Consider the following 62,435-nt stretch of genomic DNA (forward strand, 5'->3'; position numbering starts at 1 on the left):
ATCAAAAAGCCATGCAGATGTGCTCACACACATACACCTGTCACCACCAACTTGAATACCATTCACATCTTGACATGATGACCATGATTACATGCCATCAAGTCACTATTCATTCTTAGCGACCACAAAGATAGATTTTCTCCATGATGATTTATCTCTAAAGTAATGTTTCAGGTCTTCCAGTCACCACAGTAACTGTAACCTTGCTGCTGATTGTCCTTCTCTCTGGCTGGTCTCAAAGAGACCAGCTGATTTACATGGCCAACTGAGCCATATAATTTGGGGTTAGCCACACAAATTGGCAGCTTGGTTGTTTTCTTGCTGATGTTTCATTAACCAACTAGGTAACTTTATCAGTACTAGAAGGGAGTGGGGTTTGCCCTCTTTTATATTGTCCATTCAATTGGCAAGTTTAGAAAGTGGGTTAATACACAGTGAATAAGGAGTTGACCTGTTTGACGCATTCAGCCTTTCCAGATCATTCCAGATCAAAACTATTGTCACCTATGGCCATCAGACAACCACTAAAAGGCAGCAAAAAGTGAGGTTTAGTAACATCTCTTTGTTACCACTTAGTGGTGTTCTAATTTCTGCAGCACAGATGTTGAATCCCTATTCTCCACACATATTTTTGTACTATAGAAGTGTTTTTTAAAGTATCTAATGGATGAACTCAATTAGAGAAAATAATACCATTGAAAACAAAGTTTCATTTCCAGCACTGAAATATGGAAAATAATGTATTTAGATTCTAGTAAATAATCAAGATCATAAAGTCAAAGTTCATAGCGTAAGAACATGACACGGCATCCAATAAACCAAAATAAAGTGTTTGAAGAGAACATATTACTCTACAAAAGGTAAAGTTCATTTAATATCAAACTTGTAAAAGTGCCCTGAAGAAACACAGATTACTTTGTAGTTCTGGAAAAACTCATTTCAGTGGGTAGCTGGACATTTGGCCTATTTCAATATATCTTCATTATAAATCTTAATAAAATGTAAAGTCGTGGAAAATGGTATCTTATGTGCATTCCTGAAATGGTGCAATGACCTTCCTCAGCTTGTAATTCTGGCAGTTTAACAGATAAATCCTCAACTGTTAACAATTTTGGACAACCATATTGCAAAGAATTATTCAAATATTCTCCATATATGTTAAAGCATGGGTTTTGTCATTTCAGAAATTACCTCACGTAGCTATGCTTGACTATTGAGGGGTGGTGTGAAATGTCTCTTTTATTGTCTGCATGCTATGAAAAGGTTGACAAGTCATCACTAGTCCCAATCTCATTCCCAAATTCATATTTCTGCATTGAAAGAGAAATTCATGGATTATTTCCATGTTATTTCACTCAGCTTTTCCCTCGTTATGCTAATAATCATTTTCATGCTACTGCAAAGAACCCAACCGTTATCCCATCTTCTCATTGTTGCCGTCCAGAACTTCCTACAGCCAACCAATGGGGGCATTGCTTTGTTTTGCCTGTTCTCTTCCCAACATTACCATTTCAGAGAAAGGGAACAGGGGCTAAATAAAGGAAAAATAGGCCAACAGCATGAGGGAAATATCAAAACCCTTTCCTCATTTCCCAAGGGAAAGGGTGAGAAAGAAACCAAGGTTCCTCTACCAACCCTGCAGCTTGGGAGCAGCTGCTTCAAAAATGATAGAGGAAAGCAAAAATGGAGACTGTGCATAATGTGTATACCTTAAAATCAAAATTGAATCAATTCACATGTACCTTAGTGAGCCACCATTGGTTTTGTTCACATTGGCTGCCATCAACTGCAAGATTTCCGACAGCCTTTCCCAGCCATAGCTGGAGATGCCGGGGATTTAACTTTGAACTTCTTGCAACTGTCATATGCTCTCTGACTCTGAGCAATAGCTCATCCTCTAATTGTTAATCCAAGAAACAGAAATAAGACGTGCAAAGAAACCAGAACGTGTTCCAAGCAAAATCTTAAACAAGACACAACTAAGGATGTTTCTTGGCAGTTGGTCTTACTTTTGGCACAGAGAGTTGGCACTCAGGTAATTTGCTTGAAGGTAATGCAGAATTTCTGGCACTATTCAAATAAAAAGAAGTTTGCCGGCTGTAGAAGTTGTGCAGGTACAGATGTTTCCATAACATCCAAGAACTGTATATTTTGCTCTTTGTCCTCTTCAAAACTGCTTCATGGAACTTTCATAAACACTGCTAATCCCACTCTGCTTTGCCTTGACAATCTTTTAAACTGTGCAAGGATACAATCAGCATATGATCAATGGGATTTTCCCATGTATTTTATCAGGCAACATAGATAGGGCAGGCTAGAAAAGTAAGCACCCTCCTAACCATACCCAAGCACAAGGAGTTTGTTGGCGATGTCCATTTTGCTGTAGGAGTTCATGGTGACCTAACCCTAACCCTAAGTTGAATTTTCCTACAATGGGATTTTCCCATGTATTTTATCAGGCAACATAGATAGGGCAGGATAGAAAAGTCAGTGCCCTCCTAACCATACCCAAGCACAAGGAGTTTGTTGCCAATGTCCATTTTGCTGTATGAGTTCATGGTGACCTAACCCTAACCCTAAGTTGAATTTTCCTACAATGGGATTTTCCCATGTATTTTATCAGGCAACATAGATAGGGCAGGATAGAAAAGTCAGTGCCTTCTTAACCATACCCGAGCAATCCGAGTTTGTTGCCGATGTCCATTTTGCTGTAGGAGTTTATGGTGACCTAACCCTAACTCTAGGTGGAATTTTCCTAAAATGGGATTTTCCAATGTATTTTACCAGGAAACATAGATAGGACAGTACCAAAAGGCAAAACGATATGACGCTGGAGGATGAGCCCCTCAGGTCGGAAGGTATCCAATATGCTACTGGGGAAGAGCAGAGGGCTAGTACTAGTAGCGCCAGAAAGAATGAAGCAACTGGGCCAAAGCCGAAAGGATGCTCAGCTGTGGATATGTCTGGTGGTGAAAGGATTTTCCCATGTATGAGTTCATGGTGACCTAACCCTAACCCTAAGTGGAATTTTCCTCCAATGGGATTTTCCCATGTATTTTACCAGGAAACATAGATAGGGCAGGCTAGAAACGTTAGTGCCCTCCTAACTATATCCAAGCACTCCAAATTTGTTGGTGATGTTCATTTTGCTGTATGAGTTCATGGTTACCTATCCCTAACCCTAAGTGAAATTTTCCTCCAATGGGATTTTCCCATGTATTTTACCATGAAAGATAGGGCAGGCTAGAAAAGTAAGTGCCCTCCTAACCATACCCAAGCACTCCACGTTTGTTGGCAATGTCCATTTTGCTGTATGAGTTCATGGTGACCTAACCCTAACCCTAAGTGGAATTTTCCTCCAATAGGGATTTTCCCATGTATTTTACCAGGAAAGATAGGGCAGGCTAGAAAAGTAAGTGCCCTACTCACCATACCCAAGCACTCCACGTTTGTTGGCAATGTCCCTTTTCCTGTATGAATTCATAGTGACCTAACCCTAAGTTGAATTTTCCTCCATTGGGATTTTCCCATTTATTTTACCATAAAAGATAGATAGGGCAGGATAGAAAAGTCAGTGCCTTTCTAACCATACCCAAGCAATCTGAATTTGTTGGCAATGTCTATTTTGCTCTCCGAGTTCATGGTGACCTAACCCTAACCCTAAGTCCATTGTGGCGAACCTATGGGATACGTGCCACAGGTGGCATGCAGAGCCCTCTCTGTGGGCTTTCGCCCCAGTCGTAGGCCTTCAGCTGGCTTTTATAAACCTTTTTTGCTTTAGGCCTCTGCCGCCGTGTGCAAAAAAGGTTCAATCAATCAATCAATTTCAACTTCTTCTGGGGGAAAAAAATCTCGCAAATTTGGAATTCATTGATTAAATTTGCTAGTCTGACCCAGTCTGCCGTTACCACTGCAGCTAAACCCGCCCAATGGGCCACTCCCACCTGGCACCTGACAATACACAAGTGGGTTTTGCATTGCAGTTTCTGCACTCGGTCTCTAAAAGGTTCACCATCATTGGTCTATGCCAGGGGTCGGCAACCTAAAAAAGGAAAAGAGCCACTGGGAACCGGTTCCATCACAAATTAAAAAAAGTGGGAGCCGCATGCGTGTGTTTTTTGCGCATGCGCGGACACACGCAGCTGCCATTTTTTTAAAAAGTGAGATGGAACCGGTTCCCGGTTGCCCGACAGCAACGGCCCGTCTGCAAAGCTACCGCTTTCGGCAGCTTTGCAGACGGGCCGCGGCAGCCTCCTCAAAGAGCGGCGCCCCTGCCCATTCCGAGAGGTGCGCGCGTACCTTCGTGCGAACGGGCAGCGGTGCCACTCTTTGAGGAAGCTGCCGCGGCCCGTCTGCGAAGCTGCCGCTTTCGGCAGCTTCGCAGATGGGCCGCGGCAGCTTCCTCAAAGAGCGGCGCCCCTGCCCATTCTGAGAGGTGCGTGCGCACCTCTCCGAACGACCGGAGGTGCGCGCGCACCTCCCCAAACCTTTGGGGAGGTGCACGCGTACCTCCGCGCAAATGGGCAGCGGTGCTGCTCTTTGAGGAAGCTGCCGCAGCCCGTCTGCAAAGCTGCCACTTTCGGCAGCTTCACAGACGGGCTGCAGCAGCTTCCTCAAAGAGCGGCGCCCCTGGCCATTCCGTGAGGTGTGCGCGCACCTCCCCAAACCTTTGGAGAGGTGCGCGCGTACCTCTGCGCGAAGGGGCAGCGGCGCCGCTCCTTGAGCGCCAAGGGGCAGCGGCGAAGCTTCCTCAAAGAGCGGCACCGCTGCCCGTTCCCGCGGAGGTACGCGCGCACCTCCCCAAAGGTTTGGGGAGGTGCGCACGCACCTCCGGTCGTTCGGAGAGGTGCGCGCGCACCTCTCAGAATGGGCAGGGGCGCCGCTCTTTGAGGAAGCTGCCGCAGCCCGTCTGCAAAGCTGCCGCTTTCGGCAGCTTCGCAGACAGGCCGGGGCAGCTTCCTCAAACAGCAGCGCCGCTGCCCCTTCACACGGAGGTACGCGCGCACCTCCCGTCGTTCGGAGAGGTGCGCGCGCACCTCTCAGAATGGGCAGGGGCGCCACTCTTTGAGGAAGCTGCCGCGGCCCGTCTGCAAAGCTGCCGCTTTCGGCAGCTTCGCAGACGGGCCGCGGCAGCTTCCTCAAAGAGCGGCGCCGCTGCCCCTTTGCACGGAGGTACGCGCGTACCTCTCCAAAGGTTTGGGGAGGTGCGCGCGCACCTCCGCCCATTCGGGGAGGTGCGTGCGCACCTCTCCAAACGGGCGGTGCCACTCTCCATTTGGAGAGGTGCGCGCGCACCACTGTCCGTTCGAAGAGGTGCGCATGCACCGGGCGGCAGGGATCCGCAAGAGACGGCTCAAAGAGCCGCATGTGGCTCCGGAGCTGCGGGTTGCCGACCCGTGGTCTATGCTGAGACTTTGGTGGGTAGAGTTACAGCCAAAATGTACTTTTCTGGATGTACTTAAGAGACAAGACACACATCTCAGCAAGTTTGGAAAGGATACATAGAAAACCTAACAAATTACACATACCCACACAATTATAAGACATTCCCAAGGAACCAAAATAGATATGAGATAAGAGGGGAAGTCTTCCAAATCAGTATTTGGTGTGATCTTTTGCATCCACTTCATCAATTCAATTGCTGCCTGCTGTTACCCCAGAGGTTTTTTTTTTAAATACCAGAAGAACTGCAAGTGGATTTTAATATTGCTTTGGAAAAGCTCAGTCCCTATTAAGACACACAATTAATCTTGACAAAAGAACAGAGTGAGAGTTTAACAAGCCAGAGATAAGGATGTGGGACCACTTTAAGCAGGCATAGTTTTCCCACGAACAAGTGCTTGAGGGACAAGTGACTTCACTTCTCTGATGAGTTACTACTGTGATAATTCTTGGACCAACTTACATGCCATTGCAAATGACACAAGATGAATGTTCCTCTTGGGAGAGGCAGACATTCTGCCCTCAGCTACTAAGGAAAGCTTTGTGGATGACTGTGACTGTGTACATTCTTGTAAAACAAAACAAGACATTCAGAAATTGGCCAGAAATTCTTCTTCCAGCTTCTGTTTTAATCCTTCTTTTGTCTAGAACTTAAGAATGTGTCTTCCATGTTTTCAAACCAGAGGTGCAGATGGCTTGGAAGAAATTTTTCTTTCCCACTACCTATAACTTTACTTGCATCCATAGAAGTTCTAAGGAGAATAAGCATCTTTGCATGTCACCCAACACTTAGTTGCAAAGCTGGGCATCAGTAATAGCTTTATTCACATGCAATCCTTTTTTTAAATATATACATCTACTTTCTATGAGTATATTAAGTTCTATCTGTCCAAAGAGTATCTCATAAGAATTATTGTTTTTATTTACCAAATGTCACTGTTCATGAAAATATGGACCCTGGAAGTAGGAGGATACAATATAGTTCCTAAAGGTTCTTCCAAGAATGTAAAACTAATATCTCTCTTGAAATTTTAGCTGTTGTAATTCGGGAGAAACCAAATCGCATTAATGAAATTTACATAATAATATTAATTTCAACTTAAATGTAGTTATCTTTCTATCAAAATTAATGAGACCTAATTAAGAAGTAGGTATCCAGAGCTTAAATGCAAAATTTAACGCTTGACCATAAATACAACACACTGAGATCATTCTTTGTTGCACTTACAACAAAGTGGTAATGGAAATTTCCCCGTGGAATGAGCAGCATTTTAAAAGGAGAGGATTTTTGCACATAATATTCTCTTATGATTGATTATATACAAAACTCACAAAAAATCACTACAAGTAATTTTCCCTACTTATAAGAAATGGGTAACAAAATATTTAATTGAATTAAACTTTGCTTGCTGTTACGTCTGTCATCATAATTCACTATTTTTATAATTGTTCAATGAAATCCAGATTTTGATCCTGTGGGAAGTTGGAACTACTGTGCATGCTTCAGCTTCAACTTTGGATGAAAACATGAAACATAATGTTCCTTCACTGACAAATAAGAAACCCTGTTGAGGGACTGAAGGAGGAGGAGGATTTAGGAGAACCAGAATAGTGTCTTTTTTCTTGTTCTACATCTGGTGTAAGACAAATAACTCTTCACCTTCAGCATAGACATGCAAGTAAATCTCTTACCCAGATGGGAATCCAGGCCAGAATTTGCTGATTTGTTGACTCTTGAAAAAGGTATTTATTCTGCCAATTACTCTACACAAGTGCAAATTAAGAAGGCAAAAGAGAAGAGGTCACTGTTTGGTGTCAATCGTGTTTAATTTTAATCTCTAAGTGGATGGGTCTTATTTCAGAGAAAGTAAAAACTCCCTGTCAAATCCTTGCACTTGGTTAACCATCACTAACTGTAGACCAGATCATAATTATGTGAAGTTACGTATAATGGGTTTTAATGGCCAAGTGTCTTTAGGACCAGGCTGATATTCTACCACATCCCAAGAACCTGGAAGGGATGGACATATTGAAACTTTTACTAGCTCTCATAATTATCCCTCTAACTAAGGGATAACTAAGTCAAGGAGATTTTAAAAGCTTAGTCTCCACATAATTATCAGAAGAATATCAGTTGCCGAAAACTGCCTAAAATGCATAATATAAGAAAACATATGAAAATGGATAATGATTAAGCACTTAAAGTTGATTTACTGAGTTATTTCAATAACTTGAATAAACAATTAAATCATGGGAGCAAGGCCTCAGGAGAATAGGTAGGGTCTACCACCTTGGCTCTTCTTTCAATTTCCTCATTTTTCACACCTGTAGGGCTGATCCTGATTCCAGTTCATTTGTTATTTGATCAAGATGTAGAAATTGATTTTTTAAATAAAATCCACATATCTACTTTACTATGGTTTCTATCATGTTTTACTTTCCCCCCCCCCCTTCCATTCGAGTCCAATTCTCAGAGACTGCGTAGGCAAATCCCTGCAAAAGGGGCGGGGCAAGTTTTTTCCAGAAATGGTTTGCCATTGCCTCTTTCCAAGAGCTAAGAGAAAGTGACTGGCACAAGATCACCCAACTGGTTTTATGCCTAAGGCAGGACTAGAATTTACAGTGTCCCAGTTCCTAGCCACTACACCAAACTGGCACTTTATTAATAAAGCTTGAGAACGGATATTTAATGGTTTGTATGGCTTAGGTGTGAGTGTGAGTGTGTGTGCATGTGTACTGTACATAAATGGATCTCGATACCATCACTGGATACCTAAACTAAAATTCTAAGTTCATTTGTCTACTTTTTTCTCCCCTTTGCATATTTCTGAAGTGAAACTAACTAATCCAGACAACTTTTGGGAGGAGTGCATTTTATCACATGTATTCTTAGCCCATGTCAACTATGTTTCATGGGTTGCATCAATACTGAAGCAATCCTCTTTTTATTTGTAGCAGAGAAGGTCTATCTATGTGCCTGCTAAAAATTGACACAGACTTTAGGTCACATCATTTATCATAGAATAAAAGGCACTGACATATAAATGAACAAGTGTGTACAGTGCTATCATTTCTGGCTGTTGTTTCACTTATATTCCAACAAGGTAAGCAGTAGGTTTTCTATGATTTTTCCTTTTGGAAAATCAAGAAAGATTTTTGAGCCATATATGAGGGCAATTCAGCAATAAACCTCTGTTTGGTTATCTATGACAAACCCTCATGGATACAGAACTTTTATTATACATATTAGAAAACTACAACATTACATTACTTTTTGACATAATCGCCATTCAAATGTAATAAACGTATTGGTAAAGCGGCCACCTCATTTTCCTGACTTACAGAGTATGGCTTAATAAGAAGCTGACGGAACATACAAAGATCCAGGTCTATAGAGCCTGCGTCCTGAGCACACACTTGTACTGCAGTGAGTCTTGGACCCTTTACGCACGGCAGGAGAGAAAGTTAAACACCTTTCATAGGTGCTGTCTCCGATATATTCTTGGCATTACCTGGCATGACAAAGTTCCAAATAGCGCAGTCCTAGAATGTGCTGGAATTTCTAGCATGTATACACTATTGAAACTCTGGCTTGGGCATGTCGTGAGAATGGCTGATGGTCGGATTCCAAAAGATCTCCTGTATGGAGAACTAGTGCAGGGAAAGTGCCCCAGAGGGAGACCAGAGTTGCGATATAAGGATATCTGCAAGAGGGATCTAAAGGCCTTGGGAATGGACATAAACAGCTGGGAAAACTTGACCTCTAATCGCTCAGCTTGGAGGCTAAAGATGCAGCATGGCCTTCTCCAATTCGAAGAGACACTTGTGCGGCAGGCTGAGGCAAAGAGGCAGTCCTGGAACCAGCAAAATCTGGGGGCTGGACAGGAGACAGATTGTATCTGCCCTCAGTGTGGAAGGGACTGCCACTCTCGAACTGGCCTTTTTAGCCACACCAGATGCTGCTTTAGGACCTCTTTCCAGAGCACGATACCATAGTCTCTCGAGACTGAAGGATGCCATTCAAACTGAGGCACTTGTCATAATGTCTTACAAAGTTTGAAATTCCTTAGTAATAGTCGCTCAGCGCCAAATCTGGGCTATGGGGGGGGAATCAAAAACACCCCAATAGAACTGCTTCAAAAGTTCTTGGCTGTGTCTAGCAGTATGCGGGAGAGCATTATAGTGAACCAACATCACACTGGAAGTCAGCATGCCCCAGTGCTTCTTATGGATGGCTCATCTGAGTTTTCTTAATGTTTCACAGTAGACTTCTGAATTGATGTTTGAACCACACTCCATGAACTTCGCTAGCAGTACTACTTTGTCATCTTCACATTTGGCAAGATTTTCTATGGCACCACTTCGGTGTGGTAATGCTGTAGTTTTCTAATGTGTATAATAAAAATTCTGTATCTGCGAGTGTCTGTCATTGATAACCAAGTGGAGGTTTATTTCTGAATTGCCCTCGTAGATTTACATCTTTCCCTTTAAAGGGATTCTCTATGAACATCTCTAAAAGTATGCCATTTTATCTGAAATGTTACTGAATGGTCAGAAGGAGGGGATCCTGGCTTAAAATGACTCTGTGTTACCTCTAGTCAATGCAGTTTTTGCATTCTAATTCTTCCCCTATGAGATAATATCTCCCATCTGACTTTTGTAAGCTCAGGAAATATTTTCAAGGAGGAAGGTCGAAGCTGGAGACTCTGCTGATAGTCTCAAATGAAGCAGAAATGATGGGCAGATGAAGGTGTCTAAAGCTTGTTTTTTGTAAGTGTAAATTCAGAGACTGTATTAAATTTGGATGTCTTGTTGCACCAGTGTGAACCATGAGCAATCTCTTTCCAAAGCCTGAATCTAGAAGAAACACTAAGATTGCATTCAGCAATATAGCAAACGGGAATGATCTCCCCTAAAACAACAAATACAAAATACAAAAAAGGGAAAATGATTATAAGTGGGAAATGATTATAAGATCAAAATGCAACCCGCTGGTCCCAACATTTTCACCGATTCAATTTCACTCTCAAACACTTACCGGGGGGAAAGAACTTCCTGGCAGATGCATTATCCCGCATGCCCCAATATAACAGCACAAGAGTTACTGACTTTAAACCACTTGTACCGGAACAACAACTGGCAGCACCAGTCACCACCAGGGCACAAGAAAAAATGAAGCCGAAGGTAGATAGCCAAACTGGAATAGAATTCAGGAAATCTTTGGAAAGTGATGAATGGTTCCAGAAAAATAAACATATGTGCACAATTAAAGATGGACTGCCGTGGGTGGGGGAGAAGCTATATATACCTGCCACACAGAGAATCAATTTCATGCAACTGTGCCATGATACAAAATCAGCAGGACACTTTGGCTTTGTAAAAACCTTACACTTAACTAAAAGGCAATTTTGGTGGCCATCTATGAAAAAGGACATAGAAAGCTATGTGGGTAGCTGTCAAATTTGCGCGATGGCCAAAAGACTGCAAGGGAAACCGCCAGGTCTGTTACAACCAGTGGCAAACCCCTCAGCCCCATGGAAAGAAATAGCCATGGGTTTTATCGTAGAACTGCCAGAAAGTAATGGAAACACCGTAGTCTGGACTGTCACAGATCTGTTCTCTAAGCAAGTACATTTCATACCTTGCCAAAAAATCCCGACTGCAAAAGCATTAGCAAAACTTTTTGTACAGCATATTTACAGATTGCACGGGGTACCACAATGCATCATATCTGACAGAGGGGTGCAATTTACCTCGGCATTTTGGAAAGAATTTTTATCCCTCTTAGGAACCACCCAAGGACTGTCATCTAGTCACCATCCTCAGACAGACGGAGCTTCTGAAAGACTTAATAATACAGTATACTTGAACAATATCTGAGATGCTATATTAATTTTCAACAGTCCGACTGGACGGACCTACTGCCTTTTGCAGAAGTAGCATATAATAATGCAGTCCACTCAAGCACAGGTTACACTCCTTTTCAAGTAGCTACAGGCCAGAGTTTCAACCCAATACCAGAACTAACTCCAAAAGAACCGGTTATCCCTGATCTGAAGGAATGGATTGCTCAATTACAAAATACATGGCCAATCGTTAGGAAAGCGTTGGAAGATGCCAGAAAAGCATACAAGACACAGGCAGACAAAAAAAGAACCGATCCCACACCATTTAGGGTAGGAGAGATGGTATATTTATCCACAAAATACCTGAAATCACTCCAACCCTGTAAAAAACTAGGACCAAAATATATTGGACCTTTTCCAATTAAAAGAATCATAAACCCAGTAACAGTTGAATTAGAACTACCCAAAAATCTTAGACGAATACACCCAACCTTCCACTGCAGTCTATTAAAGAGAGAACAACAATCACCACTACGAGAAAAAATCCCACCACCACCACCCCCCATCATGGTGGAAGGAGAACAACATTTTGAAGTGAAAGAAATCTTAGATTCCAGAAAACACATGGAACGATACAATATTTAGTGGCATGGAAACACCTCCCCTCCTCAGAAAATGAGTGGGTTAACAAACTCCATGTTAAAGCACCTAAGTTGCTTAAGAGGTTTCATACAGAATATCCAAACAAACCAGGCTAACATTTATATGTTTTCTTTCCCCACAGATGGACTCATCTTTTTTCTGAAAGGAGAGCCGAATGTCAGAATCCATTTATATCACATTTCATAATTGTATAGGTAGAACAACGTGCTATTTCTGGGGACTCTGCCATCTCTCGGAGGGGGGGGAGAGGATGGTTACTAAAGCGATTTTCAAACAACAGGGGATGTTTTAACGGGGGAAGGGAGGGGGACAGACAGATCTGGTTTGTGTCTTCATTTACAACTGAAAAAGGGAAGCAATAACCATAAAACCAAGGAGAGTTCCCTTTCCCATGGAAGGACCTGACACCTAGCAACTGACGATAGCCTGACCAAATGGATGAGGGGAGGGGCTGGAATGGGAATGGTTTATATAGGATTGAAATGTAACTTTTCTCAGATTCCGTCTTGTATTCCCACAATCGATTCCATCCTAGTAAACATTTTCCTTTTGGACTAAACTTGCATCCAAGAGTTCTTATTTCCTAAGATGTAGATTGAGGTGGGTCCTGACAGAGCCATTCTGCAGCTACTATACAGTATGCCAAGGATAAAGATTGGTGAACACAAGGACTAAACTACTGCTTTGAATCAAATACCGCAGCCCTTCAATTCATTAGTCTGGTAAAATTCTGCAGCCCTGCTTGATGGACAGCCAATCACTTGATCTGTTTCAGCTTACTTTCAATGTGTGCTTTAATCCAAAGCAAAGCCTCAACAATGTGCGTGATTTATATTCTTAAACGGTGAGGTTTTTCTCTGCTGCTCAAAGAAGTGGTTTTTTTTCCTTTCCTTTTCTTCTCTCGATTCTTCTGACCATGACAGACCTGCTTGTAGAGAGCTAGGCAAGAAAAATATAACTTTTCCTCCCCATGGCCTTCATCTTGTCTGGTTGCCACATCTGTCTTCTTCATATAATACAGAATTCATACATCAAAAGCTTCCCTGCAGTAGGAATTAGCTTGAAATTCAAATAATCACATTTTATAGTGTTCCGCACATATGTTTCCACTGAAAGTTTATATTCAGTTGGTTAGTTAAAAGACTAGTTGTTTAAAAGATGAACATATACATTGGTTTACAGTTCAAAAATGGCTCAAGAGGACTCTGAATAGCACAGAAATGGTTCAAGATTTTTTTTTTAATAACCAACAATCAGCAGCTGGAAAGAAAATAAAATAAACATTAATTCAATACCCAAGAAACTATCTATAAATCAAAACTGGCTAAATAAGAATTAGGAAACAAAATCATAGTAAAGTTGAATTAAACAGGATCTACAAGGCTGGCCCACTTCTCCAGCAAATAAGAAAAGGAAGGAGAGAAGGAAGGAAGGAAGGAAGGAAGGAAGGAAGGAAGGAAGGAAGGAAGGAAGGAAGGAAGGAAGGAAGGAAGGAAGGAAGGAAGGAAGGCAGGCAGGCCACTACCTAGTATCTAAACCAACTTTGCCCAATCTTGGCAACTTGAATTTCCCAGCCAGCCTTGGGTAGTTGAAGTCCACACTTATTCAAGTTGTCAAGGTTGAGAAACACTGACCTAAACAATATAGTCTAGAGAAGGGGTAGGCAACCTCGGCTCTTTTATGACTCATGGACTTCAACTCCCAGAATTCCTGAGTCAGCATAGCTGACTCAGGAATTCTGGGAGTTGAAGTCCATGAGTCATAAAAGAGCCGAGGTTGCCTACCCCTGCTCTAGAGAGATCTTGGAACAGAATAGATTTTTTTTCTATCAGAGGGCTGTTATTAGGCTCAATTACAGGTAATTCCACCGAGCCTCACTCTACTGGAAACAATCTGGAGACAATTTTCAGGCCTGATCTCTCATTCCTCAGGTTTGCAGAATGACTTGGCTATATGGCAGTTTCTGTCTAATGACGAAAAGTATTGCATGAAATGTAAATAAGTTGTGACATGTGCCTTTTCACGTGATTTGGAGTTTTCCTCATGATATTTTTTTTAAGATGAGAATTGTTTATAATTGTCTTCTATGGTTCATTCTGAGGAGCAGTGTTGAGGTTCCATGTTGTACCTGGCGGAAGCTGAGAAATTTCCCCTTTCTTGGCACAGGAGAATTTTTGACCCTGCTTTTCACAAAAGGGCTCACCTTTCTGGAGATATGGAGTGACCTCTGCTGGACAAAGGTGGTGATGGTTATCTGTCTGTGGCATTTCTGGGAGCAAAATATTAAATAATAAACCTTAAACTATGCGTGTAATGTAGTAACTACATTCATAGAGTTATTAAATATTTACTGAGCATGATTATCAGTTCTTAGAGAAGTAACAAAGGTCTCTGTATTTCATTGGAATAAATCTGACAGTCTTCCAAACAACTATAATCAATGTTCAACTTCAGCTGAAATGAAGAATAATAAGATAACTGCTTAAGCAAAGAGTGATGCAACATTTCACTGTAGCATTTTATCTTTTTTTCTGCTTGTAGCAACTAGATTAGAACAAAGTCAACTTTTCAAAGAATATGTCATCTTAATTTATTGTTTACTTAATCATACAATTTAAAAAACATAAAATTATTAAGATGGCATTTTTAAATTTTGTCTCTCGATAGTAGACAAGCAAACCTATAAGCAGATGACTGCCCCCATTAATTTCTGAGTATCCCATACTAAGAAGGATGGAGTGGTAGTAATAGTACTATAGCCATATTAGATTTATATACCACTCTATTGTGCTTTACAGTATTCTCTGGGAAAGTTACAATATCAGCATTATTTGCATACTGCCCCCAACAATCTGGGTCCTCATTTTACTGACATCAGAAGGATGGAAGTTTGAACCAACCCTGAGCTGGTCAGTATCAACCTTCTGGCTGTGGGCAGAGTTAGCCTGCAGTACTGCATTCTAACCACAGCACTGCCACCAATATAGATATATAGTCACAGTTGCAGTTTTTAAGGTAAATTCTCACAACTGACTTTTTTTAAAGCATTCCATTGCAAAATGTGTGATTCCATGCCTTCCATACTGTCATCATGAAAGGACACAATCAGTCTATTGGCTCTTCTATAGCCTATATCTGGAGAAATGAAGTAAATATATTCTGGATCATTTTACGAATTGTATTCGCTCTCTTCTGTTTATTGCTATTCTAGACTGGGATTTATCAAGGGATTCCAATGATCTCCAGTTTGAATTCCCTATGTGTACTTCTATATTGTGTGAAATATTTGTAATTGCTATGATTGTAAAATTCATAATAAGGAGGGAGTCAGCAAATGGCTGATTAGGAAAATCCATGTATAGGAGGAAAATCGATGTACAGAAAGATTTTCGGCTGCATATATTTTCTAGCTATTTAGTTGCAAAATTAAAATTTGTCCCACAATGAAGAATGGATCTCTTTAATGAACTATGACTGAATGGCTATATTAGCAACTTGCTGGGCAAGTTGAAAGTAAAAAGAAGAGGAGGCTGACCAGTAGCAAAGAGGAGTATCCACTTACAGTGTCAACGAATACACTATTGGGAGACATGAAAGAATAAGTTAGGGAAAGATCTATCTATGTGGTCTACAGCAGTCGAAATAAGAACCATTGTGATTATAGTGGTTATGGCTAGAAACCAGCTTTTGGCACAAAACAGCTGGCTGATCTTGAGCCAGTCTTTCTCTTTCAGCCCTAGGAAGGAGGCAATGGCACTTTTGAAAAACCTTGCCAAGAAAACAGCAGGAACTTGTCTAGAAAGTTTCCAAAAGTTAACATTGACTTGAAGGTACACACACCTACAGGAGTCAAAAAATGACTTAATGGCACATAATCAGTCAATCAATCAATCAATCAATCAATCAGTCAATCAACAGAGAGCTAAAACCCATCCTGTACTGATTTCAGAGCCATTCATAGAATATTTAACAAATATGGCAAGGAGAGAGTAACAGAAACGTCAAGTGTTTTCTAACTGTTTTGCACTATGATTTTTATTTATTGTAATACCTTGAATTAATTTTCTTTTAACTATGTTCATTGATCTTGATTGGTTATCATCTTGGGTTTGTGACTTGTTTCCAATATCCACGGGAAATCTTAATTACATTTTAGATCCAGATTCATGTTTTTAGAATTATGGTGCCTTATCACATACTTTGTACTTACTTTGTGCCTCAAAATTAGATGAGGTTCGTTAATGCAACTTGATATGGAAGCCATGAGCAGAATGCACATGTGTGCATATTTTAGGAAAGGATGAGATAAAAGTAACACCATTAAAAAGCTCTTTCAGTTGAGTTGATCTCCTTGTGACTTTATAAAACAGTATTTCTCAATTTCAGGAACATTAAGATGTGTGCACTTCGTTTCCTAGGATTACCCAATCAGCAAGGAAACAGATGCTTTCTTGTCATTTTCTTGGCAGTTGTACCAAAGTGGTTTGCTGTTAGCATCTTCTGAGGTGGTTTTTTTTTCTTCCTTCTTCTCAATCTAGCCTACAGCCCTCTTATGCCCTGGCACTTGCCCACCCAAGTACTAAACACACCTGATCCAGCTTAGCTTCTGAGTCTTGACAAGGTTGGCTGGTGCTGCCACCTGCTGAAACAATTAGATTTTTAACATTTAATACAGCAGCCTTCACCAGTTTGCTGTCCTCCAAGTGAACGGAAATTTTAGGATTCTAATCCTAACACACCCAGAGGGCATCCTGTTGGAAAAGGCTGAGAAACATTTTCAATGGAGGAAACTGAAATATAATTTAACGTTTCAGTTTCATGTGCTGAAACTCTAAGTGGTATTCTCCAACCTGCTGTTTTCAGGAAGTATTAGATGTACCATAGTTGGAAATCTTCAGCAAAGACATAAACTAATAAATATTATTCTTAAATATCCAATAGTTTCTCTGAGAAGTGGCCTAGGGTTCTCAAATGCACATTTCTTTATATTCTTATCAAACGGAGCTTCCGGAGTTCTTTGAGGGATGCTATGAAAGTTAAACAGGTAGAAAACTAGCTGTGAGAATGGTTGCTGCTTCCCATGGGAGCATGAATTGCTGAAGCCATCATTAGATAATAAAGCAGAAAGAGTAGGACTGCTGTTCTGTTGCACATAACTATCATGAAGCAGAAAGAAATAGAAGCAATGGCTTGATGGCCATGACAGTGAAGGGATCTGCACTTCTAAATCATCATAAGATTTAAGACACCCAGAAGTCTGTGGGAATGCATATAGGATCCTAGAATCTAGAGCAGGGACCAGAAACATGTGTCTTTCTCAGATACTGCTGAGCTACAACTTCCAGCATTCATAATGCTAGAGTTGCTAAGAGTTGTTGTCCGTCAGCATCTGAAGTGTTACAAGTTATTTGTCCCTGGTCCAGAAATTTCAAAAAGCTAGGGAGACAAATGCAGATTATTCTTTGTGGCTGAAGAAAACATGGTTCTGGGGAAAAGGAAAAGGATGTGGGTTCCATAAATCTCTTTCTTACAGGAGAGGCCATCAGTGATGGGATACAGATTTGGTATGTAGAAGATCAAGACCTCACCTGGTATCTCATGACGTTACTGACACTAAGAGCCACTTTAATGGAGCAGGTGGAGAAGTAGCCCACGTTTGTATAAGCCATTGTCTTCCACTCTGTTTTTCCTGACATTTGGGGGGAAGGGTGAATACATGAGGTTGAAAAATACAAGTTTGAAGCAAAAGTGTATTGTTTCCCATCCTCTAGTGCAGTAAAATGTCATTTCCAGCATGATAAACCACTATTGGTAGGAAATTTGTAAATGAATTTGGCTACAAGTCGTGTGTGTGTGTGTGTGTGTGTGTGTGTGTGTGTGTGTGTGTGAGAGAGAGAGAGAGAGAGAGAGAGAGAGAGAGAGAGAGAGAGAAATGTCATGATGAAAGAGTTACACAAAGGATTGAAGCATTAAGACTTAAACTTCAGTGGAATGTTCTTCCCATACCCATGCAGAATTCCCAAACTATTCTGCAAGTGGAATACATCTGTGGGGTGCACCAGATTACATTGTATGGAAAACAGAGATAGAGCATAGCTGCTTAGGAACTGTCAGATATGTCCAACTGTATATTATAAAAAAGGATGCTAGAAAGCTCAACAAGTTCTTCTAAGATTTTGCTCATTTTATTAGGGATGAAAGTATGGGCAATAAACCCATGTAAACAGAGTTCATGCTTCACATGGAAATTCTAACAGCAACAGCTTCAGTTATAAGACACTATTTTGAAATCCCAAAAAGCTTCTCTCAGTATTGGCTAGATAGATCAAAAGTGTTAACTGGGGCTATGAACTGCATTCACATTATTGTAAGATAGGTAAAGTTAAAGGTTCCCCCGCACATGCGTGCTAGTTGTTTCCGACGCTAGGGGCCGGTGCTCATCTCCGTTTCAAAGCCGAAGAGCCAGCGCTTGTCCGAGGACGTCTCCGTGGTCATGTGGCCGGCATGACTAGACGCCAAAGGCGCACGGAACGCTGTTACCTTCCCACCGTAGTGGTCCCTATTTTTCTACTTGCATTTTTACGTGCTTTCGAACTGCTAGGTTGGCAGAAGCTGGGACAAGTAACAGGCGCTCACTCTGTTACGCGGCACTCGGGATTCGACCCGCCAAACTGCTGACCTTTTGATCGACAAGCTCAGCGTCCTAACCCACTGAGCCACCATAGATCACTCTTGGATCAAGGATATCCAATGGTCTTTAGGCAAGGCCAAATTGTTTCTGAGGGATTAAGGGGGAGAAGAATGGAAGACCAGGTCAGTATGCCTTGCAAACAATCTTGCTGTTTTTAAATCAACAGTTGTCATCTGTCAGAATGACTAAGCAGGTGTGTTTCAAAATAAAAGCGTTCAGGACGCTGCCTGCTTAAAAATGATACTTTTTGACTTGGAAACTTGCTCTATTGCATTACACAGGTGTTGTTTTGAGTTTACTAGTTCCACTGTAAGTCACCTTTGGATATACTAAATATGTTGTTACTGTCATTCCTTAAATATCACAATGATTTACAAATGGGAAGAGGGGCTCAAAGAGCTTAAATCTTCAGCTGCCATTTATAAGCAGTGAATGCTCCTTTAGTAGAGCTTTTCAACTTGGGTAAAGTACTATTTAAGGGACGTGGTGGCTCAGTGTCCTAACCCACTGAACCTGTCGATCAGAAGGTCGGCAGTTTGGTGGATCGAATCCCGAGTGCCCGTAACAGAGTGAGCGCCTGTTACTCGTCCCAGCTTCTGCCAACCTAGCAGTTCAAAAGCACGTAAAAATGCAAGTAGAGAAATAGGGACCACTCCGGTGGGAAGGTAACAGTGTTCCGTGCGCCTTTGGCGTCCAGTCATGCCGGCCACATGACCATGGAGATGTCCTTGGACAAGCGCTGGCTCTTCGGCTTTGAAACGGAGATGAGCACCGGCCCCTAGAGTTGGAAACGACTAGCACGCATGTGCTGGGAACCTTTACCTTTACCTTAAAGTACTATTTAAGTTCCATAAAACAATCTGAACAAACCAGATCTTCTAACCTGCAAGATCATATGATAAGCTATATACTATACATGCCTGCAGCAGATGATAAATTTCGTTCTGTTACCTTACCTTGGAGCTCTGCTGCTTTTCTCACCAACCCCCCCCCTTTAAAATGTGAGTATCCAAAAGTGAAATATGCAGTTATGTACATTTTTGTGGATGGCAGCTATCATAACTCAATGGGTCTGTAAACTGCAGGAGGTACATGGATACCAAGAGTCTTATGAGGACAGTGGAGAGGTCTGAGAAACGGCAGGTCACCACCTCCTGCCAACTTTCCAGGAAGATGGCATTCTTGACTTTGGCACACTGTGGCTCTCCTCCTCCCGCTCCCCTCGGCCTTTTTCTCGGTCTAGTTCTCTCATCCCTGGTTTTGCTTTCCTCCTTCTCCTCCCACCCGGTCACCCACCCACCCATTTCCCTTCATCTTTTCTTTCCTCTCTTTCCCTTTCTCCTTCTCCTCCGGTTTTAAAGATAGTGTCTGATGCAGCGCTGCGGGGGGATTGTACCCGGATTGGCTGGGCCAGCATTTCAAAGGCCAATCGGTTGGAGGAAAAGATGGAAGGAGTATTATGCTAATACAGAGAGAGAGGGTCCCGCCCCTCTTCCCTGCCGTACTAGGGACCGTAGCTGCCTGGAGAGAAGTGAATGGCAAGGAAAGGTACAAAAGAGCGTTGAACTGGAGCGAGCAGCTCAAGCGCCGGCGGAGAGCGCGCTTCCCTCGGCCCCGGGCAGAGCAATCGTCGCCTGGGTCTCTCCCTCTCTCTCTTTTCGGCGAAGAATTCCTCCTCATTTCGTAAAGGGCTTTGAGAAGAGCCAATTGCAGCCCACCTTTCTCTCTTTTTTCGCCCCTCCAGACTGGAAAGCCGAAGGCGAACTAGCCTCAGGCAGAACTCCTTCGGCAGATCTTTGGGAGAAAATTGGGGATCATGAATCGGGCGAAGGGATTCTCCAGAGAAGTTTTCTTTGGCACGTCGATTTCTTTGCTCTGCGCTGGGACGCTGGTTTGTCTTACCGAGGCGAAAGGGACCTATTACCGCCATCCTCTGCCTGTCTCTTATGGCAACAGATACAACCTCTATACCTCAGGATCTAGCCCTCAGCTGACTCCAGAGAAGCCCCTGGCGAAACATAAGTAAGGCATTTTAATTGTTTTTCTTCGTTCTTCACTCGGCAATCGGGTGTTATGTTTACCTTCCCATCAATTTTCCAAGGCAGCTTTGGTGTTTCTTATCCATTTCTCCTTGTTTGTTTCTGGTGGGTTGTCAATTTCCATTCGCGGGTCAATTTCGTTTGACCCACCTCTACCCAGATCCCCGTATTACTACTGAGGTATATGAATTAGGGAGCGAATTCCACATTGAAAGGACGACGGGTAGAAAGAGGAGTAGATGTTTTAAACTCCCTTAACGTGGGTTTCTTCTGGGACTTACTTCTCTCCCCAGCCCACTGCCCGCTCCCATACCGCTCCTCCTTGCCTTTTTTTTTCCCCGGGATCACAGATCTGCAGAATTAATAGGGATTTTAGCAATCCGGAATGCTCCGCGAAAGGGCTGGAAGGACGGCTCGCTTTATTGAAGAAGCGTGCATTTCATTTTATTTTCGTTTGCTCCGAGCGTATTGAGTAAACCCGGAGCCCGCTCTTTCTGGACGAATTTAAGGCAAGAAAACCGAGAAGATGCAACACTGCGAGAGAGTTGGGGGGAGTGGGGAGAGAAACTCGCCTGCCCTACAAAGTTCTAGGCCAGGGGTCTTCAAACTTGGCCCTTTTATGACTTGTGGACTTCAACTCCCAGAATTCCTCAGCCAGCAAAGCTGGCTGAGGAATTCTGGGAGTTGAAGTCCACAAGTCATAAAAGGGCCAAGTTTGAAGACCCCTGTTCTAGGCTTTGCATACCAGAGATCCAATCCATAAAAAGGGATTTATTTCCCCTCCCGAGACACTCGGAACAGGTCGGGATGATGAGCACGCCGTAGAGGGAGGGAGGGAGGGAAGGAGGGGAGGGTACGGGTTATTCGTTCCCAGGCCAGCCCGCTCCCCCACCCGGGTACCCTGTCTCCAGTTCAGGAGCAAGGAATTTTCCCTCTGAATTCCTCGGGCTGAGCGCGCCTCCTCGCTCGCTGGAGAAAGGGCGGAGAGGCGAGGGCGTGCCCGAAGGGGGAGGAACCGCAGCTCTTTCAGCTAGAGACGGACATCACCTGCTTTGGCTCCCGGACAAGGGTGGGGAGGGGGGGAGGAGGAGAGAAAATGGGGATTCCAGGCAGGTAGATGGTGGATGGCCACATAGAGAGCCCACGCGGAGAAACTGCTTGGGGAGAATCGTAAAAAAAAAAAAAGGGCTGGCTACAGAAGGGACGCGGTGGCTCAGTGGGTTAGGACGCTGAGCTTGTCCATCAGAAGGTCGGCAGTTTGGCGGGTCAAATCCTGAGTGCCGCGTAACAGAGTGAGCGCCTGTTACTCGTCCCAGCTTCTGCCAACCTAGCAGTTCGAAAGCACGTCAAAATGCAAGTAGAAAAATAGGGACCACTACGGTGGGAAGGTAACAGCTTTCCATGCGCCTTTGGCATCTAGTCATGCCAGCCACATGACCACGGAGACGTCCTCGGACAAGCGCTGGCTCTTTGGCTTTGAAACGGAGATGAGCACCGGCCCCTAGAGTTGGAAACGACTAGCACACATGTGCGGGGGGGGAACCTTTACCTTTACCTTACAGAAGGAACGATGCATTGTAAAGAGTGAAACAAATCCTCAAAATAAAGCATCTAGAACACAGGTGTCAAACTCGCCGCGTCACGTGAGCATTGCTGGAGCTGGAGTGGGCGCAGCCTCCACCTGATGCAACCGGCCCGCGGGCCGGCAGTTGGACACCCCCCCCCATATTCTATCTAGAAAACGGGTAGGCAACCTTGGCTCTTTTATGACTCGTGGCAGTGCTTTTTTTGTAAAAGAAAAAGGTGCCGGAAGTCACACATGTCATACAACCCGCCTTGCCTACCCTACAAGGTTCCAATCCAAAAAAGGTGCCGGAACTCCGTTCTGAGCGTTCTATGAGAAAAAAAGCCCTGACTCGTGGACTTCAACTCCCAGAATTCCTGAGCCAGCTGGCTCAGGAATTCTGGGAGTTGAAGTCCACCAGTCATAAAAGAGCCAAGCTTGCCTACCCCTGATCTAGAAGACCAGGACAGGGTGCAGCTGAAGTTAAAGACTTTGTACAAATTGCAAAGTAAAAAGAAAAAAAAGAAACTGTGATAAGTGGACTCCTGCATGCCTATTTCATTGTTCAGTCCCTTCTGTCTTGCAATAGAGCTAGAGAAAGGGTGTGAAGCACTTCCCCCTCCTATTCTTGCGCACCAAAATTACCCTCTGGAAATAGCGATAGTGCTTAGACTTATATACCGCTTCACAGTGCTTTACAGCCCTCTCTAAGCAGTTTACAAAGTCAGCATATTGCCCCCAACAATCTGGGTCCTCATTTTACCGACCTGGGAAGGATAGAAGCCTGAGTCAACACTGAGCCCTTGAGAATCAAACTGCTGGCAATCAGCAGAATTAGCCTGCAATACTGCATTCTAACCACTGCACACCAGTGGATAGGATGAATGAAAGAGAGTAATTGGGCCTATGTTAGCTAGTCTCCCTGCTTCCATTCCCATGCTTTAAGCATTTGGCAGGAACTGGCTGAGTGATTCTTTGGAGCTAGTCTGCAACCTAGCATCAGACTAATCGGTTCATGTGTTCCCCCCCTCCCCCACATTTCTCTGTGTAACTTGCCTTCCCTATTTCTGAGGATGCTGCATAGAAATTTCAACCAAGATTGGAGGCATGAATGAAAAGCACAGGCCCCGTTCCTGCAACTACTTGGGATCCTGCTACAGCAAGGGTCTTCAAACTTGGCCCTTTTATGACTTGTGGACTTCAGCTCCCAGAATTCCTCAGCCAGTGTGCCTGGCTGAGGAATTCTGGGAGTTGAAATCCACAAGTCATAAAAGGGCCAAGTTTGAAGACCCCTGTGCTACAGTATTAGTGCTGTTATATTGTAAATCTGAGAAGGTTTATTTATTTATTTTATATGCTGTCCAGAGTTGATTTGGCTTGTGAGATGGGCAACATACACATTTAATAAATAACGTTGCTCAGAATTACAGTCTAACGTTAACAGATAGCACATATTAATGAATGATTTGTGTGTGTGTGTGTGTGTGTGTGCGCGCGCGCCTTTGACTCTTTGTTGAATACTGCTCATTGCCTGGACCTGGTTCTCTTGGCAAGATTTCAGATATAGTTTGCCATCTTTCTAGTGCTGAGATATAGTTACTGGTCCAGATTCACCCACTTTCTAGCCTGACACCTTAACCCCTGCATCATACTTGCTCAATAAATGCTTATTTCTGTTCAGTTGATACTATTGATATTTATTTCAAGCTTAGGTTACATTTCTACATCAACTTATTTACTAGGAGTCAATCCCTTGAACTCAATGATACATATTACTATGTAGGGTTTTACATAGGCTTTCACTTTTCATTTGTTCCAAAAATCTATTCTTGTTCTCAAACGTGAAGCATATCATTATTTACAGTCTTCTTTTTTTCAAAAAGGCAAACAAAAGGCTTGTCCAGATTTCAATGAAAGCCGAAAAATGGGGAGGGGTAGATGGAAGAGGAGGGTCTTTTTTTCTTTAGCAAAGTTTGAAGGGCTGCTGACAGATGCATTCAAGTGTGAATTGCAAATAGTTGTTTATTTAGGTGCATTTACTCCCTTTGCATTTTATACCAACCCCTGAATGAGATTGATCCACTTTTTTACAGCCTCACCTCTATCCTTCTGAAGTGCTACATAGAGATCTTTGAAAGAGGCAGGCTATTGTGTGGGTGCATGGAGGCTGAAAGACAAGGGGACATTGTCCAAAAATTGGATGAAGACAACTTTTATGTGTGAATCTTCATTGATGAACTTATTTTTCAGTGATCCCATTTCTCTGGTTAGTGCACTCCAGCAGAGTCCTTTGCTTGTGTAGGATTAGAGTGAGAAGAAAGATTCCAAACATCCCTAAATCTTGAGTCAGCAGGTTTTATTTTTTAATTTTAATGTAGCAGCATTATTTGTTCTGCATTGTTATAGTTACATTATTATTACAATCTATTCATTCAACAAATTACATAATTTCTAGACCGGTATTTTCCAATGATTTGTGTTTCAAGAACCTAAGCATCCTCCTCCTCCTCCTCCTCCTCTTCCTCCTCCTCCTCCTCCTCCCTCTTCCCCCCCCCTTTATCTGTTTGGCATACAAAGCCAGTTGAGTTTAAATAACAATCTACTACTAGTATGAAGAATAAATGAAGTGGGACATATTCTTGTGCTCCTGCAGAATAATCACAAATTGGCTGAAGTGAAATTGGGGTCAACAATTTCATCCAGAAATGGCACTCCTGAGAGAGAGGCCACACAATAAAACTGAAAATTAAAAAAATGATGTGGAGCAAGTAGATAGAGCAGATTCTCCTCTTTCCATAATACCACGAACTTGGGGTCACCCAGTGACAGGAGATTCAGGACAGACAAAAGAAACAGTGTCACATGATCCATAATTAATTCATGGAATGTACTGCCAAGGAACATTATTGGACTGTATTCCAACCTGTCTATTAGGCTAGAAAGTTCAAATCAGGTTGATTTGCTTCAAAATGTGAGCTTTCTTAATGAAGAAAGGCTTCACCATGCATTAAATTGTGTGAACCATCCCCCTCCATCTCCATAATCCAGCCACAAAGCATCTTCTGTTGGCTCAAAGGCCAGTTTTACACCACATGCCAAGAGTCATATATAAAAAGTGGGCACAACCAAGGCCTATTTTGGGAGAGGGTTTCAGAAGATTTAAGGGGTCAAACAAAGCCCCAAATGCAAAAGAAACAAAATACAGGTAGTTTAGTGACTGTTCAAAGTCTCAATGGCACTGACTTATGAACATTTTTCACACTTATGATTGTTGTAGCATCTCCATGGTCACATGATTTACATTTGGATGCATGACAACTGACTCACATTTGTGATGGTTGCAGTGTCCTAGAGTCATGTAATCCCCTTTTGCGACCTTCTGACAAGGTCAGAACCAAATTCATTTAACAACCATATTACTAATTTAACAAGTGCAGTGATACACTTAACAAATGTGGCAAGAAAAGTCATAAAATGGGGCAAAACTCACTAACAAACTTGTCACTTAACACCATAAATGTTGGGCTCGATTGTGGTCATAAGTTGAAGACTACCTGTATTATCAGCTCTATCCATGTTGGATGGCCCATAAAACGGATGTTAGAGAAACTTGGAACATGTGAGCCAAACCTTTGGCACCCCTGCCATAAGCCAAGTATCTTCTGAATGTAGTGCATAATAACTCTTGCTACCAGTAAGACTGTAGGATATTATACTTCATTATGGAGGAAGGAGTTGCAGGGAACTGTTTCTTAGCACAGCTCAGAGTGCGTGAGGCTGAATGGAAAGCAAAATTTGTAATGAAAGACAAAATAACATATCCTAAGCAGATGCTGGTAAAAGCATCTGGAATATGTGTTTCGTATACTCTTGAGAAATACACTGGATGAAAATTGAAGGCTATGTCCTCCTGCTGAGTTATGGGGCCTTTCCAAAAATGGACTAAAGTAGAGAGGAAAGACAGGCAACATGTTTGAACTGGTGGGTTAATTTGGAATTTTAAGAATATTGCAGGGATTTTGACACTGGCTTTTATTAGATTTATAATCTATCTTCCCTCCAAGAGCTGGAAGTACATTACCTTGGAATCTCCATTCATTTTATGTTCTTCAAGATAGGCTGGACTGAGAGAGAACAACTGGTTCTTCATGGGCAAGAGTGACACAGATTGAATGAAATCAAGCCAGATGAAGTCAGGTGGGGTAAGGAACTTGGCTGGTGCCATGGGAGAGGTCTGCAGGCATGTTGCAACATGCTATGCTCCTGATACAAGTAAGGTTAAAACCTCTGATATTTTAATCAAGAATCATTTGCTGTGGTCCAAAGATTCTCAGCGTTCAGAGAGGGATCAGAGGCAGAGGGACCCTCCTCACAAGCCTTTTCTTCAGGATCTGAAGTAGCAATAATTATTGTGCATTACACGAAACTCTGTACTGTCATGCATGTTTTCCAGCCTATGTATTTCAACCCAACCTGGTTTGTAGCTACAAAAAATCCACAAAGCTCCTTACAAACATTTGCCTAAACATTTGCATAAATCAGGTTTCTTTTTGTTGTTGTTGTTTTTAGTTGTGAAGTCATGTTCGACCCATCGCGACCCCATGGACAACGTTCCTCCAGGCCTTCCTGTCCTATGCCATCTTCTGGAGTCCATTTAGGCTCACACCTACTGCTTCAGTGACTCCATCCAGCCACCTCATTCTCTGTCGTCCCCTTCTTATCTTGCCCTCAACCTTTTCCAGCATTAGGCTCTTCTCCAGTGAGTCCTTCCTTCTCATTAGGTGGCCAAAGTATTTGAGTTTCAACTTCAGGATCTGGCTTTCTAAAGAGCAGCCAGGGCTGATCTCCCCTAGGACGGACCAGTTTGAATGCCTTGCAGTCCAAGGGACTCGCAGGAGTCTTCTCCAGTAGCATAGTTCAAAGGCCTCAATTCTTTGGCGCTCAGCCTTTCTTATGGTCCAACCTGCCAAATGCTGTTGATGAGTTATACAGGGGCTATTTCTTCAGTCCCTGAAAATGACATTGTACGTGCTTCTTGTAGTGCAAAAGCTTCTTCTTATAATAGAGTTTTAAAGTATTATTTCTTAAAAGCCATTCTTTAAAAGAGCTCTTCATTCAATCTAAAGATGGTCATCCTTTGGCTGTCCGATCTTTGTCAGTGGAATTCTCTGGCCTTGGCATAGAAGGTCTTAGAAACATATCAGAAAAACTCAGAAAGGTTTAGTATAACTTTACCCTTCAGATAGTTTCCAGAACAATGTTTGGGAATTCCATCAACACGTGGAATACACTAGTTTTGAGGGTTTCTTGTCTAAAGGCAATGAATGAAAGGAACATAACTGTTCCATATTCCACACAGCTTTTATGGTGGCATCTGGTTAGCTACTATGAAAAATTAGGATGAGAAACATATGTTTTTTATAGATGCAACTGAGAATAACATTTGCAATTTTCTAACTCATCTGCTATGACTAAAGCTGACCTTTTATGAGATTATTTGGCCCTTAGAACTAATATTAACATAAATAGACATGTTACTGGGAAAAATATAAAATTTGAGGATAGTAAACACACACAAAATGCATGAAAGTAAGCAGAGACACAGTCATCAATCTTGCATAGAGGTAATCCTCAATTTATGATTATAATTGAGCCTAGAAATTAGAGTCGTAAGTTGTGATGGTTGTAAAGCAGATGATCAAATGACCAGACCCCATTTTATAACTTCTTTTGCAGTGGCAATTCCACAAATGCTGCAGTCGTAAAGTGAACATCACAGTGGCAGAGTGAATGCTGCAGTCATTAAGCAAACTCTTTGTTTACTATAAGGCAGAAATGAATGCCGGTTTCTGGCAAAAACACCATAAATCATGATCACATGACTGCAGGACATTGCAAATGAGTATAAGAGCAGGCTGGTTGCAGAGTGCCTATATAACTATGGGGAGGGCCGATGTCAGAACTTCAGAACCGAATCATAAGTACCTTTTGGGGGTCTATTGTAACTTTGAGGAATTGATGAGCAGCTGGTCATAAGTTGAGGACTACCTGTACTAAACACTGCTATGTATCTTCTTTCTTCTTGATAGGCAGAAGGTGAGTTCTGCAGCATGCTTTACTACATCCATTCAAAGTAATGTGGCTGCTTAAGTATTTGGAAAGAAACTCACATAAAAAGGGGAAAGAATCTATTTAAGTACAGGCATGTAAAACAAAGGTCCATTCGCGCTCTCTCCTCTCTCTCCTTCCTCTCATCCATAGCTGCTGTTTCGGCTGAAAGTGCTTGGATTGACACAAAAAGTAAGTCTGCAGTGTGAGAATCTGCTATTCTTTCTCCTGGGAGAATGTGTAAACACAGAAAGAGATTTCAGTGCTTGGGCTGATTGTTTGGATGGATGAATAGAATAACTGACTGATAATCTGGAGGGAATTTTAGGCTCCCAACATCCAGAGGGTGGAAATTAAGCATCCCAGAGACCTACCGCATGGCAGAACTAAAGGGAAGCTGGCTGCATTTGCAGAACATGCTTCACCAGGTCTGTTAAAGGCTGAGTGGCTCCATTTGCATAATGAGTGAAGCTTGGTTAGTTTTAAGTTTACTCTGTTGTTTTGTGGCTTACTGCACTGTGTAAACTCAATCCGTTTTGTTTGTTTATAGGTCAACGCATTCTGCAAAACCAGAAATTTGATTAATTCAGTAGCTCGATTAAGCGGGTTGTGTTAACATGGGCAATCCGTCATGCTGATTCAGGGAAATATTCAATATGTATTATTCATGGATAAACTGAAGTAGGCAATGATACATCTCTGACTGCAGATGGGAACTCATCTTACAATTTGGAATGTTTCCCATTCATTCAAAGTTAATGCAGCAAAGGAAACTCTTCAGAATAAAACCTCTTGTCTTGTCTGAATAGTTTAGTAAGCCACTCCATGGAAGCCAAAATCAGCCAGCTGAAAACATTTCTTTGCCTGAATAAAATATAAAACAACCCTTCTTCCCCAGACCCATCTGGATTAGCAATTTCACCTTGCCATGTTCAAGGGCAGCAGGACTGTTTGTCTGTCTGTCTGTCTGCCTGCCTGCCTGCCTGCCTGCCTGCTTGCCTGCCTGCCTGCCTGACTGACTGACTGACTGACTTGGGTGCTGTCTGATTCCAGACCAACTCTGGGCAGTTCCACTATAAAAACAATATAAACACAATATAAGGAATAAAATAAACTAAAACAAAAATAACCAATTATTAATCTTATACCACATTTATTTATTTGTTTGTTAAATTTGAGAGTTTCTATACAATTTTGGGTGGCTTACAATGAAAAAACCTTTTATTTACAATATGCTAAAGTATACCAATGACCAGAAGAACAAAATATCAATCATAAACCTCTCAGAACCAAAATGAAATAGGTTCCCATGATCACCCAGTCCCCAAAACCTAGAAGAACAACTAGGTCCTTAATGAATTCCTAAAACCCATCATGATGGGATTCATACAAATCTCGGGGGGAAATCATTCCAGAGGGCAAGATCTGCAGGAATACACTTCCTGGTCCTGTGAGATGACATTGTATAATTGACCTGACCCAGAAGTGTCCATCTTGTTGTTGTTAGCTGCGAAGTCGTGTCCGACCCATCGTGACCCCATGGACAACATTCCTCCAGGCCTTCCTGTCCTCTACCATCTTCTGGAGTCCATGTGTACATCTTACTGGACCACAAAACTAGTAGTTGCAGGGCTGTCCAAGAGAGGGGACTCGCCAGGATGCTTAGAGGGAGTGGCTAGGGGACTGTCACTGCTACTTCATCACCTGCCTAGAGATGCCCCCACTGCACTATTTCTCCAGTATTCTGTCTCTTTCTCTTTCTAATGGCAAACTCCGGTGGTGAGGACTGATTATGTTGAAAAGAACCTCTGAGAAATGAAGGGAAGTATGAAGAATCTCAGAAGAACCAGAACAACCTACACAAAATGTTTTAGAAATTCTGAGGGAGTAAGATCATGGCCCCAAACCCCAATGAGTCTCTGTTGGGAGAAAAAAGGAGGTGGGGGGGATAGAAAACAAGATGGAATAGAATAGAGTATCATGGAAAAATGCATAGAAAACCCTGAAGCTATGAAGAGAAATTCTTCTATTGGAGGTGAGGATACATAGCAGCTTTTGTTGCATCTCTCTCTCTCTTGTCACATTCCTGTCTTTAGGTGGCATCACCAGTGTACATATTCCCTTTATTGCATACATGGTATACATCTTTCTATGTCACTGTGGTTCACAGTTACTAACTCAGTTGTACTTAGATGAGATACTATCAGGCCATTCCGGGCAGTAGGTTCCAATTAGAAAATTGGAAAAGCATCTCAGAAAGAATATATTGTATTATTTCTATAGTATTTCCAAGAAAACCCCACGGAGGTGTCCATAAGTCACCAGGGGTTAAGCCTAATTCAAGGAAATTATTACTTCTTTCAGAAGTGGAGCTAAATTTAATTTTTACAGTATACATAATAACAGAGCGGGAAGGGACCGTGGAGGTCTTTTAGTACATCCCCCAGGCTCAAGCAGGAGACCCTATACCATTCCAGACAAATGGTGGTCCAATCTCTTCTTAAAAAACTCCAGTGATTGCTAGAGGCAAGCCATTCTTCTTAAGTCTTCAACTTTTTAGCTAAAGTTAGATTTGAACCTGTTATGATCCAAAGAGCTTAACAAGTAGCCTTCAAACCCCACAATTGATTTTTCATTCTGATGTGTTTCATTCAGGGCAGGCAGCTTTTGATGATGATAATGTAAGGTTTAATATTTTCAACACTTTGTAATGTCAGAGAAATGTTCAAAAAGTTTGGGGTGTTTAAGTGCATTTTGATTATTATTTTTTTTTGGACTAAGTGATTTTCATTATTATCAAATTGCAAACATATGGCATTCCACTTGCAAATTAATGCAGCCATTATTTCAGAATTCCAACTATGCTGTAGTGGATTTTGGAGGAGACAAACTCTCAAAGTTCATAGTTCAAAGCCTCAAGTTTCAAATGTGATATGTAGCAGCTTTGGTAAAGATAATGCTAACATTGACATTTAATTGATCTCAAACATGACATCTGCAGCGTCTTCCTTTATTTCTTGTTGCATAAAAGAAACAAAATCAGCCTTTCACAACACCCTTAAGAAAGTCTCCCAGACATCCAGGCATACCTCCTTACCAGTGATTCTGGCAAGACCTGATCACACTAACTGGGCCAAAAGTCACTGTTTTGGGAATGCCGAGTCCTCATCCACTTTCTCCGGGAAGTGACTGGTATTCTTTGCTTTACCAGATAGATGTTGTTCATTGTGTTGTATGCCTAGCCATTTGCCCTTTATCTAGAAAGGCAGTATTAAGTCTTGCTTGGCTATTGTAATCAGACTTTGGGAGGGATCTTCTGGGATGCCAGACCTTAGCACTGAGTTGTCTGATGGAGAAGCTTTCCTCCTCCTCCTCCTCCTCCTCCTCCTCTTCCTCCAAATGCACATTTCATCCTTTTTCATCATTGTGGTTTTGTAGTGGACATATATGGTCCCGATTACCCTTAATCTGCTTTTACTAAATTACCTTCCCTTATCTACCACATATTCTGTATATTTTATATCTTCAGTCAAAGATTCCTGGATTCTAGTGCTATGCAGCTGTAAGCATCCCTACAGTTTTCCTTAAGGACGGGCATTTTTAAAGCAATCAATTCAAAGATTTAATGGTAACTTAATCTCACTCTCCTGCAACTGAGGAGGCTATTACAGACCAAGTATTCACCCTAAACCCAGACAGCAAGTTGACCATCATCAATGGCAAGTAGAGTAATGCATTTCTTCTTCTGTGATTTGGTGCCCCTTCTTGACCATTACCAGAAGCCTTCAAATAAAGGAGAAAAGGGCTGTATTATCTTTGTATGCAGTCATCTCAAGGCTGCTATTGGTTTCTCATGAACAATTCCAGCTATAAATACTTCCAGATGTAGGGTGGGCCTTTGCTCAGTCCTCCAAGGACCTGGAATAGTTGCTTTTCAGTTTATTTATAAATGATCAGAAGATATAGTTGAGGAATGAGACATCCAAATTTTGAGATAGAATAAATCATTCAGGGTGGGAAAAAGCAAATGAGATGCATGAGGGGAAAAAGGCAAGTGCAATTCAGTATAAACATGAACCAATGGGAGCAAAAAGAAAATAATAAAAAAATCATCATAAAAAATATCACAGATAGGGGTGGAGAGTCAGTTAAAATTTCATGACGGTAAGGCAACTCTGAAAAGGTGAATGCCATGTTGGCTTTCAGTAGGAACTAGACTGAAAGTCAACACTGTAAATGTTTTATACAAATCAATAATGAATCTAGATCTGGAATAACAACAGTTGCAAGAAAGGAGTATCTAAAACAACCAGGAGGAACAGAGCAACTCCTATAGTGTTTGCCGCTTTATTTTTTTTCATCTTTTCCCATCTCTATGAGAAATTCATAATAAACAGTGAAAGAACTTGATACCTAGCTGAATGTCAAAAATAATTATTTTAAGATATGGTATCAGCTAACAAAGTAAATAGCTTTAGAACGGAATTAAATAAATTCATAGATATTAAGACTCTATGCTGTGATAGTTAGAGGATCAGAGGGAATATAATTTGAAATGGCATCTGATGGAAAACTGTAGGAATATTGTAAGTTTTTCAACTCCACTCATCCATGCAGTTTGTTAAAAAAAACAGTGCTTTTAACATGCACTGCCAAAAGAAGAAGAATAAGGAAAGCTCAAAGGGAACAGAAACAAAAAAACAGCATGATAATATTAAAACATACAGTAGGTAGGAAGATAGGTAGGTAAATAAATAATATCCATGAAAATAATTCAGTATTTTAAACAACTGATCAACCTTAGATCATACAGAGGAGAATTGGTCTTCCTTTCCCCCAAAAAGAAAGTTTTTTTGAGGAACACAGCTTTATAACTTCAAAGTACTGTATAAACGTATTATAAATTCCAAGATTTTTATGTCAAGTATGGAAGGTCTTTTCATCATAGTAAAGCAGTCTAATTAGCGATGGTCCATGCAGAATAAATCCAGAGCACTCAATGCAATAATAGGCTTTTGAATATAGATCAACATTATATTGATATATTTAAATCTTATTTCTTTTCCCAACACCATAAGTCTATAAATATTAAACCAGAAAAGAATAATCTTGGAATAGCCCCAGAACAAATGTGTCAATATCTACGCTATTATTCTAAGGTTGATTTCTAGCTCTTACTAAACATCCTCTGAATTATCAAAATCACTTACGGTAATATGGAATTTGTTGTTGAATTGCAGAAGTGTGTCTTAATAGCAACATGTGGAAATTTTAAGCTCCTAACCCATAGCTCTTTTAAAAAACCAGAAGTTTCCAATTTTTTATTCTATATTTCTTACAACTTACCAATCAATATTTATCTTATAAAACTCCTCAATTGTCTGTAAAAAATAAATTGTAGGTTTGGAATCATCCAAAAGCTCTTAGTAGTGATAATAAATTTGAGAGGTTTCATATGCTTTTTATGTATCTGGTCCAAATTATGCAATATTATCTGAATATATTACCATTCCGCAGATTTCAACAATCTGAAATGTTTTAAAATACTGATTAACCATTAAGCTGATATGAACTATTTATTCTATTTTCGTTCCATGAGCTCAACACAGAAAGAAAACAAAATCAGGTACTATACCAGAAATTCTGAAACTGAAATTATCTCAGTGTCGGTTTTCATAGAGACAGATACAGTATCAGGGTTAAGTTTCTTACTCGTCAGCCTCCAAATATGTCTTGCAGACTTTAATGCCAGAAAAACAACTGATATGGGCAAAACCCAAAACTAGCATTTACTCAAATTTCAGGGAAATTAAATAGTAACCTAGTTTATGCGTCTGCACTTGATGGACAGGAAAATACCACAGCCTTGGCTGAGACAAGGGCATGTATAGCAGATGATATCCTGGCATATGCTAGATAGGAACTGAGGAATATATGGAAGGTCTAACTCTAAAGAATATTCATATTTATTTATAAAAGGGAAAAGACTTAGTATACCAGTAAAGAGGACAGTGGGGATGGTATTTCATAGCTAACACACAATAGGGATAATGTAAATTTCAGTGTAAATTTCAGAATTTGAGAAAACTCCTGGAGTCAATGGAGGAAGGGGACCCCTAGTGTGCTATGCTCCATGGGGATGTGAAGAGTCACATACGACTTCGCAACTGAACAACAACAACAAAGTTTCAGTAGCCTTTGATTTTCATGCAGTGGATAAAATGGGCAGATTCAGAGGAAAAAGATAATGTGGATATATTTGCTTCCTTTGGGAGAGCCAGTTTGGTGTAGTGGTTAGATAAGAAGCTGAGTTTTTCCCCCACTATAGATGTGAAGCCAGGTGGCTCACCTTAGACCAGTCATGTCAAACTTGTGACGTCACATGACATCGTACGATGTATCGCGACTTTTCCCCCATTGCTGGCAATGGGGTGGGCACGGTTTTAGTATGATGCATCCGCCTGCGGGCCGGCAGTTTGACATGCCTGCCTTAGACCAGTCACTCTCCTTCAGCCCTAGGGAAAAAATAATGGCAAACCTCTTCTGAAAAACCTTGTCAACACACACACACACACACACAACCCAGCAACTTCCCCAGACAGTTGCCAGGAGTCAAAAAGACTGGAGGGTACACACGTGCCTTTGTTTTGGAGTGGAAGGAAAGTACTCCTTCCAATCCAAAAAGTTTTACATTCTGTTCATTATAGTCACTTTAAATACATCAAAGTTAAAAATGGATATGTACATTACAGATTTTTTTCCATCAATCTCAACTCTTGACTTCACAAGACCTCATAAATATATCCATGCCATTTCTTGGTAACAGTATAGAAATTGTTTGCCATTGCCTTTTCAGGAATGTTATTCCATTTTTCACATTCTATAGTTTCAGTATTCCCTGGAGTTTTCCCTCCAACTATTAACCAGACCAGTTCTTGCCTAGCTTCTAAACTCAGACAAGGTCAGACAAAGACTGCCATCTACTAAGATATATTAAGGTTAATAGCTGTGTTCTAAGGGCTATCAGCCTCTGATTCACAGTGGAGTAACTATTCTGAACTTAGACATTAAGGTATACAGAAGAGGCAGTGCTTGCAAATAAACCCTACCTCACTCCTTGCCCACATTGTTCACATTACACATTTGAATAAGGCTATAGTAAATGACTTTTTGTGCATGTGTGATGGCGATCAGAAAGATTGTAAAAGCAGGCTTGGTTCAAAGAGTCTTTGAGCTGTAATTGTTACCCCTGGAAATGAATGTGTATAGACATTAATCCGTCTTCATTATTTATTATTTTCGCCTGTATTGATCTTATGTTGCAAAGTGCCAAAGGTCCTATGTCAGAAGAACTGTACATAAATTAATTTTAAAAATTACCCATCAATTTATGTCTTTCTAGAAAAGATATATCGAGGTGCTTTTTCTGGTCTGGGTCCAACACTGTTGGGGAAGGGGGAGGGATAGACAATTTGGTCACCAAGTGGGTTACAGAGTGGAGATGCAGTTTGCTAAGATGCAGCTTTACATACTGACATCTCTTAGGCTGTTATTGCTGAAAAAGCTCCAGCTGAAATTATTCTCATAATAGTTTTGTTACTGATTCAGTTTTATGTATAAATCCCATACCTCAAAGTGTTAAACTATTTATTTGGTTTCAACTTGTGAATAACGCTGAGTACTTTTTCCTACATAGGTTTTGTTAGGGGAAAAAATGGCATTCATCTAAAGAAGCCTTCAATGTATCCAAATATTGGTACTTAAGGAATGTAGAATTTGAACTTTAAATATTTACTGGGTCACCCAGACAGCACTTGAGTTACTAGTTTGTGCTTTCATAGTTGTCTCTCCAAATAATTTTGTCTTTGTCTGAAACTTTCTGGTTGATGGCCTCAGCTATTTGATCATTCCCTGCTAATGAAAAACCAAAAGGAGAACCCTTTAGCTGTTTGCCCGACTGGAAAACTGCAAAGTCTGGCCTGGAGCTTTGAGAGGGGTTGGGAGATAAATCTGGTTGTCAGATGTTTAACCAAATCTGACTTTGCTTTCATGCAGGATCTATTGTGCATATGTGGTGCAGAGGAATGTTACGTGCATTCTTCAGGATGGAGTGGAGAGCTATGTGAAAGCTGAGTATCACAAGTGCAGCTGGGGAGCCAAGTGTCCTGGCAAAGTCATGTAAGTATAGCCAGAGATAAAGGTGTAGAGATCTCTCAACATCTTTTGAGCTGAGAAAAGTCACTCCTGAATATTGATTTTATCATAGATAGTACCAAAACTCCTGATTCCCCTTCTTTCATCTTCTTCTTAGTCTTCAGAGCCAGTGTGTTTAAACTGGCTAAGTTGAAAAGTGAGGACCAGGGAGTCTTAAATCCACCCTTAGTCCATGGATGACTACTACTACGTTCATGTTGGAAGCACTTACCAAGGCGCTTCGGGTTGAAAGGATTAGCCGGTGACATCACCATTGCCCAAGGGACACCTGAGGGGACTCATTTCATGTTCCTGTTATTTTCCCACCAAACTGGCACCTATTTATCTACTTGCATTTGCATGCTTTCGAACTGCTAGGTTGGCAGACTTTGGGACAAATGTTAACAGAAGCTCATTTTGTTATGCGGCTCATGCTCTTGGGTTTCAAACTGCCAAGCTGTCAACCTTTCCATGGTCTTCTGACTTAGCATCCTAACCAAGTGAGCCACTTGGATGATTTAAGACTAGATCTGTCTTTCTCTCAGCCCAATCATTTCCACAGGGAGTTGCAATTCCTGAGAGCTGCTCTGGGTTTACAGAGTAAAGGTGAAATATTATTATTACTATGGCTGATGCAAAGTCGGCCAAATGTTTACACTCAATTTGGCATTTTTATCTATTGTGTTTTTCGCAAGAACCTGGGATAGGCAGATATTATTTTTTGATGATGTTAAAGATATTGTCATATGTAAGGTGTTCCAAATAAATCTGCCAGGCAGTAATTGACTGGTAGTGATTTTGTTAATGCCAGTGTTCAGTATCGTTCACAGAGGAATCTATGCAATGAAAAATAGTAGAGGTAAGAAAGACTCTTCTTTCTTGATATGAACCTCTCTCAATCTATCACCATTGACTACAACTGTATCTTTCCTTCTGCCATTGGTCATGCACAAAGCTGAGATTTCTACTGAATTCTATTATTTCTAGGCTCTTGATTATTGTGGCAGGTATTCAAATGTCTTCTTGTAATCAATCTAAACTCCACTCGAATTGATCTTCCTTGTCTTGCAAGATGATTTCCAAAATCGTCTTGTCAATTGTAGGTAGTCCTTAACTTACAACCACAATAGGCTGGAAATTCCTTTGTAAGTTGGTGAGGTCATAAAACGAGTAATGATGTGATGAAAGCCAATTTTACAACCAATTTACCCTGGTCATTAAGTGAATCACCATAGGAAATCCAGCTTCCCCAATTGACTTTGCTTGTCAGAAGCTGACTGGGAAGGTTGCAAATCATGATTATGTAGCTGCAAGATGCTGCAACCATCACAAATACAAGCTGATTGCCAAATGACTGCATCACAGAGTTTGTATGACGGTTGTAACTTTGAGGACAAATAATAAATCACTTCTTTCCAAGGCCATTATAATTTCAAATTGTTGTTAAACAATTATAAGTCAATGACTACCTATAGGAAATGATCTTTTGTTCCTCTTCTGTTTGGGCAGTTTCCTCAGGTGGAAAGAGCTTGTTTTTAACTAGATGCTGTTGGACTGCATCAGCTATCATACCACTTAGCAATTTGAAAATTGTTGGTAAGCAAGTAATTAGCTTGTAGTTGCCTGATGCTGTCCCTTTTGTTGGATCATTCATTATCAGGTATATTTTGTCAGATGTTAAACAATATTCAGTTTCAGCTGCTTGCAGTTGTTAAACTGCTTGGCACTCAGTGGGTGACTGGTTAGAAAGTTCTGGGAACTGTAGTCCACATATTATAAAGTTGCCAAGTTTAAAAATTACACATTAGACATTTCGAAAAGAAAAACTATCCAATCCAGATAACCAATAAGCATGACCAGAAATAAGAACACTTTTAAATATAGTCAGATAAACCAGTTTTAGATTCTTCCTTCTTCCTCCTAGCCCTTCTTAAATCTCATAAATATAATTTGAAACTCCTGTTTTCTTCTAGTATCTTTTCCTGGTATCTCAAAATTCTTATCATCTTTCAAGTCTAATTGTAATTTTCATTAAGTAACTTCAGTATATATCTTATATTTCAGTTTAAAAGGGTAGTCCATAATGTCTTTTTCAATGTTTAAATGATTCCAATTGCATTTGTAAATCTAATATTTACATCTGTTTCTTATAAATTGTAATTTTTAAATCCAACTTAGAATTCACCTCAGTTATCTCCAGAAGGATTTGTTCCAATAGAGTTCAAGTAATTCACAGGCCCATAGATCAAACAATTCCTTTAAAGCAGCCAATTTGTGCACTAGTAATCGATTTTTAAAGTCTTGTTTGTAAACAAGATACAGTATGTTTTTCCCACACAAGAAGCCCTTTCTAATTAACTTCAAAGCCTTTCTTTAAATCAATTTCATAAAGCCTTTACCATTTGTAAAGTTTTCCAGAAAGAACTTTGGAATCACCTCTTTGCTGCAGAAATCACCAAATAAATAATGATCTTATAAACCTAGAAAGATGTGATATTCTTTCTTTTTAAGTGGATTGAAGAGAATCCTACCTAGTGACTGGGAGTCCTGTGATTCTGAAAGTTTTTCAGTCTTAAACAAACAATAAGAAAAATAAAACTCCAAAGTGATTAAAAAGATGTGGCTTGGTCAAACCGAGTGGCTGTAAAAACAATCATTTCTGTAGTCTTCTCATAAAGATCAGCTGTCCAAAGTACATGTGGGCAACCTCCAGTTCTCTCTTCCTTCCAGAGAGAATTTTGGTACATCCAGATGCTCAATTTGACCTTAATGCCCCTGAAAAAAAAATGCAGGGATTGGTTCTTCTCACTTCACCAGATATTGTCTCTATGAATAATGGGAGTTTTCTGATGCAAAACCACTCAGTAGAGAGAAATAATAATAATAATAATAATAATAATAATAATAATAATAATAATAATAATAATAAGAAGAAGAAGAAGAAGAAGAAGAAGAAGAAGAAGAAGAAGAAGAAGAAGAAGAAGAAGAAGAAGAAGAAGAAGAAGAAGAAGTTGGAAGTGACCTTGGAGGTCATCTAGTCCAACCCCCTGCTCAGGCAGGAAACTTTATACCATTTGAGGCAAATGGCTGTCCAGTCTCTTCTTAAAAACCTCCAGTGTTGGAGCATTCACCACCTCTGGAGGCAGGTTGTTCCACTGGTTAATTGTTCTAACTGTCAGGAAATTTCTTCTTAGTTCTAGGTTGCTTCTCTCCTTGACTAGTTTCCATCCGTTGCTTCTTGTCCTGCTTTCAGGTGCTTTGGAGAATAGCTTGACTCCCTCTTCTTTGTGGCAGCCCCTGAGATATTGGAGCACTGCTATCATGTCACCCCTCACTCTTCTCTTCGTTAAACTACACATACCCAATTCCAGCAACCGTTCCCTATATGTTTTAGCCTCCAGTCCCCCAATCATCTTTGTTGCTCTTCTCTGTAACCTTTCTAGAGTCTCGACATATTTTTTACATCGTGGTGACCAAAACTGGGTGCAGTATTCCAGGTGTGGCCTTACAGATAAGACTTTCTCCATATATATAAATGTAATGCTTATTATAGGACAATTTAGGCATCAGTTTCCCATGCCTCCTTTGCTTTCCTACATCATATTTTAAGTGACAGAAGTGCTGTTGTATTTAAAAAATGAATGGATGTAATGCCTGCTTGCTTCCAACAAAGAGTCACACTAGCCAAGAGTCCAAAAACTGCTCAGCATGATCATGTATTTCTTGGAAGTTGACCCAAATATAGCATAAATCTTTCTTGTATTATGGACTGGATCCAAAGAATTGTGAGTGAAAGTAAAATAGCCCCATTCCATAGATGCTTGCACAGGACCTTTGATATGATGCTATTGGAAGTGGATTCAATAACAGCTAATCAGTAGATCTGCCGCCAGGCTAACATTTTTGGAGGTAGCTTTTACTTTCATTATGGGCCAGAAAAGCAAATGTTTTTAGATACTTTCTGTATTTTTTCAATGGTACTTTGTGATTTGGGCACTGAAATGGTACAAAGATACATGATGCTCATGTTGCTTTACTATATATTGTCCATATATGCAATTTTTAGAAAGAAGGAAGAAATGTAGGCAGAAAGAGCTTATAGTTTAGAAAGAGGGGATAACAGGAAAAACATGTGGGACTTACAACAGTTCATTTAGTAACCATTCAAGGTTTCAACAGCACTGAATAAAGTAACTTATGACCTTTTCTCACAGTTACAACCTTTGCAGCATTCCCATGGTCATATGATCAAAAATTCAGATGCTTGGCAACTGGTTCATACTTATGATGATTGCTTTGTCCCAAGGTCATGTGATCACCTTTTGTGATCTTCTGACAAGCAAAATCAATGGGAGAAGGCAGATTTATTTATTTATTTATTTATTTTATTTAATTTCTATACCGCCCTTCTCCCTAAGGGACTCAGGGCGGTTCACAGGGCATATATAAATAAGTATACAAAAATTAAAAGAAAATTAAACCATGCCCAAATTAAAATATAACAATAGTGAAATAAAAACCAATTAAAAACCCAAATACCCCTTCAGGCCAGACCAGCTAACTCAAACAAATGGGTCTTCAACCCGCGACGGAAGGATCGGAGGTCCGATGCCATCCGGAGCTCAACCGGCAGTTGGTTCCATAGTGCCGGGGCACCCACAGAGAAGGCCCTCCCCCTGGGGGCCACCAGTCGACATTCTCTGACTGGAGGCACCCTGAGGTGGCCCTCTCTGTGGGCACGCACAGGGCGGAGGGGAGTTGACGCCGGCAGCAGGTGGTCCTCGAGGTATCCCGGACCCATGCCATGTAAGGACTTAAAGATCATAACCAAGACCTTGAACCTCACCCGGAAGACAACTGGCAACCAATGCAGCTCGCGGAGCAAAGGTGTAACATGGGAGTACCGGGAAACTCCCAAGACAACTCTCGCGGCCGCATTCTGTACCAGTTGGAGCCTCCGAGTGGTCTTCAAGGGAAGCCCCATGTAGAGAGCATTACAGTAGTCTAGGCGAGAGGTCACGAGCGCATGAGTGACCGTACACAGGGCATCCCGGTCCAGATAGGGCCGCAACTGGCGCACCAGGTGAACCTGGGCGAAAGCCCCCCTAGTCACGGCTACTACATGATCTTCCAGGGTAAGTCGTGAATCTAGGAGGACTCCCAAGTTGCGAGCCCTATCCTTCACTTAACAATCAGGTTACTAACTTAACAACTTCAGTGATTCACTTAACAACTGTGGCAATAAATGTTGTAAAATGGGGCAAACCTCACTTACCAAATATCTCACTTAACAACAGAAACTTGGGGCTCAATTGTGGCCATATGTCAGGGATTACCTGTATTAGACTACACGGGAGCTGATGGGAGCTGTAGTTAACATACTAGAAAGTATCAAGGAATTCTGCAATATAATAATGGGAAAGGTGACGATTGTGCCAAGATTATGCAGAAAAGTGCACTGGGAATAATGAATGAACAAGATTTGGATATAATCCAGGCAATCTATGCCAGAGAAAATATGTGTTAATTAAAAAAAATCAGTAGAATTTCTGCATTTTTCCAATTTGTATACAGAAGGTGATTCCCTAAATTTCAAATCTAGTTCTGTTACCTACAATCAAAAGTGTCTTGTCTATAAAGTCACTATCTGGATTCTATATGAGGCCTGTTTAGATCACACAGGCTCACCCAGAATCTTGAGAATATGCTTCTGAAATCTGGTAGCAGAATAGCTGATTTGCAGAGGTGTGATTTTTTTTCCTTCTAAATAAAGATGAGAGGGTAAATGAGAGGCTTTTGAAAGTGTATTGCTAAGTTGAGAAGTGCAAAACCTGGGGTAAAAAATAGGCTTATGTATGAATTTGATAGGGTGGAAAAAATAGAAAATCAACTTTTGTGGGGTATTTTAGTTTGACTTTCATCATTCACACAATGATGAACCATGATCAGTTTTCCCTTATGGAGAAACTGATTTTCAAGTAAGCTGCTTGCTTACTTGAAAATTGCCAGACAATACACTCTTGTAAGATATATTGGTTTCCTGGCCATGGATATCAGCCCTATTTTGATCTTCTGCTAGCTTTCTTGAAAAAAATGGTAAGTACTATTTAAAAATTAGTTCCATATTATTGTTTGTATTTCCAGTCTTTACCATAGAAAGTACTTTGCAAACAATTTGTGATTGTCATCAGTTTAGCCAACCTTAAAATGTTTAGAATATGTAGTGACCACCATGAGACACCGTGCGTGTTTGCTCTAGCTGAGGAAGAGGAAAAAATGCAAGACATATTGTACATTGAGTCAAAACCCTGACCTCTAAGTCTTACCATTCCAAAGAAAAAATAAGCTGAAGCTCTGTAGTGAGGTGTATATTTTGGGGGTGGGAAGTTGTAAGAATAGAATGATTAAGTTCAAGAGCCATAAAGTGGGGAGAGCCAAGAGTTTGTGACCAAGGGAAAAACAGATTACTTACAAATTCTATACTGCTGCGCCATTTCATATAACAGTAGCTTTGTTCTAGGTTCAAATAAGCCACTTTAGATCCAGGAAAAAATGTTTTCAAGAATACCCAGTGTATAGCCACACTGGTTTGGAGTGGTTATCAACCATGACAAAGCCTGATGTGGAAGAGGGTTTTCCATAAAGCAATTTTTATGTAGCTTTGGAAAGTTAGGAAATCGACTTATTTTTATTACCATAGTGAAAAGCTGTTCATTAATTTATCTGACATCTTTATAAATTGCTTCTCTAGCCACTGACTTCTTAAGATGATATAAAAGTTCAGATAAAACTGTTCCTTACTTTAGTATAGAAAAAAAAATCAGTTCTAAATCTTGGGAGCTGTGCTGGTCCTGGGATTAGAATGCAATATTGCAAACTAACCCTGTCCACTGCCAGGAGTTCGATCCTGACCAGCTCAAGGTTGACTCAGCCTTCCATCCTTCCGAGGTTGGTAAAATGAGAACCCAGATTGTTGGTGGCAATATGATGACATTTGTAAACTGCTCATAGGGTGCTGTAAAAGACAATGGAGCAGTATATAAGTCTAAGTGCTATTGCTATTGCTAAATTTTACAGATTTCAGTGAGAGAGCTAAAGCTGTTAATGGATCTTATAATCCAGGTAACCTCTGGCTTGATCACATCTTTCTTATAAATCAGAGGTTACCAACCTTTCTCAGTTGGCAGACTGGAGGGAAAGGGAGGGGGCAGCATTTTACATGTGCACATGGATACGGACACAAATAGGGCCACAAGCATGCATGTGATGCAAATGGGGTGGTGCTAGTACCCACGTGATACTTTCTAGCCCCGCCCCATTCTTCCACGGCATCCCGTTTTCGCACCCCAAGGCACGGCATCATACCATTTTCACACCCTGAGGCACAACAGTGTCCCATTTTTGTACCCCGTGGCACAGTGTCCTGTTTTTGAGCCCCATAGCCATGGCACTAGTGCAAGTGGGGGGGTGCGCACACATGTGCACACACTGGCCAGCTTGTCCCGTGCCCACAGGTTGGGGACCCCTGTTATAAATCATTCTACCTTTAACATATTCAGGCAGAGCATGTCCCAAATTATGATGAGTGCATTTATTTCTGGCACTATTGTTAGAAAAATAACTAAATTCCAATTTCAACCAGAATTTTGTGACCACTTGATGAGATTTGACCCAACTTTGCACATTTTACTATTGTCAGCATTTTACTATTGTTACTATTCCTCTAGACAGATATGTGTTTAATGTGTTTTAAATATTATTACTAGGTGGCTGTCAAGTTGTCAGCTATTATTATTGTACAACACTTTGTATCTAGAGTGGTTTTTCTGTGTTTCTGCACCTTGTTAAGGATACAGTATATAAATAATGATAACAGTAATAATACAAAATGTGACTTGCAATTTGGGTTGAAAGATTATGATCACCATATCAATTATAATTGAATATTTTGGTTCATCAAATAGTTAGAAATTATTACTGTATAAGTACTGGATGTCACACCACTCATTTTGTAAAAATCTATTTGGAAAAGCCACACGTATTATTGCAGTATCTCCATAATTCTTAAGTCCTTGCCTGAATCATTGGTGCCAGCACCAAGTTGTTTATAATAATAATAAACAGCAGTGCTGTTAACTGGTGCAATCAATTTCCATCTCATGTTTATTGCTGAAAATCAGTTTTGTGTTGTGGTGAAGGTACTGGCCTAGAAACCAGGAAACAATGAGTTCTAGGCTTCCCTTAGGAAGCTGGCTAGTCTTTCTCTCAACCCAATCCACCTTACAGGGGTGTTCTTTGGGAGGACATCCTTGAGTTTTGAGGAGGAGGAGGAGGAAGTCTGGAGAAGATGTTGCAGTATCTGGAGACAGCAGAATAGAAGAGAAAGAACTGGGAAAGCATGAAATACAAAGACCTTCAAATAGAAGTAAAATGTCTGTGGCAAAAGAAAGCAAAGGCAATATCAATAATAATAGGCACCTTGTATGCAATCCCAAAACATCTGGAGCTCAATTGGAACACCATCAGCTTTGACAAAATCACCATCACTCAACTGCAAAACGCAGCACTACCTGGAATAGCTTACATCCTGCAAATGTACCTTTAACACCATTAAGTAACACCTGCCTATCCCTAGTCCTTGGAAAGGACTCAGTAAGTAGACAAAGATGTCAAATCCAGTCTAAATATTTGGCTGACTGTAATCAATCATAATTTATATTTGTTTATTATAGATTTTAATAATTAGATTTTTCATTCTGCCTTTATTACTCTGTAAGTAACTTAAGGCAACAAACATAATATACATCAGGGGTGTCAAACTCAATTTCATTGAGGGCCGCATCAGCATTGCAGTTACCCTTGAGAGGCCAGGTGGGTGTGGCCAGGGTGGGTGTGGCCTACTGGTTGGGCATGAGAGTGCCCAGCTGCTGTGCTTGCTCTCCTTAGCCAGGTTGCTCATGATTGGTCCTTTCCATGTGAGGAGACCTGACTTTGTATCCAAAGCTTCCTTAGCAATAGGATGGGAGACCACCCAGGTTAGGCCAGGAGGAGGGGCCAAGGGGATGGTGAAAGGGCAGCAGGGAAGGACTAAGGCAGGACTTCCCTCAGACCCTCCCTCTCCTTCCTTCCTTCCTTCCTTCCTTCCTTCCTTCCTTCCTTCCTTCCTTCCTTCGAACAGTGATGGGAAAATATTTGAGATGAGGGAGGGAGAAAAACAGGAAAGAAACGCAGCTGAGTAAGTGTCATCCTTCATGAGGAATGAAGAAATGCACCATCTCCTGGAAGTGGCCAGCTCATGGCCCTCTCCTCACAGCACCGAGAGGCTGAGCCAGTGGCACAAACCTGAAGAGAAGCACAACGCTGCCCAGCCCCTAGCCTGCCCGAAGTAGGCAGGGCCATGTGCTGGCCACTTCCAGGTGATGGTGCATTTCTTCATTCCTCACAAAGGGTGATACCTCCCCAGCGTGCACCCAGGGGACAGGGCCGATGTGGCAGGGGCCAGTCCCTCACTGTTTCCAGATGGCCTTGTGGAGCTAAGACTGAATGTATTTCAGCATAGATGACTACCACAAAATTGTACATTGGCTCCTGGCCGGCCTGGGCCAGAGCCAAGGCAGCAGGGGCTGTTCCCTCACTGTTTCCAGGATGGCTTCACAGGCCACATAAAACCACTTTGTGGGCCGGATCTGGGCCCCGGGCCTTGTGTTTGACATGTCTGATATACATAATCCCCTTTCCTCCTTCCATTTTCTCCACAACAATCTTCTGAAGTGGGTTGGGCTGAGAGACAGTGACTGGTACAGCATTATTCAGCTGCTTCTCATGCCTTTTTCATTCTTTTTAGTTAAAGCTGTCAAGAAAATAGCAACAACAACCATAATAACTAATAAATGAGTTTGGATTTGGTACTTGGGTGGAATTTAACTTGAAATAAATAAATAAATCTTAAATTTCATCAGGAAATCCCTTCAAATCAAGGATTATCCTCTTTCGAGTAGGGTAGAAGACCAGGCTAAATGAGGCTATGCTCAGCAGTCTCTCAGGGTAAAGGGGATCAAAAACCCAAGCCTTAGTCATGAGGTCACAGGTGCCTTCTCAACTTTTTTGAGCTCCTTCAAGGACACCCCTGATTCTGCCATTGGTCAAAAGCAGAGATTTTGGCTGGCTACTGCTGATACTTTTGATTGAGTAGTGTTACCTTCTCAATTAATAATCCAAGGCTTAATGAGAAAGTAGCAGTCTTACCTTTTCTGTCCTTCAGACTAAGAATAAGGCTAGAAAAAGGGAATGTTTTCTGGGCCAAAGCAACCCTACCACAATATCTAGCTAGCTTGGGAAATGAAGAAATAGATAGAGCTTTCTTTTCAACATGGGGGCCCACTAATAACTGTTTTCGCAGCTGCCATAAATCCTTCCTGTTATTGTTATGTGAAGTGGAGGTGTTTTGCACTTTGAGAAGTTTTTTTTTTTGTTTTTCTCCTGAAAAGGAGAGTCTCACTTCTAACTGGAAACAGCAGTAAGAGCGGCATAGCCTGTTAGAAGAGATCTGATGCCAGCTGTTTTCCTCCTTTGGTCTGTGCAATGATTTGCTCTTTTTACAACTCTGACCTTTGGCCAAAACAAAAAGTCAGGCAGTGGCCCAGATGTCTGCGGGGAGCCAGAGTTATGGTTGTGTGCCAGGCAAGCAGTTGGCAGTGGTTCAATACAGCAGCTTTTTTCTACATTCTCCAACCCATCCAGGCTATTTTGTGGGGTGTGTGTGTGTGTGTGTGTGTGTGTGTGTGTGTGTGTGTGTGTGTACACGCACACGTGTACGTTTGTGTGCACACACCAGAGTTGTTCATCACAGCAACCTAGAGATTCCTTTCGGGAGCAAATCTCCCCAAGGCCTTACATTCTTAGATCTTCCACATATCATTCAACAAAATAAAAGGCAAACAGAAGCTTATGGCAAGTTCAAATAGCACATAGACTTAGGGCAGAATCCCAAACGGAGGCTGCCAGAAGCTGAGGATTTTTCCAGTATCCTCTATGCCAGAAAATAGCCGGGGAATTGCCAAAAACATTTGTTCATCAGAGGTACATGCGTACAGGAACCTCATTATTTAGTGTAACCCAGCCCATTGATTAGAGAGGATGCTTGCCCGATGAGTCTTATGACAGAACTGACAATGAGATATAATAACAGGAGTCAACTCATGACACTATTAGCTATTTCGTAAAACAACAGGAGACTTTCAGAACAGAATGACAGGCTGTGCCTCAGATCAGGGCTACATCTAAACTAATCCATAGCATTTGCTTGAGGATTATCTTTAGCCTGGAAGATATGTAGAACATTAGCTTAATAGCGTAAAGTATGTATACGTGACAATAAGGGGTACACTATGGCATAATCAGGCTGTGCATTGAGAATTATGGCTACAGGCATCTGCTCACACAATCACTTAATTCCAAAGTCTTGTGGCTTTCTCTGTGGTGTTCAACTGGCATGTCTATACCTCACCAGAACTTTCTATAATTGGCCTCGGTACATATTATTACAACCAGTCTGAAGGATTTCAAGACTGAGCGTCATTATATGGATGACAATGGATGCATGTAAAGATTTGAGCATCTCCAAGGATCCGTTTATACATTCATATAACTCACTGTTATAGCAATTTTAAGTGTTTCTATCAAAGTCTCCCTGGCTACGTCAGAATTTCTGAGCAAAATATCTGGATTATTGTGCTCAGTGATCTGTCACGCAATGGCTGGTAGCAGACTGCATGAGCTGTCTCTAGAGGAAAATACAATGCTGGCTGAAGTCATGTCAGGTGATTTGGAAGTGTTTATCTGTGCAATCTGATTAACCATTGCAGTCATTAGATAACATGGAACATGGATAACTTCCGCATAAAGTTCATTTCATAATTCATTTGTTCTGTTCGAAGTTTAGGAAAAACTCCAAAAGTACAAGCAGTTCAGAAACTGAATCAATTAACCAGAAAGATGGCGGGCTCTTCTTTACCTGCTGTGTTCAAGTAAAGGTTGGCTAGCCATCACTTAGGGTGCTTTAATTTGGATTTCTGCACTGGACAAAGATATAAATAGCCCCTAACCGCTATATGATCATTTGATCATTTAAATATTTTTTTTTCAAATTCTGGTATAATATGAGCTACAGATGGTTTAACTATCCTGATACCGTTGTAGTGGAGCTGGGGTGAGAATGGGGTCAGCTGGGAGGCTTTGAGAACCTGTATTCCAACAGGAGCAAATCACGGTTGCACACTCTATGTATGGAAGTTGCTGCCCTCTAGTGTTAAAATACATTTTGAAGTTATAGTAAAAAAATATTCATATTGATTTTCTTACCTAGTGTATGCAGATTCTTAATCACCCAGAGCATGGTTGTGCCAAAGGTGCTTTTCCAAAAGGTAAATGGAGTTTCTTGATTTTTTTTTCCTTGAAACATTTTGCTTCTCATCCAAGAAGCAAACTTCCAAGAGAACTGAAGAAGCTTCTTGGATAAGAAGCGAAACATTTTCAAGGGAAAAAAACCCAAGAAAGTCCAGGTGCCTTTTGGAAAAGCACCTTTGGGGTTTTCCTACCTTCTTCTTACAATTATAGTTGGGACTGATTGATTTGTTTGTTTGTATCTTGCCTTCATGATATTCTTCTTGCCTCATCATTTCACTTGTTTCCAGTCAGAAGTTTGTCAAGTGTTCCAAGACATAACTATGTACTTTAAAACTATTCTATACACTGTGCAAATGTTCAGTATGTGAATTCATTTCCAATCCTCCTTGGAAGTCTTAACATATCATAAAATATTAATTCAGTCTAAAATTATATGTGATTCCATAATCCACCACCCTTCCCTTTTAGGTTTCCATGACCCCTGTGTTACAGACATTGGTATCCAGATTTTTAATTCTTAATTTCTTAATTCTCTACCTTTCTTTATTCCTGCCTATTAGGTATCACACATTCTTCAGACCCAGGTACAAGATTGGATACAAGACAATCACTGAAATAGCATGGAAATGCTGCCCGGGTCTTGTGGGAGAAGGATGCCATCATGATAATCCCACTAGTCAACCAGGAATTCCATCCCAGCATCCCATCCCCAAGATACCTCAAACTCAGAAGCTGTTTCCAGGTCCCAGAGCTCCGCCTCATCCCAAAATCCCTGTGGACTCATTTCCTATACCAAAAAAGAATAATTATGGTGAGGATCCAAATCTGACTTTGTCACACCAAGAATCATAAAGACGGCCTTTATTATCTTGCCAGAGCTCCTTGTTCTTTTTTATCCAGATCTGTTGGACATGCAGAAACAAGCACAGGCTTACAACTTTTATCGCTCACCCTCTAAACGAAACACATTACACATTCACATGTTCATACATGGCTACATAAGTCAAAGTCTGGCTGACGAGAAAAATTAAGACAGGACATCTACCATGCATAGTAATTCATTCTATGCGATGCCTCTATAGTGCCCATAAATGTAAGGGTAAAGGTTTCCCTGTCCAATTGTGTCCATCTCAAGGGGTGGTGCTCATCTCTATTTTTAGCTGAGGGAGCCAGCATTGTCTGAAGACACTTCCCTGGTCCTGTGGCCAGCATGACTATATGCGAAGGTGCACAGGATGCTGTTACCTTTCCACGAAATTGGTACCTATTTACTACTCACATTCGCATGCTTTCAAACTTCTAGGTGCGCAGGAGCTGGGGCAAGTACCGGGAGCTCAACCCATTGGGCAGCGCTCAGGTCTCGAACCTCGGCTGGTGACTTTAAATCAGCAAGCCCAGCATTTTAACATCTGAGCCATCATGCCCCCAATAGTACCCATACACTATTATATTATATTTTTATAAAGGTAATCATAGTTGTGGTTAAAACTTAAAAAAAAGCATATTTGGATATTTGTGTCTTTTTAAAAACTTCCACTGATATGACTCAAAATAATGCTGAGCTTTTGATTTTTGCAGAAATCACCAGATAAGATCAAAGGAAAAAGCAAGAGTGGGGGGCAAATAATTACATCTAAAAAATTACAGGATATCTATAATGTAAAGTTAACCTCAGTATAGAGACTAGGTACTAAATACAGTTAATTAATGTCAGGTTTTGCTGAACATTTAGTACCCAGGTAATGGCTGTTCTCCAAACTCTGAAAAAAAACCATAGGTTTTATGAAGTCATGGAGTGATATGGTATGATATGGTTTAATTATAGTTGGGTTCATGTATCATATTAAATTAAAACCCTTAGATAAACGTTCTGTTGTATGCTCATATAACATCCAGGTTATCACAACTTTTTTTCTTTTATAAACGATTTACTAGTGGAAAAATACTAGCCCTGAAAAAAACTAAACAGCACAGCTGGGAGAAAGAACAAAATGAAATATTTTGCACATTCTGAAAGCCCAGACAAGCTATATTATAACATTGTGTGGTATGAACCCAGTCAGACTATTCAATACATAGAAACAGAGAGAAATTTGTTCAATACATATTCAGATCACTATACAAATTGAAATGCAATTATTCTTCAAAATGCAGACTTCTCTCTCTTCAGCAATGCAAATATTTGACTCCAGGAAGGTTTTCCAGTAGATGAATTAATGAAATATGTGCAAGAATGCTAAATGTGGTGAAATGGGGGAATGCATATATGAGGCTACCAAATGTGTTAACTAGAAATAATGTCAATGAAAATATGCTCAAATGTTGATACGATTTTTGTTTTTACAAAACTAACAAAAGCAGAAATGGAGTAAATCAAAATTAAAATGGAAAAGTAAAATAAATTGAAATTGCCAGATTCACCCACCTCTAAATAAATTCAAGAGGCTTATACTGGGAGTCAGGCAGAGCATCATTTGTAGAGCAACAGAAAAAGTCATTTTAGCTGCTTTTGCTCTTGATAACAGTGGGCTGGCTGCTCTGTCTCTTCACAGGATGCTGTGCAGATCTGCAAATGGATGAGTTATTTTGACAAAAACTTTAACAAAGGAAGCCCCCAAAGCTGCTGGTAAAGCAGCTGTGCCCTCTCACTTCTAAAAGTGAAATGGGCATGTTGCATTACTCATTCATTTCAACCTCTTCTGGTATCATTGAAAGGTAGAAGAATGTGGCATATGCACAGAAGCCTGTTTTGGATTATTATTTGAGATTATGCAGTGATAAGATATGCGTTGTAAAAGCTACTCAAAGTCCTCCTCAGCCTTGTGAGATAGTCCAGGCAAGAAGCACACTCAGAAATACTAGCTCTAAAATTACGATAAGGTTACATTAACAGAATCTTGCAAGTCTGAAAGTACATCTCTCCCCTCCCATTTTTATAATCCTAAAAGCTAGAGAGAGTCTCTTCTCAGTTGTTTAGCATACTTCCAGTTTTTCTGCATACTCAGTTGCCACTTATTTAACAATTGTCTAATCTATGGTTCTTCTATCTGTCTTACAAGGTCATTCCAACATACCATTACACACACATAGCTTTGGTCCCCTGATGGATAGCATGGTCTGAATCCAGATGATAATTTATTTATTTATTATTATTTATTAATTTAATTTGTATACCGCCCTTCTCCCGAAGGACTCAGGGCGGTGAACAGGACAATACATAATAAAAACAAGATACAAAAATTAAAAATTATTAAAAGTGATTAAACAGCAATGCCTGTAATAAATTAGTACAAATTAAAAGTTAAGACCAATTTATAAAACCCAACCCCATCCCATCAGGCCAGGCCAGCTTGTTCAAAAAGGTGGGTTTTAAGATCGCGCCGGAAGGAGCGGAGATCAGGCGCCATCCGGAGCTCGACCGGAAGATGGTTCCATAAATCCGGTGCGCCCACAGAGAACGCCCTCCCCCTGGGGGCCACCAGTCGGCATTCTTTGACCGGTGGCACCCTGAGGAGGCCCTCTCTGTGGGAGCGTACTAGGCGGAGGGAAGTTGACGCCGGCCGCAGGTGCTCCCCAAGGTATTCTGGACCCATGCCATGTAGGGCTTTGTAGGTCATTACTAACACTAATCATCTGAGTGTATCTACAAAGTAATAGTCACATTATTTCTGTTTATATCCTACTCCTAGGTCGAAAAATGCCTGATGTGTTTGGAGACAGACTGAACCACCTAGAAGAGGAGGTCAGACGTCTCTCACAGTCTTATGATACCTTATACAATATGGTGAGTGGCTTGGGGGATCACTTGCGACTTGCCATCCAGGAAGATACTAGTAAAATGATTGGATCCCTCATGAATAGTCCAACTGTTCCTGATTCAGCGATGGGATTTGGAATCATTCCTGATGGAATTGTGGATGCTGCAGACAAAGCTGAGCTCTCCCCTTTTCCACCTGTGGGTGAGATATTAAGCAAAGTGACTGAAATGAGTGATTCACTGAAAATCAAGAATAACCTACTGGAAGAAGTGCATGGCATGGTCCTAGATCATGACGGGCAGATCAAACACTTAATGGAATCAGCTCGGCCTTCACCACTCACCTCAATTGATATGTTAGAAGAATATATAGACAACAGGCTTAGCAACCTAAGGGTGGAGCTTTTGGATGGCTTTGAGAAAAAACTGATAAATATTCAGGGAACATGTGATTACCAGATCAAGGAAGTAAAACAGCAATGTGAGGAAGAGAAAGCAGCCAACCTCCGACTTCAGCAGATCCTGGATGGCAAAGAACTGGAAATCAAGAAAGACATTTCTCAACTGGAAACACAGATTCAAGGACTGACAGTTGTAGAAAACTGCTGTAGCAACTTGAACTACCTCACTGAACGGATGGATATTTTGGAAAAAGGCCTACGTAGTATTTCTGAGTCTCAGAAAAATCTAAACTCTAGGGTAGATATTGAATTGTCCCCCGACACTTTGGGGAGTCTCTTTGAAGAACACTTTGTGGACCTTGAGGCTAGGCTGAATTTTACAGAGAGGGAAATAGGAAGTTGTTGTTCTAATATAGAGGACAGCATGAGAGGTTTGATGGGATCAGAGCTAGATGGTACAAAAGCTCTTTTTGAAAACAAAATGAGAACCTTGGAGGAGAGACTCATAACTATTGTAGGAGATGTGAATAATGTCAGTTCTGCAATGGGGCTAGATGGAGCTGTAATGCCCTTCTTGGAAGGAGAGCTTGCTACCATAACAAGAGAAACAGATGAGAAGTTGGAAGTACTACAGAGCCAACTGACTAACTTGGAGAGCACTTGCTTGTTGGGTTGCACTTCCAAATCCAAAGAGGTAGAAATTTTCCGTGCAGAGATAGAAGACTGCCAAAACAAGAACCAAGATTTACTGCTAAGAATGGACAGCAACTCAGATCTGCTGCAAAAACTCAATATTACTATCTTGGAGATGCAGAGACGGATTGAGGAGGAAACAGCTGGAACCTTGCAAGGTGAGATCACATTATTAAAAATCAATTTGAACACCATGACTAAATCTCTGACTGGGCTGAAGGATTCTGTTTCCCAGTACTCTGACTCAGTAGTGCATGTTAACTCATCCTTGGATGATCATGAGCGCAAGATAGAAGATGAAGTCCATTCACTTCAAGAAAAGATCAGTAATCAAGACTCCCAGCTTCTCTTCAGTAACAAGCGTGTCTTGAATTTAAAGGGAGACCTTGAAAGGCTGAGATCCAGGATCATCAATGACTTGAGCAACTGCAAAAGTCTGGCTCTCGGCCTGCAGAAAGAAGTGCTCCAATTCGATGACCGTGTGGCCCAAATAGAAGATATGTGTGGCAGACTGGGCACAGTAACGGGAAGCCTAGAACACATCCAAAATGAACTGGAGAACAATGCAGGAAGTATGTGGGGTTACATGAATCATATTAACAAAACTTTAACTACACACTCTGAGGAAATAACTGTGCTCAAGAATAACTTGTTGGATTGCCAAGCAAAAATTACAGAACTAGCCGAAGATGTTGGTCTCCTAGAAGGCAAGCTGAAAAACAACCAACATTAGTTACCGTATATTGGGTCCAAAGTATACCTAACTTATGTCGTACAGACTCCAAAGAGATGGTACCAGGAATTTGGTTTTATTTTGGTTTTGAGAGGGGGAAGGGCACTGAACTTTAAAAGCTGCTATTGTCCTTTCCCTGATTTCTTTGATATGATTTTTTTTATTACAATGTAAGTATGTTTGTCATTAAGTGTTCTTTCTACAGATATTTAACAACTGTACTTACATAGCAGAGTGCCTTCCCAATTTCAGGTCATATTTAGGTTACATTTCTAATACATAGTTCAGTTCAAGTGGAAACTGGAGACAATCTTTTTTAAATGGTTCTTTGCTTTGGGAATAAATCAAAATCTAATAATTAAGGACTGAAACAAAGAAACGCAATATCTGCCAGATTTATTCATCTACTAGAAGGGAAATTATTTTCAGAGGCCATAATACAATAGTCAGAGTCATATGATGGCTCTGATTTAAGATAAGACTTCCTCCACCCATTTCATATAAAATCTCCAAAATACAAGTTTGAATTCTACCTGATAGCATCAACTGATACAAATTTATGGGGTATTCATGTAGTTCAGCAGCATGATAAGAGCTGAACCCAATAAAAGAATCCCCTAGTACAGAACATAGTTATTTTCCCTATTGCATTGTCCTACACAGAGATCAAGCTGAATTTTTCAAGCTGATATTCTTAAAAACTGTGCAATCTGACTTTTGCATGAAGGATGGTAAGGAGCAGGTCACCGGGCTAGATTCAACAGATAGCTTATTGCAATTCTAGGAACAGAAGAAAAGAAAGCATGCATAATATAGCGTTGTAGCATTACTATACTGTTGCTTCCTATTTTTGTAAAAATGGAAGAAGTTCAATTGCACAAGATTATTATTATTGTACCCAACATATTTTAATCTGATTACTTCTTGGGCACTCTTGAACAACCAATTCTTCTATTTATTCTCACTTATTTATTTTTGAGAATGATAGCCTTCTTTTCAAGGGAATTGCTCTTAAGGTAGTATAACAGAAATGGCATGTAATAATCCAAATTTGTTTAATTCACATTTAATTTATTTCAAGTCAATCTACAAATAGAAGCAAATATACTTCAAAATTCATATTATTTCCCACTCAGCAATACAGAATGTGTGTGTGTGTGTGTGTGTGTGTGTGTGTGTAATCACCTACACATATGTATTTGGGAAACATGCATAAAAATGCATACATTAGTGAAACTATCACACAAATATATTTTAAGTTCTAATGCATAATGTCATATAAAAATTATAAGCAATACTGATGAAAATACATTTAATTTTAAAATGAATTTGTTTTGATCCAAACTGAAGCAGAATCATGCTGAACTAAATTTAAGACTGAGAAATAAGAAAAGTTAAACTTAGTGTATTAATCCATTGGTATGTATGACTACCATTAGATGCTCAAGAGAATGTCAGAAGAACTTAGCTGCAGATAAACCTCAATAAGAATATTCTGTCCTGCAACTGAAGGTCTCTTCTATGCTTTTCTCCTATGATTGGACCCACTTTTACATTTTTGCTTCCACATTAAATTACTGGGCAATTCGCATAACTTTACATAGTGGCTAGAGAAAATGTTTCAGGTGCACATATGAAGGACTCACCATGCAGTAATTAAGAGAAAGTTAGATAGAGCATGTGATAGTTACAGGACATTGGATGCAGAGTAGGAAAGTACTCTGGGTCCAGCAGGGGTTTTCAAATAGTATCTGTGATTGTGACTTTTTAAAGAAATGGATGGCAATAATCCACATACATACAGCCCACACTAGGTCTGAAGGGCCCTTCCTCCTTTGGATCCAAAAAGCTGTTCTTCTACTTGTGACTCCTAAAGAGCTAATTCCTAGATGTACCTTCTTCACACAATATGCAACTATCTGGTGGGTTGATTTTGTGAAATCAATCTGCCCTCAACTGTTAGTAGACACATAAATTAACATTCTCTAGAATGAGCTGTCACTGACCTGGTCCTTCAAGGTTTTCACACATCACACCTATAATCAAGTCCACCCACTTTATCACTGGTTGTTCTCTTTCCTTCCACTTTTCCCAGCATTAGAGATTTCTGAAGTGAGCTAGGTCCTTGCATAAAGTGTACAAAATATCATTTGAACCTAGTCATTTGTGCCTCAGGTGAGAACTCTGGATGGAATACTATGCTTAAATTTATATGAAGAAATGAAAATGTAAACAAGAATGTACATAGTTACTACAACAGGGCAAAATGTTTCATTTCCTGCTCACCTCCTAACCCTTTTCTTAGCTAATTCATAACCTTTAACCTAGTCAACTGCTAATGAAGAGCATCAAGAGATGCTTTCCTAGTATAGCTGTATCATTCTTCATGGCTGAGATGCCAGTTCCTTTTCTTGTTCTTCCCTGGAACAAAATGATGGTTGTGGCACATTTTTCTTTATTGGTCTAGCAGCCCAGTGGGCACTCAGGAATGATCTACACTTACTGATGAGTAGTACCCAAGAAATTAATCCAAATTAGTAACTTTATTCCATAACAAAATTTTATGCCACTTCTCAATAATGAATCAGAGCAAAATTAAAAATCGGAGAAAGCCAATACTCTTAATGAAAGAGAAGAAATTATCCTAGTGCATCTTGTATTTCTCTATAGGAATTTATGTTTATCAGAAAAAAATCTTTCCAGCCAAACCTTCGCTCTAAACCAGAGTATATTCATCTTTCTATTTCTTTTACCTTGCAGGGTTGTTGTAAAGGTAATGTGCATGAAATGGTTTGAATACTTGAAATCAGTTATGTAAATGTTGCTTTTATTAAACTGGGTAAATATATCACATTATGTCAGACAGTATAAACATATGTATTGAAAGATATCCCACCCAGAAAGAGATTTGAAACCTTTATGTTCTTTGTCCTCAAATTCCAAGTCCCCCAACAGAGCAATTAAGTGTCGCATTGCAAGGTTATTCTGCAAACAGAACAGGATCTCCAAGGAAGATTCAATGGCTGCTTCAAACAGCCGATCAGGGCATTAGTGTATTGATCTCAGGACTTCATTCAATGCCCTCCTGATGCAAATCTAGGAGAAATCCACTATCTCAGTGTTGTTAGTTGTTATGAGTGATATCCTCAACTCAATCCACTTTTTCTGAACATTCTGCGTTCCCTGTGAAAAAGGCACGGGTTTCACTCCCCCCCCGCTCTTTATTGTAACGAATTCTCACGGGGTGGCTTTGTGGAGAGGTTGGAACTTATTAGTGGGTTTCATAATCAATGTTTTGGGGCCTGGCAATTGATCTTATTGTACATACATTTACCAGACGTAACTGTAACTGGTTTCAATTAAACTTACGCATAAGTTATCTAAGATTTTGAACATGAAGTATAGTTCAGCATTCTGAGTTCAAGCATCCACATTCTATCAAAAAATTTAGAGGCACTGATGAAATTATAGTTGTTTACTTCCAGATGTTGGAACTACAACAATTCTAATGTGGAGGCTGCATTTGGTTTGTTATTGTTAAAGCCAATGAATAGACCTATATGACTATTATATAACCTCTCCCCTTTTCTTGGAAGTATTATTACATTAGTTTCTGTCACATGCTGTTGGAAGTGGCTTCTATTAGAGTACAGTAATAGAGGCCCCTTATTACAGTACATGATATATTTCCATTTGTCAATTTGTCCTATACAGTCTCTTGCATTAAATATTACAGGGATATTCTGGGTAAAGTGGTTTACCATATGCAAATAATCTACATACATTCTATTATCTCAAATTCTAGTTCTATATGCACTGGCTCATTTCAATCAGGAACTGGATTGTATGGAAGGAACCGTCTTATTTTAGCTCCTTTCAAATGAATTTGATTATGTTTATGTTTATGTTTATTGGACTTATATACCGCCCTTCTTCCATAGGACTCAGGGTGGTTCACAAGGAATTTAAAATAACAATACAAATTACAAAAGTTAAGAGCAATTAAAATAATTAAATTTAGTCCTTGAATAAAATAAAACCCCTATTAAACTCCAATTAAAACCCAATTAAAATAAAATTACAATTAAAATTCTCAGTCCTGGCCGGAAAGCTCAAAGAGCCAGGTATTCAGGTCCCGACGGAATGAACGAAGGTCTGGGGCAGTCCTGAGCTCTACGGGTAGCGGGTTCCAAAGGGCAGGCGCACCCACAGAGAAGGCCCTCCCCCTGGGTATTACCCGCCGGCAATCTTTTGCCGGCGGTATCCTGAGAAGGCCCTTCCTGTGGGAGCACACAGGACGAAGGGAGCTTGATGCCGGCAGCAGGTGTTCCCTCAAATATCCCGGACCCAAGCCATTTAGGGCTTTATAGGTCATCACCAGCACCTTGAATCTCACCCGGAGGGCAACTGGAAGCCAATGCAGCTCGCGGAGCAGAGGTGTTACATGGGAGTATCGGGAAACCCCCATCACAACTCGCGCGGCTGCATTCTGCACCAGTTGAAGCCTTCGAGTGGTCCTCAAGGGCAGCCCCATGTAGAGAGCGTTGCAGTAGTCCAACCAGGAGGTCATGAACGCATGTGTGACTGTGCGTAGGGCATCTCGGTCCAGATAGGGCCGCAACTGGCGCACCAGGCGAACCTGGGCAAATTATCAACCTCCTCATCTCATTGATCTTGCAGTCTGGGGTTTTGTTTTTTTTGTTTTTTCCTATGCATGCCCAAGATGGCGGACGTGCTCGGCTGAGCTCCGCGAGCTCCAGCTGATAGGCGTCCCTTGAGAGCCCCTCGCAAGCCGTATGGCTTGCTGAGATGGGATTGGGGTTTTTGGTGAGTGGCAGAGTGGCAACGCGGAGGCTGACGAAGTCGGCAGCGGTCTGGACTTGTGTTTTTCGAGTGACCGGCTGCTGGCTGCTGGCCCTGCTGCCCTCCGGCTGCTTCTCCCCGCCGTTTTTTACCTTCTCCGGAGCGTCTGGGCTGCCCCTATCTGGTGTGGCGCTCCCTGCTGCTTTCGGGCCGTCCAGGCCACTTTGGTGTTCTTGGGCCGGCTCGGGTTGATGAGGAGGACGCCCGTCGGTGAGGAGTACGCCCGTGAGGCCCGTGAGGCTGTCCGGTCGGCGGCGGTGATGATGGCGGCGACGGCGTGGGCGTCGGCCTCGGCGCGGGCTGCAGCCTGAGCGATGATTCTTTGGGCCGCGCTTGGCGGTGGTGGCGGCGGCCCGGGTTTGGCGGCGACGGTGACGATGGCATGCTCCGGACGCTCGGGAATTCACCAGCTTGCTTTAGGGCCGTTTTTAGCTGTACCGGCGTTTCTGAGACTGTTGCCCCGTCTGCGGGAGCTGGCTGCTGGCTTTGGTACCTTTTTTGGGCTTTTGACCTTTTCGGCGGCGGCGGGATTCCCATGTGGCCCCAAGCCGCCTTGGCCCGCTTCGGTGGCGGTGTCGCCCTCGGGCCGTTTTGGCGGTGGAGAGGGCGACTATTATTCATCTCGGCGGCGATGGTTGATCTTTACCCTTGCTTCAGGCCGCCTCTTATGGCGACGGCGTCTTCAAACCGCTTTGGTGGCGAAGAGGATGACCGGGGGTTATCTTACCGGAGCAAGGACGACATGGGGCTCTTGCATCTTGTATCATCTTCGGACTGCTTTTGCAGTGACGCCAGTGGTTCAGACTATCTTTTTTACTCTGGCCTGCCTACCCTCTTTGCCTTGGACACATTTTCTTACCATCTGCCTGCCTACCCTCCGCCCTCTCCCTTTGGACTTTCGACACACCTGGGTATCGGCCACGGTGGGAGAGTGGCTGGACTTCACCATTTGCAACCTCATAGAGGTGGGAGCTCTATGGGGTTTGCCTACCCAGAGGATACCTGGTCCACCCCCAGGAACGGAGTCTCAACCCGTCATGAGAGGGCGGGGAGCGGCCTGTCTCTGGGGGCACCCAACTGAGTGGCAGTGAAGTTGGGTGGGGATCCAGACATCTGTCTTCATGTTCAATCCTCCCATGGACAATTAAGGGATGCCTATCCTGGACTGTTTAGACTTTTTTGGACTCATGCGGCAATATACGAGCACGATTTGTACGCCCTCAGGGGTGCCCCCCTCTCCTGGGTGCGACCCGCCTCCTTAAACATTTCTAACCTCGATGACGGGCCCGAGTTTTGGGTCTCTGAGAGATGGCTGGGCAGGGGCAGGGGCCGTCAATGTAAATCTAGAAAGCCTCTGATTATTTTTTTATCAAAATTTTTTATAGGGCTAGGGAGTGGGGTGGGAGATAGGGGTTGTCTGGCTATGGGGGCTGGCCAATCAACCATGGTTCAGGCCAGACTTGGGTCTGAATGCACAGGGGGAGAACGGGGTGGCGTTGTCGCCGGGGCTCATGAGCGGGTCGTGGGATCATCAATTCCCACGATGGGGAATGGCAGCAGGCGGATAGACAGGGGGCCGTATCGCTACCGGGAGGGCCGTCTCCGCTACTTGCAAGCGGTGAGGCGCTCCGACCCTCTGCTTCTTCCCCGAGATCCCGGGAGCGAGGATGTGCAGCCTCCTGAGCTCCGGCTGGTGTACCTGAATGCCAGGTCCGTGGTTAACAAAGCTCCCCTCGTTAGGGATTTAGTTGAGGGTGAGCATGCGGACCTGGCTTGCATCACGGAGACTTGGTTGGGCCCAGAGGGTGGGGTCCCTTTGGTTGACCTCTGCCCACCAGGCTTCCGGGTGCTACACCGGCCACGAGCTCATGGTAGGGGTGGGGGAGTGGCGGTTACTATTAGGGAGACCTTATGTCCGCGGGAGACCACCGTTTCTCAGATAGTCGGGTGTGAGTCTCTCTTTGTGAGATTTGGTTCTGGGGTGCAGTTGGGCTTGCTGCTGGTGTACATTTCGCCTAGTCGCACAGCGGCAGCCCTGCCCGAGCTGCTCGATATCCTCTCGGGTTTGGTGGTTGAGTTTCCCAAACTTATAGTTTTGGGAGACTTCAATCTACCATCCCTGGGAGGTTCATCTGAGCTAGCTCGGGAGTTCATGGCTTCCATGATGGCCATGGACCTGACGCAAGTAATTTCAGAACCAACTCATGAGGGAGGCCACACCCTTGACCTGATTTTTTTATCTAGATGGTGGTTGGATGATCTTGGTGGGGGCTCTCCATTTATTATGCCCCTGTCATGGACCGATCATCATCTCCTGCGGCTGGTCTTCCGTTTTGCCACCCCCCGCCGTGGGGGCACGGAGCCAATTAGATGGTACCGCCCCAGACGCTTAATGGATCCTGATAGATTGCAAGCGGCGCTGGGGTCCCCACCTGCCTCCATTGCTCACAGCTCGGCGGATGCCTTAGTGGAAGCCTGGGAAAGGGCAGCCACTGAGGCACTTGACCGGGTTGTACCCTTGCGGCCCCTGACCCGGCGCAGATCCCAGCGAGCTCCATGGTTCTCCGCGGAGCTCCGGGAGATGAAGCGTCGGAAACGGGGCCTAGAGAGCTGTTGGAGGTCTAGCCGATCCGAACCCGACCGGTTGCGGTTAAGAACCTATATTAGGTCTTATCTCGCAGCGATGAGGGTGGCGAGGTGTAATTACTTCTCCACCCTCATCGCGTCCGCAGATAATCGCCCGGCCGCCCTGTTCAGGGTGACTCGCTCACTTCTTAATCAGGAGGTGAGGGGGGATCCCTTGCAGGGTCGTGCCGAGGAATTTAGTCAACATCTGTCGGATAAAATCGCTCGGATTCGGACCGGTTTGGACTCCAACTGGGCAGAGTCAGGCGATCAGGACACGGGCGGTCTTGTCAACGTTACCTGGGAAGAGTTTGATTCTGTGACCCCTGATGAAGTGGACAGGATTATGGGGAGGCTGAGCTCCTCCCCATGTTTGTTGGACCCGTGCCCTTCCTGGCTGGTTTATGCAGCT

General features: G+C 41.7%; 1 protein-coding gene across 1 annotated transcript; it reads left to right on the forward strand.

Moving 5' to 3' along the window:
- Nucleotides 1-20,458: 20,458 nt before the first annotated feature.
- EMILIN3 (elastin microfibril interfacer 3) lies at nucleotides 20,459-54,535 on the forward strand (the record flags this gene model as incomplete). Its single annotated transcript, XM_083358809.1, has 4 exons — nucleotides 20,459-20,664; nucleotides 36,409-36,531; nucleotides 49,512-49,762; nucleotides 52,641-54,535. 4 exons carry the CDS (start codon nucleotides 20,459-20,461, stop codon nucleotides 54,533-54,535), a joined length of 2,475 nt encoding a protein of 824 aa, XP_083214935.1.
- Between the last annotated feature and the right edge of the window lie 7,900 nt (nucleotides 54,536-62,435).

This window comes from Vipera ursinii (genome assembly GCF_947247035.1).
Source record: "Vipera ursinii genome assembly, chromosome: 3".
In the NCBI taxonomy this organism is placed as follows: Eukaryota; Metazoa; Chordata; class Lepidosauria; order Squamata; family Viperidae; genus Vipera; species Vipera ursinii.